The sequence below is a fragment of the Megalops cyprinoides genome, chromosome 19, assembly GCF_013368585.1.
Source record: "Megalops cyprinoides isolate fMegCyp1 chromosome 19, fMegCyp1.pri, whole genome shotgun sequence".
NCBI classification, from domain to species: Eukaryota; Metazoa; Chordata; class Actinopteri; order Elopiformes; family Megalopidae; genus Megalops; species Megalops cyprinoides.
The window spans coordinates 3,057,126-3,127,685 of NC_050601.1; the positions used below are offsets into that span (position 1 = coordinate 3,057,126).

Sequence of the window (70,560 nt, forward strand, 5' to 3'; positions counted from 1 at the left end):
AGAACAGGGAACGAAAACCTCAACCTTGTGCAAAGTTGGACAACATTAGTGAAAGTCTCATGAAACTGTATTTCACTTTGAGCTGTCAGAAACAGTGGTGTGAAACGAAACATTCAACCCCCCCGTAGCTGTCATTTCTGTCCATAGCTCAGCACAGCCACAGGAGCTGTGGCACTAGTGTTTTCAGTTCTTGTCCATGACATACCTCAGCTTGCTGTTTTAGAAGTAACTGTCCATTTCAACATGTTGAGTAATGGCATACCACCATATAGTAATTCCACTGTCCATTGGATTTCTTGCCTGTACTTTGGGCTGTGTATTTTTGTTTTTGTAAAGTGACCCAACTGTTCTTTCTGTTGCCTGTCCTTGCTATGAAGATGTAAAAGCTGTTGTTTGTAAAATGCTATGACATTTTGAAGGCGATTCATGTTAACATGCTTTCAAGATTCAGATTTTACGAAAATGACAGCGTGCTACTGAAATGCAGAGTTATTCTATCCTCCCAGGTGTCTCGTATTCCTCATATCCCCTTGTAAGGACCCCATGTGGGGTGGCTTGGTAATGCCTGAAGGAAATAGCAGATCTGTTATTTTACCAGACACAATATCAAAGACCAGTTGTATGGGAATTCTTTTCCATCATCCTGTTGGAGTCAATTTCAAAGTTGATGGAGGGATGTCAATCACATTGAATTCTGACAAGCCCATTCATAGAGTACAAACAAATAAAGATGCTGGACTCTTAAACTATGTTAGATAGAAAATCACTTTTTAACATAATGAAAACGTTGGTTGATATTAAGTTTTATAAATAGTAATCAACTTCTGCTTCATAACAAGTTGGATTAAAAAGGTTATTACTAAATGTATTTTGTTCTGTAACATATTTTTTAACAAAAAACAACTCAAGCTACTTTGGTAATTTTAAGTATTTATTTTATTATGTAAATCATATTTATAATTGCTATTTTGACTGAGAAGTGATTCTTTGTAAAATGTAAATATTTGTTTTTTTTTTTTTTTGCTGATCGCATGTATTTCAACTGACCCTACGAAAGGAAACATTATAATTATGCAATTAAACAAATTACCTTGTGTTCTTTATTCCTTTCCGTGTCCCACAGCTCTCTTGATCCTTGTCTGCTGAGGAAAGAGAGCAAACAGCTCACATATTTGCAGGAACAGGGATAGCAATCAGTCATTCCCTGTACGACTAAAATCCCGAATAGAGAATCTCCTCTGAGGATGATCACCTTCTGTGCTCAGAGCTCATTACATACTGATATCATTGATCATAGACTATTGAATCAAATAGTACAGTGTACAGGAATATTTTAATACATCTGTTTACAGTATGAAGCAATCTTCTACAAGTATGTCAAGTGCTTTGACATATTCTATACTGTGCTATGCTATGCTATGCTCAGCTGTGCTATGTTATGCTATGCTGTGCTATACTTGAATCTTTTGGTCTTTCAGTCATTCTGTCTTGCCTAATAGATGGAGCACATCTTAGGCATGAGAGCTGGAGGGCTTGAACAGATATCTACATCCTGCCTCTCTGCTTGCTCGTTGTTGATGTCAGAGTTCTGTTCCGAACAGACAAAAAGCAAACACTGAAAAGAAACTACACTTGTATCTGATGACAAGTAACATTCATTACTTCTGTTGATAAAATGACATTCATTACTTAGGTGGAAAGGTGCACTTTCCTTAAACTGCCACCATTACTGCAATGACAACTATTGGTCAGTTACTTATGTGTTAGGCTTAAAATCTAACCACTCATAAGCTACTTTGAGTATGTGAGATGACGGACGTGCTCAGAGAACGTGTCATGCTCATACATGTACCAGGCTTTTCTGGTGCCTTTTCTTTTTCTCTTTTTTTTTTAGACAAGATCTGACTTTTAACCACTTCTGCAGGGGAAACTCAGGAAAACATCCTAAAACTCACCAGACTCATGCCACCACAAGAGGCCCTGTCTCCAAATCCTGCTAAATCTGCACAATGTCCCACAGAAACACAAAAAAACAAACGTCATCTAGAATGTGAAATTTACCTTTTTAAAGTTTTTTTCATTTTCAATATCCTACGGAACAGTACAAAGAGTGACCAAACATTTCTAGCATCATTCAATCCCATAATCCACCGCATGCCTAACACTCATGCTTAACATTTAGCTAAGAGTATAATGACTTTCCAGCAGAAAATGAACATAGCATGGTCAAAGTAGAAAAATGCACAATCATGAAGGGACCTTGTGGAAGTTTATGTGTGTTTCCTCTTTCTTTTGCCCATTTATAGCTCCATCAGCAAAAAAATAAATAAATGAAATAATAACAATCAGCAAAAAATGAAAAGTAATCAGCAAAACATAAAACATAAATGACATAATGGTGAGTGCTGGCCATTTGGCCCAAATGGTCCTGTCATTTCCTTATGTCAATCTGTCATTACGTGGAGCTTGGTCTTCAAGGATCCCACAGTCCTTGACTTCATCACAAATCTTGACAAACTGTTCTGTGTGTTTATTACTATCAGTGCTCCTTGTGAAGGGTAATAAGGGATATGAAAATAATTTGTGGCATCAGTATTAAATGTACATTTTTGGTTCTGATGATAGAACTTGAAAAAAATATCCACAGAGCACCTTTCTAATTAAAGTATTAAAACTCAGATACATAAATCAACTGTCCTTGCTGTCTTTGCTCTTTTACTTGTACACTACTAAGCGTTTAATAGACCTTTTTGACCTTGTTATTCCCCTAAATTAGCTATGATGGGTGGCAGTGTAGCATAGTGGTTAAGGTTAAGTGGTTAACGAAACGCAAACCACATCATTTTTTAGCAAGCTATAGTATGTAAGCTCCTCAAATTGTTGTTAGAACTTATTGTTATATAGGCCTGGTTGAGTGGTGAAAGGAGGCAGCAAGAATGGTAATTGAATACTGATCAATGACAAGTAGCAGGGATCAATCACACAGAGGTTTGATTCATTTGTCTGTGGTACGTCCGTCTTCCTCACGAACAGTGGGGTTGGCAGTATAAAAGAGAGAGTCTAAAAGACAGTGGTAAAGAGCAGGTCTCATAACCTAAAGGGTGCCGGCTCGATTTCCACACCGGGGCACTGCTGCTGTACCCTTGGGCAAGGTGCTTAATCCACAACTGCCTCAGTAAATATTCCAGCTGTAAATATCCAGAATGAGAAAAAATGCTTACATCTGTTACTCTGTGTGCTTCACAACTAGATTTATTGGAATTGAATTTGTTTTAGAAAAGAAATTTTAAAAAACTTTTTTAGTTTAGTCATTACACAGGAAACTTGGCATGCTTTATATAACTACCCTTGTAGATTAAACAAGTAATTTAACAATATATCATTACTGTAGAATGACGTTATTCTAAAATTATACAGTGCTGGTATTTACAATCATCGTAATTGGGTTTTATAGAGAACCTTTTATTTCCGGTTCATGTATTCATTTCTTTGGATTCTGTGATCTAGTGACTGATGTGTGGTAGTATACTTGGCTTCCCTTGTGTAGTCACGTTCCTTAAGTTAACTTGTGGTAGTGCTTCTGTTCTTTTGTGCTGGAAGTCTCCCTGGATGCGAAAGTCTGTGAAAATTAATGTAATGCAATGCACTGTATATTGATGTGCCACTTCCGTTTTAAACAATATGCTTTTTTTCTCTGTTAAAACCACTTCATGGACCACAAACCTGTCAGCTGTTTTTCTGCTTATTCTCAACCACTGCCCTCTCCTTTGGCACATTTCCTGTTGGTACAGAAATGAGACCACCTGAATATGGGTCTTTGGAACGCAGAAAAAAAAGGCTTCTGTTCTCAGCTTGTTAACAAGCAACATTCATTTATTAATGTTTTAATCTACTGTGCATATGCATATTGCAGTTTTAAATATTATTATTTTCTGGCACTCTCATGAATGCTTCAGGGTGGCTTGCTATATGTTTCTTACAGTTTTTACACGCTATCGGTTTATACAGTTTGATATTCATTGAGACAGAAAGTACGTTTCCCAAGGGTAAAACAGCAGCGGCCCATATGGGAGCCAAACCAACAACATCTGGGTAATGAGCCCAGAATCATTTACATGTTTATGCTCATTAACAGAAGAAACTGGTGGACAAAAGAAATGAAACTGTGAAGAGAGAACCGCAAGGGTGTCTTGTGTAAGCTAAAATGAAAGGACATTTCTTTATTGTGTAAGGCTGTCTTTTACTGACCCGTTCAGGCCCTGGTCCTCTCACGCCTGGAATAATGCAACTCCCTCTTTGCTTGCCTTCCTGCGTGTGCAATCAAACCTCTACAGCTAATCCAAAATACAGCTACACAGCTTGTCTACAGTCTCCCTAAATGTAGTCAAGTTACTCCCCTCCTCACCTCACTTCACTGGCTTCCTGTTATCGCTTGCATCAAGTTCAAAACCTTGGTGTTGGCATACAGGACAGTGAATGGGACAGCCCCCTCATACCTCTGACCCCTCTTCAAACCCTATATTCACTCAAAATTGCTGCGCTCTGCATCCACAGGGCAACTGATGGGGTCACTCTCAGACACAATCCCTGTCTGTACTGGTCCCTCAGTGGTGGAATGAACTCCCCACAGGGGTTAGGACAGTGGAATCACCGACCATCTTCCAATGCAGACTGAAGACCCACCTCTTCAGACTGCATCTCGGTTCCACTTCTATCCCCACCCCCTAACACCTGCTACTTGTTGCATTTGATGCTAATTTTATGTATAGCATTAATGATGTATTAAAATTTATGTTCTCGAGACTGTTGTATTGCAGTATACTTGGCTTTTGTCAGAGCGCCAAAAAATCAAGTTAATCAAGTTAACTTGTGGTTGGGCTTGAATGTTGTTATGCTCACATTCACTGGTCTGGGAGTGTTGTTTGCCTGGTCTGACACTGTTGCTCGTTTAAATTGAATGGATGCACATGTTCTGTTGTGATGGAAGTTGCTCTGGATAAGAGTGTTTGCTGAATGCATGTAATGCAGTGTATGATCAGCATCTGTTGTTGTTACAGCATCTCATTTGCTGTAAGTGTGGGTTATAATGGCCTGCTGTATGTGTTTTTCTTTCTCTTTCACACACACACACACACACACACACACACACACACAGATACACACACACAGACACACACACACACACACACACACAGACACACACATACACACTCACTCACACACACAGACACACACAGACATACAGACACACACACACACACACACAGACACACAGATACACACAGACACACACAGACACACACACACACACACACACACAGATACACACAGACACACACACACACACACACACACACACAGATACACACACACACACACACAGACACACACACAGATGCACATACCCACACACACACACACACACGGGTAACTGCCACATCGCCTGAAGAGCTAGGGATGGGTGTTAAAGAGGGCGTTGCAGGTTACTTTGCTCATTGTGAAAGTAGGAAGTTTCTCGCTTCTCTTGGTTGGAGGAGGGGATCTCACGTGAAAGAATGAGGGTGTTGACCTCAGAGATAGAGATAGAGAGCGTGAAGAAGGTGAAGACATCACCAGACAGAGAAAGAGGCAGAGTCAGAGATTAAAGTCCAAAGAGGGAGCCCTTGAGTGAGGTGTCGTGCTTTGAGGGAGGCAGGATCTGTGCTTTGAAGAAGTGGACGGCACCTTCTCAGCTCCAGCATGGGAGCCCGGAATTCTACTGAGCGCTCCAGACTCTGTGAGTACAACACCTCGGTCATTCTCCTCTGCAAAGGGAATCCACGAGGCACCACACAGTATACCTGCAATAAAGTATGATTATACCTACTATGCCTGCAATACCAAGTTCTATTTTACATTACCTCTGTGGATTATACCTGCTGTGCCTGCAATACCAAGATCAATCTGACATTATCACTGTGGATTATACCTACTGTACCGCTGGTGAGTCTCATGTGTACTTATATAAGCCATCACTCATTACTTCATCACTCCTCGTGGCCCATTAGTTTACTCCGAGGAACATATTTCTGGTGGGATGCCTGTTGATGTAATGTTTCAGCTGCAGCCAGAAAGGCTAAAACAAGCAAAAAACTCACAGACTGTTGACCCACTATTGAGGTGAGGTGAACGGATGTCAAAAAAATCATATACCCTCTATACATTTTCAAATTATTTGCATTAAAAACAACAAGAAAAGGATGCTTGCGCATCTTGTGTGCGATGTGGAGATGTATAAAAACTAGGGTTGTCAAGCGATTAAAAAAATTAATCTAATTAATTGCATGCTTTTGATTAACTTGTCAGAAAATGTTCTCCCATGCAGACCTGTGCTTTCATATTCTGTTGTGTCACATCTTCCAATGCATCATAGCTGACAGGATGATGAGGAAGACTGAGGAAGTTCAACTGCAATAACTGCATTTAAGTTTATAGTCTAATTTTTACTGCTTTGGCATGACTCGCACTCCATCTCCCCATCTGTGATAAAATCCATGTTGTAAGACACTTACTGCTCAGCTGTTAGTCATTGTTTCTCCGTCCAAGATGTGGTCACTTCAATGACATCAGTTAAATTCCAAAATTGCCTGTTTTACCTCCTCAGCTGAGGTTTCAGAGACGTCTTTGGTGGTGTAATCCTATCAGATTATCTGATTGCCACAGCCATAGACCAGGATCTTGTAACTTTATCACATTCATTGTACTCTTACTTCAAAAGGCGCTTTGGATATGAGCATCTGAAGAATGAATAAATGCAAATCTAAATATAAATAGATGTGAGACAATGATGATAGAAAACATCAAGAAACAATAATGAACTAAACAAAGGCTGACTCTCTCTCCCCTCCCTCTATCCTCCTCTCCCTTTCTCCTCCTCTTCCTCTGTCCAACTCCACCTCTCTCTAACCTCCCTCCTCCTGTTTCCCTATTTCTCTGACTCTCTTGCCTCCTCTCTCTCTTTTCCCACTCTCCCCATTTCTCACTATCTCTCTCTCCCCCTCTCTCACCTCCTCTCCCTCTCTCCTTATTCCAAACACTCTCTCTTTCTCCTTCTCTACCCCTTTTACAGTAACCCCGGGTGAAACAGACCGGACCACACGTGGGCAGTACCGCTCCTTGTCTGTCCCAGGCTCCGCTAACTGCCAGGATGCATCACTTGTCTCAGAGTTTGAGGACAGGGTTTCTGTTCCAGAGGACACCAGTCAGGTATGTAGACTCTGTTTTTTTTGCTCGTCCTGATGCTTAAAATTGAATTCCTGCACAGAAATAAAGCATTCTTAAATTTTTTCCGCTGTAATAGATTTTCAGCTTCCGGAAGCTCTGGGCATTTACAGGACCCGGATTCCTAATGAGCATCGCGTACCTCGACCCAGGGAACATCGAATCGGACCTTCAGGCCGGAGCCATCGCAAAATTTAAGGTGTTAATCATTACACTAACTCATGACAACCCCCAGGCAAAGCAACAATGTTTGAGCAGCTTCATCAGGGCCGTACAACACTGACCAGTACTGTGCAGTGCATTGTGGGAAGGTAAAGCTTCAGCTGATTATCTATCAACCAGCCGATGAGTCGCTGATAAAATCACCCTGTTTGCAGCTTGTTGTGTTTTGCAGATGCTGAGTGATGGACAATACCAGTTTTCACTGGCTTTGCTCTGCTCCCCAGCTTCTGTGGGTGCTGCTGTGGGCCACTGTTGTTGGGCTCCTTCTGCAAATGCTGGCAGCAAGTCTCGGGGTGGTTACTGGCATGCACCTGGCTGAAGTCTGCAAAGAGCAGTACCCCAGAGTGAGTGCCCCCTAAACGGTTTCTCACCGTCCTTCCTCCGTGTGGTATGAACAAGTTTAACCCACTTAATCCCACTTTGCTCTAAACTTTGTAGAGTGTAGACAGGTATATTAGTAGGCAGCCCAAGATTGAGAGCATCTATTTTGGTCTGGGCCTCAGAGAAAACAGTTTGGAAACCCCCTGCTGTAGAGCAATAAAGCTGTGCTGCTCTCCCCCTCTACTTCCCCCCTCCCAGGTTTTGTTTTCTCATGTGTCCCAGTAGGGGATGTAGGTTTAGTCTTGTGTTATAATTTGGTTAATATTCACTCTTACTCTCCCCTACACTCTCTCTATCTCTTTTTCCCTTGCTCTCTGTGGCCCCCATCTCTCTCTCTTTCCCTCTCTGTCTCTCTCTTTCTGCCCCCCCCATCTCTGGCCGTACCCCCATTTCCCTCTCTCTATCTATTGCTCTCCTTCTGTTTCTCTTTCTCTCTGTGCCCCATCTCTCTCTCTCTCTCTCTCTCCATCTCTCTTTCTCTATCTCCCTCCCTCCCTCTCTCTCTCTCTCTCTCTCTCTCTCTCTCTCTCTCTCACACTCTCTCTCTCTCTCTCTCTCTCTCTCTCTCTCTCTCTCTCTCTCTCTCTCTCTCCCTCTCTCTCTCTCAGGTGCCTCGTATTATCCTGTGGCTGATGGTGGAGGTGGCCATCATCGGCTCAGACATGCAGGAGGTTATCGGGAGCTCCATCGCCCTCAACCTCCTCTCCGCCGGCTGGTACTTGTGCACCGTCCTCTCGGCAGGGGTCAGAGGTCTCTGTGGCCACAAGGGGGCGCTCTCTGTAACATGCGTCTTTGTGTGTCCCGTCTTTGCAGGATCCCTGTGTGGGGGGGTGTTCTCATCACCATGGCTGACACGTTCTCCTTCCTCTTTCTTGACAATTTCGGTACGTGACTCTGCATGATTATAACTCTCTATAACCACGGGTAACAAACCCAAATCAAAACAGAGAAAGTACACGGCAGAGCTCGCTAACATCATTATGATGATTGTGTGGTTGTCAGTTCCTTATCTCCTTCCTCATCTTTCTTCCAATTACAATAAAATAATAAATAAATACATACATAAATAATCATAACAGTTACTAATGAACAGAAAAATTACCGTGTAAAATGACGCTGTTTAGTATAGGTTTCAGCATCACACTGGAAGTCTGTCTCTCTCTTCCTGACCAATAGGGTTGCGGAAGCTGGAGGCCTTCTTTGCGCTCCTCATTACAATCATGGCTGTCACCTTTGGGTATGAGGTAAGATCCCCTGTCACATGCCGCTGGTTTGATCCGGTTTGGTCGTGATGAAGTGGGGCATCCGGAGCCTGAGAAAGACCTTATTCCTCAAATGTTTATTCTGCATCTGTTGTGTGACCACACTGGACTGATTCTGTTGTGTCACATCTTCCGATCTACGCAATGGTGCACTTCCCATTTCTGTTTCAAGAAAAATCTACAAAGGAGAGAGAGAGCGTCAGGGTTTCCGGGACGGTTTCCCACAATGACCAGCAGGCATCCTCATGACAGCCTCTCTCTCCCAGTCACCTGCTGCTTCCTTGAACATCAACCAAAGGGACTTCACTTCCTGTTTGTGCTTGCACTGTATATGTCCAATCATTGTCTGATTGTTCACATATTTTTGTAGTTAGTCTTGATTGTTTGCTGCATCTAAACCCTGCCTGTTGTGATGTTCCTTGCTCGGTCTTGAGCTTGCCTGTGTTCTGTGCCTTAGTTTGTTGTAATCCTCCTGTATTCTTTGAACGATCTCTGTGTTTGGGTCCCTCCTGCTCAACTGTGGCTAGGGGGGTGGATGGGGAACTACTCCTCCTGGCAACCGGTCTCCTGTGCCTTCTCTTTCCTCTCTTCCATCACTCTGTCTCCTTTCTAACCTCTCCTCCTTCACTCCCGCCCCCCCCCAGTACGTGGTGGTGAGGCCCGACCAGGTGGAGGTGCTGAGGGGCATATTCGTGCCGTCCTGCCAGAACTGTGGCACACCCGAGATGCTGCAGGCCGTGGGCATCGTGGGGGCCATCATAATGCCGCACAACATCTACCTGCACTCCGCCCTCGTCAAGGTACCTAAGCATGGAAGGCCATCCAGGCTAGCAAGGCTTACCATCAAAAAAGCAATCAGATAATCAGCCAAGTCTCACAGTGACGCTCCCTCATTCTCTGCAGGCTCCATCATTCATAGACATGTGTTACTGTCTCTGTTGTTCCCAATCAAACAGCAGCAGTGTGGTGCATTTTCTTTCCCTTATAACCAGAGAGTTGTTGGTTCATATCCCAGCTGTTGTGCTCTTGAGCAAGGCACTGCACTAGAACGGTTTCCATTATTACATTCCATTACATTATCATCATTTAGCAGATGCTCTTATCCAGAGTGACTCAAATAGGGTACAATTTTTACATGTTATTCATTTATACAGCTGGATATTTGCTAAGGCAATTCTCAGGCCTTAGTACAGCCTCAAGGGTACAGCAGCAGTGCCCCAGCAGGGAATCACACCTGCAACCTTTTGGGTACAAGCCCTGCTCCTTACCTCTATGCTACAGTGCTGCCCCTAGTTTTATGGAAGCGTGTGGAAGCAAGGAGTACATTCGTGCTTATTATTTGGCCCGCTTCCCCTCTCAGTCTCGGCAGATCGATCGCTCTAACAAGAAGGAGGTGAAAGAGGCCAAAAAGTACAACTTCATCGAGTCGGCCATCGCCCTCTTCATCTCCTTCATCATCAACGTCTTCGTCATGTCCGTCTTCGCTGAGGCCTTCTACAAACGCACTAACATGGAAGTGGTGGGTAACAGGTGCTTTTATGTACACGAGTCTTACAACCAAAACCTGCTGCCTGAGAGAAACTGTCTAGCCAGCTATTGAAACCTGGTTATGCAACAGTTTGAATATTGTTGACTCCTTATTTGCTTTTTTCTTTTTGCTTGTGTTGAACTCTGCCTCACTTGTAAGTTGCTTTGGATAAAAGCCTCAAAAAAAGAAACTCTGGCATGAATATGCAGTCACCCTCAGTTTCACTCAGAGGTGCCAGTCCAATAAGAAAACTAAATTATATAGCGCACCATGAACTCCCTTAGGTTAATTTTTATTTATTTTGTCAAGGAATTCATTCATATTGTGGCAGATATATTACCTTAACAGCGGTCAAAGGAAATAAAAAAAAAATTAAAGGAAATTTATTGTAATTAAAAAAACAACATAACCCTCCCGTAAATAGGCTCACAGACAGTTTTATTCCTGACTCTCCTTCAGGAACACATAAATAAATATGATAAACAAAATGATTTAATAAATAAAATGTGACTTGAGACAAAAGATGACAATGACACAATACGTTTTTCACTGTTCACTACTCATAAGGTCTCTTTGACAGGAGTCTTTGTGACTATCCCTGTGAGACTATCCCACCAGTTCTGTGTGAAAATCCTGCCCTCTCTCTCTCTTCATTCCTCTACCTGCTGCAGAATGCCGTGTGCAATAAATCAGGCAGTCCCTACACTGACCTCTTCCCCAAGAACAACGGTACGCTGGAGGTGGACATGTACACAGGGGTAAGCCTGCTCACCTTACACGACTGGCGGCTAAATTCCCAGCATTCCCTGTGATCTCTGTGCACCCTTGACTGTGGGCGTGTCCGTTTTTCTGTGGGTGACAGGGCATCGTGCTGGGCTGCTTCTTTGGGACAGCGACCCTCTACATCTGGGCCATGGGGTTGCTGGCAGCGGGTCAGAGCTCTACGATGACCGGCACTTACGCGGGTCAGTTTGTCATGGAGGTAAGGCCCAACACTACACCATACATTACATTACATTACATTGCATTACATTACATTGCATTACATTGTCGTCATTTAGCAGACGGTCTTATCCAGAGCAACTTACATAGTGTAAAATATTTACTCTGGGAATATTTACTGAGGCAATTCTGGGTCAAACACCCTGCCCAAGGGTACAGCATCCACGCCCTAGTGGGGAATTGAACCAGCAACCTTTCAGGTACGAGCCCACACATTAATAATATTACTTGAGAACATTTTTGCTAAGTGATTAGGCCGCTGCACTCTACCCACTGAAGCAAGGAGATAAGAATGATGGAATCTAACAAGGGGTACTCAGATGAAAAAGAGATACGTGTGTTCAAATAAGGTCCACAACGAGGACTATGAATATAAATCCAAATACACGTGTAAGCTGTTTTTCAGTATACACTGTGCAAGTTGCCCTGGGTAAAGGCGGTCACCTGATGTCTCCCCATAGGGTTTCCTGAACATGCCTGTGTCCCGGTTTAAACGGGTGCTTCTGACCCGCTCCATCGCCATCATACCCACCTTCGCTGTGGCCTTCATCTTCATCAAAGACCTGAAGTACCTCACCGGGATGAACGATCTTCTGAACGTAGTGCAGAGCTTGCAGGCAAGAGAGGGAGAGGAGGAGGAGGAGGAAGAGGGGGGAGGGGATGTTCCTAAAGGGAGAGGAACCAGAGTTCCCGTGTGTGTGTGTGTGTATGTGTGTGTGTGTGTGCGCGCGTGTAGGGTGACCATACGTCCTCTTTTTCCCGGACATGTTCTCGTTTAGAGGCGCATGTTTTAGGTCCCAAAGCGAGGACATGTCCGAGTGTGTGTGTGTGTGCGCGTGTGTGTAAGCGTGGGCTCACGGTCAGTCCTGTAGGTTTGTTTTCTCTCACTCTGCTGTCTCCCACAGCTCCCGTTTGCTTTGTTTCCCATCATCACCTTCACCAGTCTCCCCTCCATCATGGGTGACTTCGCCAACGGACTGTAAGCACCCTGCCGTGTAACCACCTACCCATAATGCATCACTGCCACCTCATACTCCACCATTTCCATTTAAAAGGCTGCTTTTTACATTAAATTGCCCATTTGCTTAGTAGACACCCTTATCCACAGGGATCCACGTTCGTTCGACATTACTACTGCTGTACCCTTGGGTAAGGTACTTAACCCACAAATGCCTCAGTAAATGCTCCTGTTGTATGTATAAAATTGTAAGGTATGTAAGTCGCTCTGGGTAAGAGAGTAATGTAATATATAATGTAATAACGCAATGTAATAATGATAATATTAACATTAGCAGCAGTGGTAATAATAATAAGTCATCCTCATCATCCTAATCAATCTCACTCGCAGTTTAAAACACAAAAGTAAATAGACCGAGGCTTGCTACTGAAAGTGTGCTGAGAGGTTTCTCCCACTCCCTGGTGCAGAGTATGGAAAATCGGAGGAATGGTGGTGACCCTGGGGATTTGCGGCATTAACATGTACTTTCTGGTGACCTACGTCACCACACAAGACGCTGTGTGGCTTTACGTGCTGGTGGCAATCCTGTCCGTCTTCTACCTGTTCTTCGTATTCTACCTGGTAGGTGTGAGCTGGTCTTCTCTTAGTTATTGTCTGTCTGATATCACATGGTGGCCTGTTGCAATGCCCTTCTAAAGACCACACAACACCCTGTAGTCTGTAACTTGTTACTAATGCTCATCTGTCCTGACACTGCTTAAACCAGATCTTAACAACATTTTAATCCCACAATCCACTGATTAAATGAATACACTCACCCCTTTCCTTAAATGTAGCCCTACGTGTACTCAAACAGGGAACAGACTTGGTTTTTTAATGCAACAGCACACACGCTTCTTAGCACTATACTTAGTCTGATCAGTGTGGATGTCTAGGGAGGGAGTATAGCATGATTTTTTTTAGCAGTCTCCAGACCCACCCTAGCCCAGCTCCTACAAACCACCACTGGGCAGGCCCCACAGTTTGTGAACCACTGGCCTAAAAGCCCAACAGAATCTCATGTGGTGTGCTTTGAGAAGCCCCTTGGCTGCCATTTTGAATTTAAACAGCTGATAAACTGGCAGTTACATATGTGGCCCAAGGGTAGGCCGCACACTTCGCATTCTTCCTACAAAAATAGCATCATTCTACACAAACAGCACTCTCTCCTCTCAAAGGGCAGGCTTACCCATATGGTGAATGGTATATAATATATTATTATCTAGTTTTTATGAGACTTGGTTTACAGGCCTGCTTGGTTTGCGCTGTAATGGATCACAGCCCTGTAGCGTTTGACGGAGGAGCTTGTGCTGGTTTGCGTATCCAGGCTTCCCTCTGTGTTTGTGCTCGCAGGCTTTGATCTGCTTGATCGCCCTGGGGGTGTCCTGCCTGGAGTTCCACAGACAAGGGGGAAGAGGGCCCTCCCTGCTCATACAGGAGGGACCCGTAAAGTGACCCACCAGCAGCTCCCAAACCCAAACGCTAACCCAGTGGAGTTAGCGTGGACAGAATAAACACTTTTATGTATGCTGACTGTGCTTAAATGACTCCTATGTATATGCTCAAACATAAAATAAGTAAATAAAATAATTATTATCAACTTTGGTTATAATTAATGATTAACTTTTGTGCTGTAGCATGAATAATAGGATTAAACTCTGATTCTTTTGTCATTTTTTGTAAAGAACATTATTCTGGAAATAAAAAAGGAACCCGAATTAAAAAAAAAAAAAAAAAAACAGAACTCATGTAGGACCTCACTCCAAGCATCTGATTATTATTACACCTTTTACATATGTAAACATGTATTTTAACACAGATTTTACATATGTGTTGCATACATTTTATACATTTTCACTCATAAAATTGAAACGGTAATCTCAAGCGCTGCCTCCTGAGACACAGGACTAGGCCTTAAATTCCCAGGCCTTCAACCCTACCCCACCTCACCTCTCCCGGAGTTACAATCACTGCAGTATAATTACCCTCCAGTGCAGCATATGATTTTTTGTCAAATTTGGCACAGTTTTTTTCCCTTTTTTTCTGTCCTCCCCTGTCATTACCCCTTGGGTAAGTATCGGCTTGGGAGACCTGCTGGTGTTCAGGCAGACAGAGTCTCCCGATTCCCCGTGGAAATGTGACTCCCAACACTGGTGCCATGGCGCTGGCATGTGGCTTCCCACCCCATTCCTCTGTGGAATATAGTCCCCTATTTATAGCTTGGCGTGGTCTTTGGCCTGTGCCTCTGTGGGCTTGGCAGTGCACTGCTGCTTAAATAACTTTCCCTGACAGACTCCCCACCTCACAGTGACAGAGAGGCAGACAGGGAGAGAGAGAGAGAGGGAGAGAGAGCTGTGGAGGGAAAGAGAGAACGAGGAGAGGAGGACAGACAGAGGAGTTCTTTCGGAATGCTGTGTTTGGGACAGGACAGCAAGAGACTGTGAGGACGGGGGGGGTTGTGACAAAGTTTCTGTCTAGTCTCGCCGGCAAGGTCAGAGGAGGGAGCGACCGGGATCGGACAGAGGGAAGGCTTTTTTTTTTGGCTCACCCTGAAATCTGCAGCGTGGATCTGAATCTGTGCCCTGCAGTGACGCAGCGTGGAGCTGTGATCATCCGTCCGGCGAGCTCTGGATACCCCGCTGGGAGGTAACAAAAACAAATCTGGGACTTTCTTCACAGAAAGCTCGAGCAACGCGTCTGACTGCCTTGAGAGCAGCTCCGGCATTGATAGGATAGGAGATTACTGGATAAGATTTGTATACGCTCGCTGAAATGAAAACAAACAGAGAATGCCCTTGTCATTCCACACGGTAAGCAGCAGACTGATCAGGGCGACAGACCGTCACATTTGCCGTGGAGTTCTGGGACAGATTCCTGTTTTTTGTTCATTCAGAAGGCATAAGCTTTCTTGAGCTCTGACATTTTGTCCTGTTTGCTGTGCGCCGTGAGTCAGAGAAACAGAAATATTCCCCCGGCTGTCCTGTAATTTGAGCTGCAGCCCTGCACGCTAATTACAAAGCATTGCAGGAAAGCAGGGACCCTGATTTGTAATTAAAGTCGGCTATAAGGAGAGGGAGGAGGCCGAGGGTGAGGTCTGAGGAGAGGGAGGCAGTGGTTTAGGAGCCGGGACACAGGGCGGGGGTTGGGGAAGGACACCCAGGCCCAGAAGAGAGTCTGGACATGGATCCCCACGGGGGTCACTACCTGAACAAGGCGGCGGTACTGTCCGCCCTGGGAGCGGCCCGGATGTGCCAGCTTCTCCTGAGCTGCACCACGGTGAGCCTGGTGGCGCACCAGGCTGGCTACAGCGCCACCTACGGGACCTTCTGCATGTTCGTGTGGTGCTTCTGCTTTGCCGTGACGCTGGTGGTGTTCGTGCTGGACGTCACCCGCCTGCACGGCTGCATGCCCATCTCCTGGGACAACTTCACGGTGGCCTATGCCATGCTGGCCACCCTCATGTACGTCACGGCCTCCGTGGTCTACCCCGTCTACTTCCTGCGGCCCGAGTGTCCGTCCGAGGGCTGCGAGGTGCGGAATTACCGCATCGCCGTCACCGTCTGCTCCTCCGTCTGCTGCTTCGCCTACGGCGCCGAAGTCTTCCTCACCCGGGCCAAGCCGGGCCGGGTGGTGGGCTACATGGCCACGATGTCGGGCCTGCTCAAGGTGGTCCAGGCCTTCGTGGCCTGCATCATCTTCGGCGCCCTGGCCAACGACAGCGAGTACAACCGGCACATCCCCACGCAGTACTGCGTGGTGGTGTACAGCCTCTGCTTCGCGGTGACCGTGGTGGTGGTGGCGCTGACCGTCTCCGGCCGCACCTCGGCCCTCCGCTTCCCCTTTGACCGCTTCGTGGTGGTCTACACCTTCCTGGCCGTGCTGCTGTACCTGAGCACGGCTGTGGTCTGGCCCGTGTTCAGCTTCGACAAGAAGTACGGCACGCCCACGCGGCCGGAAGGGTGCCCGCGGGGGAAGTGCCCGTGGGACAGCAAGCTGGTGGTGGCCGTCTTCACCCACGTCAACCTGGTGCTCTACTTCACCGACCTGGTCTACTCTCAGAGGATCCGCTTCGTATCCCAGCAGCCCTGAGCCCCACGATCCCACCCTACGCCCACCCCGCTGGACCCCCACCCTCCTCCCACCGCACGGGAACTCGTGCAGCCTGCCTCGGCCCTTCCCTGGCGGTCGCAGTGGGAGACGCCCCTTGTCAGCCTTGCTACACACCATCTGAGAGGACCTAAACTTCAGGAAACCGCCTTGCACACTGGCACATTCACATGGGTTCAGTTTACACTCTTTAACTGAGACTCCATTCAGGCCTCAGTCACTGTGGATCAGGGGAAAAACAGGGCACCGCCCGCTGAGGCTTGGAATGATGCCGTTCTCTCAGTGACATGGGAGTTGGATGTGTGAACCCGTCCCCTCGCCCTCCGGAGCCAACACCCACCCCGCCCTGTCCCATCGCCTGCAGGGAGGCGGAGCCAGGCCAGGAAGTTGAACCCAGCAGACCGTAATTCCATGATCCTCGAGGAAAAATCTGAGGAACCTGTATGGCAAAAACACAGACCGTCCTTTCCTTACTGTACAGGTGAAGCAGGTTTGCCACCTCCTCCTCTCTCCAGGGCTTCCGATTCTCTGCCCCTCCTCTGTCCTCTAGAGACAGAGGCTTACCTCCAACAACAGAGGAAGTCACAGAACATGGATGATTACCTAACAAAGTATTAATCTGCATAAACTAATTCATCCGTTTATGCTTTATTTATTGTATTTATTGTAAGTGCCTGCATAACTGAGTTACTGTATTTTTTTTTTTTTAAACTGGATTACTTAAATAGTCATGGACATGCAGCTACCACACTGATACGTGCCTCATGACAGCTTTCTTAGTTGATACCGTAATTGCTTAGTGATTTTCTTTTTTCCGTTGTTTTAATTGTGGATTCGGGATTATGGATTCCGGACTCCAGCCTCTGTGCGGTGTTGTTTCCACAGCACTGCTGAGCAGAATCAAACTGGAACGGAGAAAGAAAGTGTCCATATATCGCCAACTCCTCAATGAACCTGTCTGCTTTGTGTGTTTTGTTGTTTGGTACCTGAGACCTGAACATCTGAGAGTCTTCGTTGCTGTTTCTATTAAAGTTGACGTGTTTGATACCTCAGCCTGTGTTTGTGTGTGTGTGTCTGTGCGTTCGGTGCCCTCACCCCCTTGTTGCAAGCAGCAGAACACCTGATAGCAAAAAGTCTACTGACTACTACTTTTAGGGTACTGAATTCAAGATAAGTACATTCGACTGGCTGGAAGTATTTGGTTATCAGCTGCTGTGTAAATGCTGTGCTATGTCCCACAGTTATGAGCCTATAAAGATCGTCACAGGATGAGTACTTTTGCCTTGACAACAGGTAACAGAGAAGATAACCCATCATAACAGCACTGACATTTCAACCGAAAAACTTGATCTAACCCCATTGCAAAAAACGCTTGAGCACTTTTATTTACACTTTTTTCCGCACAGAATGCACATTACAAAATGACCTAAATCTAATTTCAGAAACTGTAATCTAATTTTTAACTCCAGACAGTATGGAGAGTAAAGAAAGGGTACGGTCTACCTTATGCGACGCATGTCGCTTTGAACTTGACCTGCATGCAGTATTGCTTCACGCGCCGCACACCTTTACTGATGACGCAACGGGTTAAGAATCTCACTAACCCCGCCCTTAGTCGAGCAACCGATGTCAGAGGGGACAGGGATTGGTCGGTCGCGACCTGCGTCACTAATCATTGGTTCATCTACCTGTCTCTCGCAGCAGTTCGTCCAAAAGCCTGTGGATACAATAAAGCGGAAGCCACGTTAACATTACTTTTGTATCGCTTTGCACTGTAAGGGAAATAACACGCTGCGGTCATATCGATGTGTTGATTTGTTTCGAAAAGGTAAGTCGCCTTTACATATATCTCTAGCCTACGCAGAACGAGTCGTCAGCCAATATGATGTGATTCTTCTTGTTAATGCGCATAGATGTGATTACTTTCGCTAGCAGAGCATCGTAAAACAACATAAACAAGCTAGCCAACTACGAGATAACCAGTACGATCATGACTCATAACCAGCAACCAGTGGTTTGCCAACGAGGAGTTTTCTCGGCATTGCTGAAAGTGGCATTTGTGATAAACGTGCAGCTTAGTATAATTGTCATCGTGCGTTTTTATCAAATCGCAGTGGCCAACACTTTGGATGTGGCTCATGTTAGCGTTTGCTTGGTGAACGTAACAGCGTAAGTGACGCACGCTCTTCGCTTTCTGCTGTCATTAGTTTTATTCGTTTATTCGCTTCTGCTCTGCAGATACACCGTTGATTTGTGTTGCAGGACAGCCAAACTTGCGGAATGAGCGTCGGCTTCATCGGAGCGGGCCAGCTGGCCCACGCGCTGGCGAAGGGCTTCACAGCAGCTGGTACGTCTGTCAACACGGTTTATTTCAAAGGGTCTCCGCGCTGTGCTTTATGAGTATGACCGTATAATGGTTCACATACCGATGAACCAAAACGTTCACGATATCCTTTCCAACGAAGGACATTTTACGGAAATAAAAGCAACTACGTAAACACTAATTCACAACTTTCAAACAAGAGGCAGGTGTCCCAGGTGTCATTTTGTTAAGCTCACTTCCTCTCTCCCTCCCTAACCGTGTCTCTTTGTCTCTGACACTGTCTCTCTCCCTCTTTCCTGCAGGGGTAATCGCTGCCCATAGGATCACGGCCAGCTCTCCGGATACTGACCTCCCTACCGTGTCAGGGCTGAGGGTGAGTATTGAGCCACAGTGTGTTACAGCTGGGAGGTTGCTGGTTTAAATGCTCCTGTACCCTTGAGTTGGACTACAATGAACATCCAGTTATATAATTGTATACTGTATGGCATTTTTGTGTTGTTTTGTAATTCACATTCACATTTAGCAGACACTCTTTTCCAGAGCAACTAGCATACGCTACTTTTTACATGTTATCCATATATACATATATTTTCTAAGGCTGTTGTGGGTTAAGTACCTTGCCCAGGGGTATAATTGCAGTGCCCCAGTAGGGAATCGAACCAGTGACTTTTCAGTTACGAGCCCTGTTCCTTACAACCCTGGATGAGGGTGTCTACATTTACATTTTACATTTATTCATTTAGCAGACCTTACATAGGTTACAGTTGTTTTACAGTGTTATCCATTTATACAGCTGGATGTTTACTGAGGCAATTGTGGGTTAAGTACCTTGCCCAAGGGTACAGCAGCAGCGGCCCACTATGCTACACTGCCGCCCCTAGTGAGCATATAGATAATGTAATGTGAGGGCGGCAGGGGGGTGGGGAGGCTGACAGACAGCTGGCTTCAGTAAGGATGTGTGTGTGGGAGGGGGATGTGTTCTCCGTTCTGCATGTGTGTCCATGTGTGACACGTGTGTGTATGTCCCCTGCCTGGCCCAGAAAATGGGGGTGAATCTGACCACCAGCAACAAGGAGACGGTGAGCAAGAGCGACGTGCTGTTCCTGGCCGTCAAGCCCCACATCATCCCCTTCGTGCTGGACGAGATCGGGCCCGACATCGAGGACCGTCACCTCATCGTGTCCTGCGCCGCCGGCGTCACCATCAGCTCCATCGAGAAGGTCCGTCGGGGTGGGGGGGTTTGCTGTTCCTCACCCCGTGTGAAACGCTCTCGCCCCCCCCCCACCTCTTTTTCAGAAGCAACACCCCCACCCCACCTTCCCCCACTGCTACAGTCTCAGTCTGTAGCGTTCGCTCTGAATCCTCCTGAAACCTGTCCCAGGTTGTAGTTCCCTTGTGACCGTTTGTTTATGATCACCCCAAATGTTGCACTGTGCTTCCACTCCGGAATCAGACAGTGAAAGTGACTTTGGGGCAGGTGCGTGGGTTGGTCAGTCCGGCTAATGAATGCATTTCTGCCCTGGAGGGGCAAAAAGTGCCCTGCAGTGATGCAGAATTCACACCGAGCTGTCTGACTGCGCAGAGAGAGACCAGTGACAGCAGCAGGGGCGGTGGAGACCTTCAGGTTTATATACCTGGGTCTGTTGAGGTTTACTGGCGTTGCTGTGGGTTGTGTTAGCATTGCGTTTGGAACTGTATATCCTTGAGTTGTTCGTGTTGCTTCATACTTTTAAATCTAGGCATGCAGTTGTGATCCCAGCTCTGTGTTTGGCAATGAGGCTGGTGCATGTGTGGTTGGTGTTGTCAGCTTTTTCACGCCGCCTCGTTAGATGCACTGTGCAAGTTGCTCTCGATAAGACTGTCACGTAATGTACTGTGCTGTAATGTAATGGGGTTTCATGTTATTTCTTTAGCCCAGTTAAAATCACCTATTGGTGCGGAAAGCATGTGAAACATTTCTTGTTGTAACATGCCACATTCTTCTCGCTCTCCCTCACGAATACGGCCGAGCTGCAGCTCACAGACACCCCAGCCCCCCCGCCCCTCACTCCTCTCCCCCACCCCTCACCTCTCCCCACCCCCCTCACCTCCCCCCACCCCCCTCACCTCCCCTACCCCTCACTACACCCGAGTTGCGCCTGGAGGGGGTGCAGCCCAGTGTTCTATGAGACCAGGAGATCTGTCCACCTTCCAGCAGCCACATCTGTGTTGTATTGTCCTGGGGTTGAGATTCCTCCAGCACTGACAACATACTGAATGTATACCAAGCAAAACATGCACAAACCACATAATGTTTTAGCAAGCTGTAATGTGTAAGCTCCTCAAATTGTTGTTAGAACTTATTGTTATAGAGGCCTGATTAAGTGGTGAAAGGAGGCAGCAAGAATGGTAATTGAATACTGATCAATAACAAGTAGCAGCGATCAATCACACAGAGGTGTGATTCATTTGTCTGTGGTACGTCCATCTTCCTCATGAACAGTGGGGTTGGCAGTGTAAAAGAGAGAGTGTAAAAGACGGTGGTAAAGAGCAGGTCTCGTAACCTAAAGGTTGCTGGTTTGTTTCTCTGTCGGGGCACTGCTTCTCTATACTTAACCCAAGGTACTTAACCCACAACTGCCTCAGTAAATATCCAGCTGTGAAAATGGATAAAAGTGTAACCTGTGGAAGTTGGATAAGAGCATCTGCTAACTGACAATAATGTAAAATTATATTCTGAACGCTGTGTCTCCCTTGCACCCCCCCCCCCCCCAACCCCCCCCCCCCCCCCCCCCCCCCGGCCCTGCAGAAGCTGCTCCAGCACCGCCCCTCCCCCAAGGTGATGCGCTGTATGACGAACACGCCGGTGGTGGTGCGGGAGGGGGCGACGGTGTATGCCACGGGCACCCACGCGGAGGTGGAGGACGGCCGGCTGCTGGAGCAGCTGATGGCCAGCGTGGGCTTCTGCACCGAGGTGGAGGAGGACCTGATTGACGCCGTCACCGGCCTCAGCGGCAGCGGCCCCGCCTATGTGAGTACCCGCACCCTGTAACGAGGGCCCCTGAGCCGCGGGGTCGCCGTAGTGGCTAACCAGAGGGTTGCCGGTTGAGCTCCTAGGCAGAGGCTTTGCCACTGTGCCCTGGAGGAACAGTCTCCATCTGAACCACTGGAAGTAAATTCCCAGCAGAATATTTAGGCAAGCTGAAGAATGTGTTTAATAAGCTGTACAGTATAAGAGCGTCTGCCGTGCATGTTATTAATAGCGATTCTGAGTGCTCGGCGTTGATGTGGGGGTTTTAGCCGAGCACAACAAAGGAAGCCCTAATCTGCGAGTTTGCTAGACTGCTTTTCACGTGGCTCTGAAGAGGCTTTCTTCTCTCTCACCTGTCTCTGTGCCAGTGATCCCACTCTTAGGTTTTTACTGTGACAGATCACGTTACATGCCGCTGGAATGAGGCAGTGATCTGATGAGCTGTGTGTTAGTCACAGCTCTGATGCCTCTCTTCTGATGCAGTTATTCTGGAGCATAAAGCTCTTCCCCTGACTTTGAAGCTGCGCCCTGCTGGTAGCGTTCAGTGCGAGCGTCAGTCTCCCTGAGTGGCAGCTTTGTGCAGTGATACAGAGTCCCTCTTCCCTTTGTGTGTGTGTGTGTGTGTGTGTGTAAATATGGCTGTGTGTGTGTGTGTGTGTGTGTGTGTGTGTGTGTGTGTGTGTAAATATGGCTGTGTGTGTGTGTGTGTGTGTGTGTGTGTGTGTGTGTAAATATGGCTGTGTGTGTGTGTGTGTGTGTGTGTGTGTGTGTAAATGTGTGCAGGCCTTCACTGCTCTTGATGCTCTGGCTGACGGAGGGGTGAAGATGGGCCTGCCGAGGAGACTGGCTGTCAGGCTGGGAGCTCAGGCACTGCTGGTGAGTGCATCACTGTCATCATCATCATCATCATGATAATGATGAGTACGGGCACCCTCGACCGGTCACTTGCCCATCGTCATCAACGACACGCAGTCTTTCCCACAATCTTCTGTGTCACTATTGGACTCGGTGGTGTGTGGATCAGGAGAACAGCCAGGGCTGCAGGGTTGGGGCGAACCACAAGGGGGCAGACTAACATTGAGTTTCCCAGGCCTGATGCCTGTAAGGTTGGTCTGAGGTTTAGCCTGCCTTATGTCCACCCCATTGATATGTATTTTTTCATATTTTGTTTGTCAGTTTCCTCACCAATCAGGAGAAAAGAACAGGCACGGTATGTGGTCTGTAGCAGAAGAGCTTGTGGTCTGTGAATGTTGCTGAAATCTGACGGCATGCTGTTGAGCGTTCTTCTGCAGGCTTGCATCATCTTTGCACCATCTTTTCTGTATTTTTGTGTAACTAAGCAACCCTCTCCCCCAGGGTGCTGCTAAAATGCTGCTGGACTCGGAGCAGCACCCGGGCCAGCTGAAAGACAACGTGTGCTCACCAGGGGGTGCCACCATCCACGCCCTGCACGTCATGGAGAGCGGGGGCTTTCGCAGCCTGCTCATCAATGCCGTGGAAGCCTCCTGCATCCGGACCCGGTACGGCTATGCCCCCGAGGGGCGGCAGGGGGGCGGGGTTCACATAGTCACATGTTGTCACCTGCACCTATCTACTGCAGCACTTCGTTTTGTTTTTTTTCGGGGTTAAAAGAGCTGGACTCGGTTCACTTCACAGGTGGGGCACTGCTCTTGTGCGCTTGAGCACTTAGCCTGAATTGCTTCAGTAAATATCTGGATGCATGAACTGACAGCATTTAAAAAATAAAAGCTAAGGCAGGTAAGATAAGTTGGGTAGAGGCATGTGCTGAGCAAATCAAAAAACATGCTGTTTTATACTACTGGTTGTCCAACAGAGGGCAGTGTTGGTTAATATTTATAACAGCTCGGTATTAGGGATGGTAAGAAACTATCTACCGTATTGAATTGCATAGCATCATATTCTTTTGCATCGCATCGTATCGCGTTGAATCGCATTGTGTTGAATCAAATCGTGTCGAATTGCACTGCATCGCAATAGGGGTGAATCATATCGTACTGCATTAGTAGTTGCTTCATATGTACCTTTAATTTATCGGATCATTGGCAATGCATCAAGATGTCTATCGCATTGGCCTCAGTGATGGAGATGCACATCCCCACTTGGTATTATGGGATGAAAATTTGCATACATGAAAATGTTTGCCATTGTGGCTCATAATACAGGAATCAGTGCAGAATTTAAAATTAAGTGGAAGGATAATGGAAAATATTGATAGCCCCTGCAGTACTGCACAACAGTGCATTGTATTGTTGATATCGCTACATTACATTATATTATTATCATTTAGTAGATGCTTTTATCCAAAGCGACTTATACAGGTTATATTTTGTTACATTTTATCCATTTATACATGGATATTTACTGAGGCAATTGTGGGTTAAGTAGCTTGCCCAAGGGTACAGCAGCAGTGCCCCAGCAGGGAGTCAAACCAGCAACCTTTTGGTTACAAGCCCTACTCCTTATCACTGTGCTATACTGCCAGCCTGACATCTCAACAAGTGGTGAAGGTGAAGAAGGTGTGCTCTCCAGAGGGCTGTGGAGGTTTGTGTCGTTGCACTGTTTGGATGTTCGGCTGGAATGGGGTGAGATCACCTACAGGTGGGACCTACTGGGAGGTCATCTTACAGCTGGCACCTCAGGTGTAACAGGTGCATATGAACGCCCCTCAGACGCCGTTGCTGCATTAGCAGCAGTGCGTAGGTCTCCGAAAACTGTGCTTGCTGCCATAAGGTTTCAGGTTTGAAACCCTGGCGGGGCACTGCGTTTTCTGAAAACTGTTTGGCCTGAATTGCGTCAGCAGGTACCCAGCTGAGCAGATGGGTCGTATCATACACTACGCAAGTCGCCCTGGATAACGGCGTCTGCTAAGCAAATAAATTACATAATGCTGTGTAATGATTGGGGAATAGCGCCTGCCAGCCGGTTTAATTAGATCTTTTCAAGGCTAGCAGGGAAGCTCAGGGTGTTCTGCGGGGGCTTTTTTGGCAGGTGTGCTTGCGTTTGCGGGTCTGCTCCTACATTTACATTTAAACTTCCGGCACGCTTCGGTTGCTGCACAGATGCTCGTATCCAGACTGACTTGCAGAGCAAAAGGTGCAAAACAGCATATTATAAGGTGACGTGAACAACATTATATGTGGAATAAGACAGACCACATCAGAACCTGTGTCCATCAACAGTGTTATAATAGCTCTTGCCATCCTGAAAAAACAAAAATGCTGCAGTTAAAACATCAACAAGTACAAAAAAAGCCTACAGCAGCACGCATAAAAGCAAGGATTTAAGCTTTGTGATTAGATATGGGATATAGGCAGAAGATGGCCAGAGACTCTGTTGTTGTGACCATTGTGGGAATCTCGTTCCACCGCATGGTGCCACCAGCATGTGTAATTCCGTTATTGGAGGGACAGCCAGGGTTTCCCTCCCTAATTCTCTCTCCTCCGCCTCTCGAAGGGAGCTGCAGTTCCTGGCTGACCAGGAGAAGATCTCTCCGGCTGCCATTAAGAAGACGACGCTGGACAAGGTGCTGCAGCAGCCTGGCGTGAGTGGGAAGGGGGTGGTGACCAGGACTGGAATCAGCCTCTTCACCAAGGACCCCAGGCTGAAGAAGAACTGAGCCTTCGTTGACCCCAGGAAGGGCATGGCCGTCAGGTGTTAGCACTGACTCTCCGGTTTGAACCAGCTGAGTGTTTTACCAGGGAGGGATTTTGATTGGTTCATACAACTGAGTGATTGACAGCACGTGATGGCATGGTGCCACTCGCTATGGGGTTCATGAAGCCTCACCAGTCACTAGGTAATTCATTAATGTGTCATACACACAGGGTATGTACACCACTGTACTGAGATCAGTGGATGCAGTGCTAGATCAAAAAGGTAACGGGTGATCGATCTGTAAGGGTTACATTTGATATACAAGGATTGTCTGTCCTTCTCTATATCTTATCTCTCTAGGTGAAGCTGATTCACAGACCTGTGGAAATCTGTTTCTAATTTTTTTTCTCATACAGTTTGACACTGTGAAACACTGTCCTTCATGCTTAATGGTTTAATTTGTACATTTGACTTTCCCCCTTTTATCTGATATATATGTTTATTATGATTGACTGTTTAGAATCACTTTTTAACCTGACTCAGGTAGTGGTTCTGCTGGGGTCAGAAAGTGAGACTGGTGCTTGTTTCCTTGACGACCCAAGGATGTTTCAAACTCTGGGGTTTTGTCTGAGTCCCTGAGGAGGTTCAGGACTACTTATGATGGAGGATTAATGACTCTCCTCCAGAACTTCCTGGATCCACAAGTACTGCTCACCATTTTAGCTTTAATAGACCACTTGTTAGACTAGTGCAAGAAGCCCACAATATGGGCAGTAGTTAAACTACACCAGTGTGTTTGACTTAACAATCAGCAGCTCAGTCAAGCTGGTTATTGTCTGTTCTGGGTATCTGCACAAAGAACTGAAGCTGGTTCTTATTTCAATAAGCTAGATGTTGCTGTATTTTAGGATTTGAGGGGCAAGAGCAGCAGGGCTTTGGCTGTGTCTGATTGGATATTCAGAGGTAATAATCTTTTCTTGCAGCTTGCCTTTGTGCCTCTACTGTAGAATGGCTGCATACAGGTAGCATGCATCGTTCTTTATTTTGTTACGTTTGTATAGATATGCACCTGTATGTTTGACTAGAAAATACGAATTTAAGGTAAAAACACAGGTTCTCCAAAGCTACTGGATATCCTGTTACCTAACAGAGTGTGCATTTGATCCTTAGTGTTTGACTGTGAAAATCTTTAATGCAGTATAATATCTTTAGTCTCTGTCTGTTTACATTCTGATAAGAGCCACAAGTTTAGTCCATGTCTGGACGCATATGCTGGTGGTCAACCATTAACTCTTTCACTACTGAATGTGCGGTGATGGGCTGTATCTGTGCACCTTACATGATAAATCCTAAATTTCACTATTACTGAATGGGCTCCCTGACTCCTCCGCTTTCTATTAGACTCCCATATATTCCCATATATTCTGTACGTACTTTACATCTCAGGGTAAAAGGGTAACGATGTGGTGAAATTGTAGTACCATTTGGCAATTACCTACGCTTTCCCCAGGGTTTTTTGGATCTTTATAGTAAAGCAAAGAGCAAAGAGTCACACACATTAGCAGGGATCAGGACTGTGAATTCCTGCTGAAATGTCTTTATTGGCACATTGAGGAGGTGTTACAATGTTGCTCACTCCAGTGGCAAATTTTATGAACTGAACTTTTTTTTTTTACTGATTTGTAAATAAATTTGAATTTTACAAATCTGTAAATGAGAAATGTACATACACAGCTAGAAGCTCAGTTTACATGTATGTATTCCCATTGTGATGGCTTGGCAAGAAATGTTTGTTTTTTTCCTTTCTCCTAAGTGGACTCTTTATCCAGTTGGACCAGTCCTAAATGGGAACTTTATCCTGCTGAAATACTGACGTGTGAGTGTTGGGCCTGCACTGTGTTTATAATACGAAAGGCTTTATATAATAACAATACCGGCTGGGAGAATACCAGGTGTGGTTGTCGTATTTATACCTTTCTGATGTCTCTTCTTGCCTCCATTTACAGTCAGTTCTCACCGCAATGCTGATATGTGCTCAACTCTCAGGTTAAGGCACTGTGAGTGGCAGCAAATAGCTGGATTCCAGGTACACCACATAGATCTCTGCCTGTACCTGTATGCAGCTGGATGTAGGCTTGACATGACATGCGTCGGTTAAACTTAGTGCCCACATTAGATGATGTTGTTCTGTTTTGTTTACATATTTACTGATGTGCATATGTTTTAAACACGTTTAAAGCCTGAGTGCAGTTGTGCTGAAGCCATCGCAAAAGTTAAAATAACTTGTGCTTTTATTTTCTCAGCAATCTTAACAATCCCCTTGGGAAGGTGTGAAACTAAACAAGAGTATATTGATTGATGAAAATAACTAATAAGAATGATTTATTAATTAATTTATGAAATGTCAGATTGGTTGAGTGCAAAGTGTGCAAATTACAACTTAGAATTGACCCAGGCATTGCTATGCTAAGGTGGAATTAGTAATGCTAGAGTCAGTGGTTGCCAGAGTGTAAGTAACTTCAGTTTGCTACACTCCACCGTTGACATACAGACTGAAGGTAACAAAGGAGAGCTCTTTTCTGTGCCAGATCACTGGCTTTATCACATCACTGTTTACTTATTTTACTGTCTCCAATGTTTCGGTCTGGACGGAGCTTTTGATCCCCTGCCAAAACGGCCTACTTGTTGATTTTTGTAGCTTTGCATACAGTGCGGATCTACAAAGAGGGCCTTTGAGATACACACGGACATCACTGTTCTTGTTGCTAGTATGTGTGCTGGATCTGAAAGAGAGCCCTCACTGTCACCATGTTTCATCGTAAATCTGAGCTGCACCGCCGGCCTCGCTCACTCCGGTGAACTTCACCCAATGGCAGCTGAAAAATGTGGAGCCAGCACTGAGAATTCGCGCAGTTCTGATGTTGTCTCAGATGTCAAGAATTAGACGAATGCTGAGAATCGCACTCCATGCGCTGTACTTTGGTAATGCGTGATTGCTGAGGATTTAGCGTTCTGTCTCTCCTTGACAGGGTGGTAATGTTGTTGCACTTTAATTCCGAGCTGAAAGTTCAGCACTTCTTCCGGAATGATATACTGTGATAGCTGGGGGGGATGGAGATGAGAGAGCGAGAGAGGTCTGGCTTTGTTCTTTTCGGCCCAAGGACAACATTTACATCACTTTCTCAATGAGCGTGTGCTTATACCAGCAGGCGCGACACTGACCCCTTGTGGGAGGGAGAGGAACTTAACAGCGCAGCAGATCCAGAGCCCAAAACGCAGAACACGTCAGCATAGTCTATAAACGGCTCTCTCTCCAGGCGTCGGGTTAACCGAGCTCCTCGATTTGTTTGTATTTTCATGAGTCACAGAGCAGGCTCAGTCTGTCAACCCTGTCTGAGTGAGGCCTCCCCCGCCCCCTCTACTTGCTCTGTCCTATCTCCGCCATATTTGCCATTCCCTCAGGGAGAGGATTGTAACATTTTGCAGGCAGTGGTCCACACTGCTTTGCTAGTGGCTCAGACCACTAGCTAGCTAAGTGATCTGAGACTGGTCCGGGGTAACACCGTCACCTCTTTAGCAGTACTGTGTGGGAATGTTGTTGTCAAATGGATGGCTGAATCATCATTTTGATCTCCTGTTTTAAACAGCAGTATTTGAAAAAATATTTGTTACAATAAGATTTGTTTCCTTCAGTGTTTGCTTTTCAGCTAGTTATAGTTTTCAGAGCAACCTGAGTGGTTGGTACCACAGACCATGAAGTGTTGCCTTTGTTTCACTTCCCTTATAAACATAAGAGCATATACTACAGGGCACATGGTGATGTGTTCTCAGAGGGGACCATATGACAGGATATATCATTTTAGGTTACTTCTGTAAATGTGCAAGAGCATATAATTATTGATCATATTATGGTAGTCAAATTACCTGAGAACAGCGAGTAAATTATTGAGCTTTCATTAATAACCAGTAGGGTGTTTCTCGCTGATCCATGTCATCTGTACCTCCAGGTTTCAGACCTCAGAGACAATGTTATACTTTAAGAACATAAACATTCAGCATTTTATTGACAGGTATGCAGGGCTATCAAATGAAATTATATTAAATCTAAAATTCATTATTTGTCACATAGAACCTCAGTTTCCATTTTTATCTTCAGGTAATTTGTTTCCGAATAATGGTGATGTTGCTCATGAGCACCACTGTGGCACACTTTTTTCGCACCTTTTTGTGAGCACAAGGGTCAAGGAGAGAAAATTGGCTGACGTGTTTAGTCGAAAACGGGCATACCTTTGAAATAAATGAGACACACCCTCACGGCGAGCAAACTCCACCCCAAAAGCACGTGTACACTCTGGCTGCTGGGTAAATTCATATCAGGATTCGAATAGCAGCGACAGAGAGGGAAAGACTTCTTCCTCAGGAAAGACTCAAGTCGGGGGTTAGGTTTGCGTAGGCCTATCGCATGTCTGAATCAGCCTGTTAGAGACGACCTTCCGCTGCCAGCGTTTAACTCGGAACAAGAACAGAAACGAGGGGAAGGAGAAGAGGAGTCCAAACTGATGTTTTATCACGGCGGTGCAGCTGTGTGCGTGAAGGGGAAGATCGGACATGCCTTTAACCACCAGTGAAAACCTGCTTCCCCCGAGTGACAGTGAATCATCAGTTCTGCTTCCCCCTGCTCCTGTAACGGCTGAGATTGTGAAGGACAGATAGACTCTGCTGAGCCCCGCAGGCGTGAGACAGAATCCGCCCCCCCAAACACACACACACACACACACACACACACACATACATATATCCAATCTGCTACCTTCTCACAATGTTGCTGTAACATTGTAGTGATTTGATACACATTTGGACAGCTGGGCACCAGGACCAGATCTGTTGCACACCCTGTGGGATAGCGGGCGATTCGTTTTCACCTGTGAAATTTAAAAAAAAAAAGTTTGAAATATGGTCTTGAACTCCTCCTTCAGAGTGTGTGTGGAGATCATGGTATAATGTGTGTCTGCAATATTTCTTTGGATGGCCAGCCAAGATAAAATTGACAGTATCACCATCTAAATATACTGCAACAGAGTTGCCCACGTTGGAAAGAGAACTGAAATTTCTTTGGAATTAATGAAAGTCACCTTAAGAAGTTCCTTTCCAGTAATAGGCTGTACTGTGTGGGGAAAAAAGTAAAGCACACAATACATCAACGATAAAGGTAGTTCACATTTGATATGCAACAGGAACAGCTCGACATAAGCTGAATGGTATGAAAGAGAGAGCGAGACATACGAGTCTAAATTTAAAGCCGTGCTTGCTCATTACCTCGGAGCCTGCTAAATGTAGGCTATGATTCTCTGTAGGATTAAGTAGGCCAGCTTCACAGCCACGAGTAAAAAAACCACATTTCATAAGCAGCGTTATTCCTGCAAATCAAGAAAAAAGAAAAATCGTGATCGAGTAACTTTAAATGTTAATGTCAGAATAATTTCCATTGACACACTTAACATGTTGTTTGGCAGTCTCCCTCTCCTCTGCCACTAATGTCTGAGCTCAAAGGCACAACCCGAATCTCTGGAATGGTACCTTTAGCCAGCTAAGCCAATGAGCCCTTGTCTCTGAAATGAGGAAATTTGTACTAGCCTATATACAGTATTTGCTCTGTACTTCCTTGACTACAAAACTGTTTGTGCTTAGCTGGCATCCTTATACAGGAAAATTGTACGGCATGCAATCCGTCCATAGACACGGATATTTCCTGAAGTAACTTGTGACAAGTATGTTGTTATGTGGAACGACAGCTCTGTGCTTTACATAATAATTGACCCCTCAACCTTTCAGATCCAGTCCTCCATCGGGCTACACCGCTACCACTTTGGGTTTGAATTCACGCAGCAGAGCCTTCCCAACCTTTTCCTGGCTTACCGGAACTGCAGAATGACAAGACTGTCTTGTCATACAGTCATAAACCGTGTGTGCACCTGCTTTTCCCCATAAAAATGTGTAACAGCCAGTGCTACAGTTAAACTGTGCTGGAAAAGTAACGCTCCCACTTAAAACGCTCCCGCCCTGCCGACTGTATAACAGGCGAAATGACATCTTTGCTGGATGATGGAAGAGTTTCGGCAGTTGGCTGGTTTGCAGTGTCTCCTGAGGAAACTCTTACATGACTGCTTCCCTCTAAACAGCGTGTAGGCTACCTCGCATACAAGGGAGTTGTCCTTGCTCCTGCTCCATTTCGCACAAATTATATCATGTCAAGCTCACTTTAAATATCTTACAGTAAAACCAAAGTTCACTATCGACATTGCAACCTCCCATATATTTTCAGTGCGTCCATACACATATATATCATAATTTGATATGAAGTGGCTATATATAGAATGCGGAGACCTAGTTTTGCTCTTGTTGAAACTGCCAAATTTTTACTGGAAGAACAAATACATTACGCAGCCCAGATCAACAGTCTACTTTCATCTATCCATCTGACAATACATTGCTTACGGGATATGCTGATTTAAAAAAATTGCAACATCTGGCACTAAATATGATATACAGCCTCTTGCTCTCTTTATTGTTTATTTATTTTTTTTATTTAAATATGAAAAATGTGCAGCTTTGAAAATGTGCTCCGCTTGTCCCTTTAAGCCTTTTTGTCGGGTTGCGTAGATCCTTCATGAATGAAACCACGTGACCAAACATCATATGACGCCTGGCTCCAGTACAAGAGAAAGGGATCAACAAGGAGAAAGCGAGGGAGGGAGTAAAATATTTTACTATTAAGCTGGAAACATACAGCGGTGTGTATACATCTTATTATTAAACACTGGACATCCGCGTGTGCGGAAGAGCGTCTCCCCTTGAGTTTGGTGAGTCCAATCCGAGCTTTATGTCGAAAAGTTAAGGGATATTTTAAGGGAGCTGTGTTATTTTGCTGAGTGTGCACGCCTTTGCCTTCTCCGCCTGCTGGCCGTGGTGTGCTGCTAGCCAGCTAGCTAGCATACTGGCTAATATGGGTTTTGTGTTGTGAGTGCATTAAAGAGCTAGCTTAGCAGGTCGGCTAATGTCGTTTTGTGTTGAGAGTGCATTAAAGAGCTAGCTAGCAAGCCGGCTAAAGTCATTTTGTGTTGTGAGTGCATTAAAGAGCTAGCCAGCTAGTAGGGACGTGCTGATTCATCACGAGTAGGTTCGTTACCGACGAGCACAAAGACGAAGAGGGGATCCGCTACTGTATAAGCTGGATCTTTAAATAAAGGATCGAAGAGCTTAAGATAACGGGGGATTCCCTTCGCGGACCGGGCGGGAGCCGCCGTGGTGGAGCTAGATAGCTAACTCAGCTAGACCAGACACTGACAGCCAGCAAAGGGGTTTGCCGAGAATCGTGTAGCGTGTTAGCTAACGAGCTAGCAAGCTGGCTGGCTTTGAAACTAGTCAGTTTAGCAAACTAATCCTTATCAGATAACGTTATCTTTACAGAAACCGACTGCTGTTGTTTAATCAAAACTGTACCGTTGCTAAAACAGCAAGCGAAAGACAAACACACCGCTGTATCGCTGGGTTACTGAGTTCATTTTCTGAAGAGGTAAGGTTAGCTCGCTAATGTTAGCTTAGGCGTAGCAGGAACCCCTTGTATAGCCGACACTCTAAATAGCAATCTTAGTTAGCTTAGCATTTTTACTTTTACTTTAACATGGTAATATAGCGAGCAAGCTAGATTTGTGATCCCTGAAGTGGGATTTTGAAGTCATCATACTGGTTGGCGGACGTTAGCTAGCCATGATGTATTCAGCTAGATGATGATCAACGTTACATTATATTGCTAGCGTAGCTGCTGAATTTGACAGCTGAATGTACAGCAGTTACCTAATGCATTGTGGCTTCGCTCGCTAACAGCATGGGGCGGGAGTAAGCTAGCTAAGTTAGCTGTCTTACTGTAGGTGCTGATTCATCACAACGTTGAATTTTGACATTTTACTAGTCGCAACAGCAAGCTAGCTTCCAGGCTTGGGAAGGCAAGGCTTGGGGCAGCGTGCACCGGCGGATAAAGGTCTGTGTTTGTCGGCGGATAATGATCGATGTTATGAGGCAATCTTACTGCAACTAGCTGGCATTGATAGATAAGCGGAATAATGGAAGGGTGTTAAAAGAGTGGTGATTTGCAACCGGTGGGATCGTCAGACGATCGAGATGACGGAACCCGATCCGGTTGTCATGCAACGTTAACGTTAAACGTTTCTCTTATCAAACAGAGCAGTCCCGGGGAAATTTGTGCTTTAGTGGGGCTACCTGTTTGCTGCCGCGATGTGCGCTTTTGCAATCGAGGGTATTTCCATTTTTAACGTGAAGAAAAATATTTAGAGGTCAAACGAAAATTAGAACTTAAAGGAACAGTTCAGTGTATTTCAGTTCTGTGTAGAGCTGCTGGCGTGTTGGGCTTTGTTGCTTTCCTTCTGTTGTAGGTATTTAAATTGTTTTGCAAAGAGAGACAGCTGTTGCATGCTGTAACCGTAATGGCCTTGATCAGCGGTCAAACGCGCTTGCGATGACTATGTAAAATAATTCACGCTACATATTACGGTGAGAAGTGGGGGAAAAAATGAAAAAAATGGTTCAGCCACAGGTGATTCGGTGTAGTCTTAGATTTTCAGATGATCATAAGTAAAGGGTAAATTACAGCTGTTACCTCAGTATATCTTAAACGTGAAAGGACTCGTGTACATTGTTTTTGGAAAGAAAAAGTATGATCTTGTCATTGTGGGAGGTTCATTAAAGCGCAGGGTTTGGATACAGTTGTGTGGAGGAGTGGTTAGAGATCTCGGCTCGCCATCGTGATGTTGCTGGTGCAGATCCAGCTCCAGACAATGCCGTAGTATGCTTCAGCGAGGCGCTACCTGATTCGCTTCAGTAAACGTGCAGGTATGTACATGGACAGCGTGTATCAATGTCGGCGACATCGTAGTCAGTTTTGCAAGCAGACGATGTGAGTGATAGCACCACAGTCCGCTCCCTGGAATCACTTATTTAATAACTGCATGCTCTGAAACATCTCAAGGTATGCAACTGGTCCTGTTTTCACTCCACTTACTGCACGTACTCCTTTTATACGCATAAGGACACGCGAGGTCTAGAGCGCACGCAGTTATCGGTAATGAACTGTAATCCTGTCTTTAATACACAATCTTGAGATACAGAACAGAGTGTTTCACTGCAATATAGCTTTGCCGAGGGCCCTTTAGACAGAAAAGCTCACAAACCAGGGGGATTCCTGCAAGTTGCATAATTCGTAATTACCTGAGTTACTGAAGACAAGACGGAGATTGAGTGGCGATTGAAGAACGGAGCAGTAAATGCCGATTGTGAAGTGCTGTAAATTTTCCCTATGTTGTAAGTGGATCTTTACAGTGCCCCAGCCAGCAACGCATTGCACACACATCCACACCCATGTATTATAAATTCTTCTTGTTAAGTTTGAGGAGAATGCTGAAATTATTTTTTTGCAAAGATGTTGCTGGTCCAAGAAGCAGCACCTGAGATGGGGGTGGGGCCAGGACGCAAACAGGTGTGTGAATGATCTAAGTGGTGTTAGGATTATGCATTTCTGTTAGAGTGCGTTTCAGTTTCTCCAGTGCAAACGGTGCACTGCGGCGCGGCGCTCCGAGTTTGTTCCTGTGTATTGTTTTGTTTTGAAATGGGTTAATTGAAGGGGCCTGTGGTGGGCGGTTAGGTCCTTGCACTCTGAACCTGTGGGCTGTGGGTTTGAATCCAGGGCACACAATGGCAGCAGGCGGGGTCATTTACCTAAATCGCTCTGGTGAAACACGGGGCTGCGTGTAACTGATTCGGTGTCAGAAAGACTTGAATATGATGTAAAACTGTAGCAGTCTTGAGGCTCGCAGAAACGGGCGTCTGTAACTAGCTTAATCAATAATGCATGGTAATAGAGTCCCGAGTTCGCCGGGTTCGGTGTGTGTGCGTTGCTGTGTGGCTGCATATCTTCGTCGCTCTCTTTGGCCTCAGCTGTTCCCACGTTGAATTCGCCTGTTACGGCTTTGCTGTGGAGTGTTCCCAGGTTCAGCCTGGCTGAGCTCGTCATTCACCTCAATCGCTGACCAGTTCCCCTTTTCACATTGATTGCTCAATCAATGTGTTTTTATGCTCCAGACGGTCCTCTGTGTGTGTGTGTGTGTGTGTGTGTGTGTGTGTGTGTGTATGTGTGTGTGTGTGTGTGTGTGTGTGTGTGTGTGTGTGTGCGTGTGCGTGCACGCGCTGGGCTTTATATGTGTTTGAGAGACATGATGATATCAGTATTTGTTAATGTATAACCAACAATGTCCATATTCACAGTAATGCTCAAAATATAAATTCTACTGAATCAATTTCGCTAAACAGGTGTCATGTGGCAAATTAATGGACAATCCAAATTATGGCAATTTTACAACTAAAGAGAAGGCTATGAGAGAGAGAGAGCAGGAACAGCAGGACCATCAGTCAGCTCCAGATATAGGCGGGGGGGGGTCAGAGACAGACAGTGGGGGGTGGTTTTAACTCCTCTCTATTGCTGGCAGTTTACTAGAACAGTGGTGGTTATGCAGGCAAGAGTTTGGGGGGGGGGGGGGGGGGGGGGGTTGCAGGGGTTGAACAAAGCTGTATGGCGTGCAGTGAACCTGAGGAGTGTGTGTGTGCGCACGCGTGCGTGTGCATGTGTGTTGGGGGGGGGGGGGGGGTGCGCTGTTGATGAAACACCAGGAAAGACAGTGGTGAACAGGGGAGCTCCGCAGCACCGCATAACTAATGCAGAGATGTCACGGACTAAATACCATCTCAGGGGTAATTATTACCTCTGCGCCTGGGTTGTTTTAGAACGCTGCCGTGGAGCGTGCTCGTGGAGTGCTGTTTAAGCTCCGTGGGGAAACCGCAGAGCCGCGGGGAGGAGGAAGTGTGAGGGGCGTAGGGGGGATGGGGGGAGGTTGGTGTAATAGAAAGATCAATAGACTTTTTCTCTTTTTTTTGTTGTTGGTAATGATGAAACACAGTGCAAGCAGGATCTCTGCGAGCAGACTCGGGCTGGCTGGCTGCCACTGAGCCGGCCCGATCGTCCGCCGTAAAATCAACCATTCGGCTGTTTTTTGGTTACGAAATACATTTTTGGGGGAGGATAGGCGGTGCCACAGAGGCAAGAGGCTGCTCAAATGGAATGCATTTTGGCGCAGCGAATATTGACGTCTACCTCAAAGGTTAGCGACATGGCCAGGAAGTGACTGCACAGCCCAGCAGAAACACAGGCTTCCAGTGGGTAGATGTTGCCTTGCTCTCATCTTTACTGATCTAACTGGTGTGCAGATACCCTCTGATTATAGGTCATAAAATTCCTTTTCCCTTTTCAGCCAGCTAAACCAGTTTGTTGCCTGTATACTGAATATGACTCTTAACCATCTTGTGGTTATATCGTTTAGGAGATGCAACCGAGGCAGGCTTCTCCCATAATGGAGACAAAACCCGGCCTATACAAACATTGTGTAGATGTTTTGTTATCAGTGCAGAGCGAAGCTCAGAAGTCTAAGATCTTTGACCACAGTCTGGTGGTATGCTGCACAGCTGGTCGTATAAAAATTTGTCATTTGACCTTTCCTGGTTTTCCCCGGTGATGTTGACCATTTGGACCATTTGCTGTCGAACTGAGATGTGACACATTTCTTAAATGAGATGGTAGACATTTGGCTGGTACCAAAACCTGACGAGTGAGTAGTGAGTATCTACTTTGTGACTGATTATAGTATGCATTTAATATTTACCAGTATTTGTTATTGTTGTTATTATTGTTGTCAGTTTATTTGGTACTTTTATTATTTGCTTTTTACTCTATTCAAATAAACTTACAAGGCTAATATGACGTTATGTGACACATTAAGTGCATGTGCAGAAAAAGAGGTAAACAGTAGTATTTGTAAGACAAGTGTTGAAAGAACTGCACAACAATAGAAAGATGTGTAGCAGAGAGCAACATAATTGCATCATGCTGGAATGAATGTGCAATCAAACAATGGTCTATAAAAACAGCATTACCTTAAACTCGCAGTGTTTAAACTGTGCCAGGCAGTGATTCATAAGAGCAACATAAACTGCACTCGTACTACCATATTCGTTCGTGATTAACTGTGAACTGAAAGAACCGTTATATACCAGAATCCCTTTAATGACTGAGCGATCTCTTTTTTTTTTTTTTTTGACTCGTCTTCAAGCTTGGCAGTAAAAACAGGGCATTGCTGGAAAGCTGTTGACTTTCAGGAGCATGCTGGGCAGAGCGGTAAAAGACAAGCTGCTGTCCCCCCCCGCCCCCCCACTCCCCCCGGATGATTGACAGCACTGCCTGCTCCTCCCCGTACCCACGAGCCTCAGAGCTGTTTGTGCTCCTGCCTGTTCCCCGGACATCGTGGCTTACATGTTCATAGTTAAATAGTAATGTTAAATAGGCTTCCCCTCATCTAGGTCGCGTCTTAGTTGGGAGGTGTGGAGCTGACGGAGTTGTGTGCCGTCCCAGAGCAGTAACCCACGCCTGCATGGTCTACCGCCACTCTGGCCGCTTTGTGAGAGGTGAGGCTGGCCAGCCACCACACAGACGGCCCATTTCTCATCATATTAAATGGCTGAGCTCATGTCTGCTTTGTAGGGAGAACCCACCCTGAAACGACTGCAGAATTTTTTTCCAGTTACATTGTGCGTGTGTAATACTTGTGTAGCACATTCTTTTACTCAGAGCACAGTTTACTCACTGCTGGCCACGCCTGCAGCTGGAATCGTATGTTGGAGTAGCTCGGGCCGAGTGCCTCCTGTCCATGAAGGGCAGTAGTCCGGCGCAACCTGAGATTTGAACCCTTCTTTTGGGGAGCGTTCTTTTGCGTCCTTCTCAAAAGCGGCCTTGTTCTGGTGAAGTCGCAGTCTGGTGGATTGGGTGGTTGGAGGGACGATGCAGGTCTGAGGTAGTGAGGTGTTTGTTCAGGCTGAGGGCCCCTCAGAGGAGGGCTTTGGGCTCTCCACATCTCCACATGTTCCCCCTATCTCTGGTGGTCTGCCTGCTGCTCCTGACTGTGTGTGAACTGCAGCAGCCTGGATGAGATCCTCTGTGTGTTTAGCGTGGATACTGTCCTCCTCATAGACTAACATGATTATTATCCTTGTGCGGGAAATCACCTTTACATCTTTTTTTTTTTTTAATATTGTGCTGACATTCGAGGTTGGAGAGGAGGAACCATCCCGAAATTACCTCCTTACCTCTCATCTCCACCTAAGACCTATCTCTCTGCAAGGGAGACCAAATTAACCTACAAGGTCCTTCAGTGGACAAACCTTGCAATAAAAGCCCCAGTTGCAATCTCCTTACAGTGCATTTTTTTTGCTTAGGTGAGGAAATTTTTCATCACACAAGCTTGGTACCCCAAATGGGAAAACGTGTAGACAGCCCCCCCCCACCTCCCCCCAGTCCCCCGCACTTCTAATACCACAATACGACATTTTTTCCCCCTTCAGAAAACTGCTGAACATGTTTTTTTTTTTTTTTTTTTTTCCTCTTTTCGTCACTGTTATTTCATGCTCTGGATACCTGTCTGGTAGTTAATGGCTTTCCTGCTCAGCATCTGCTGTGCTCTCTCTGCAGGCTTAATAGATGGATGTCAGCCCTGTTCGTCGGAGGCGTTGGGCTTAATTCACGGCGGACACACCTTGTTTGATTATTTCCTTCGCCGGGCATGAGGGAGGGGAGATTAGATCAAAGAAGTCGTCTGCGTTTTTTTCTCAGAGAGGGCAAGTGTAGTGTGTGAGCTGCAAGCTGTTGAGCGTTGCATGGTTCATGATTCTGGAAAAGGAAGGTTAAATATTGGCAAAAGGCATGGAGGAAATTTACAAAAAAAATGACCTTTTAGGAGGATGTTTCACCTGGTATTTGAAGGAGTGCCCTCTTAGGACCAGTGGTTGCTCCTGAGGGAGGCTGTGGATGAACGCATTAGATACCGAACAGGAAATTGACGCTTGAGATTTAATTCCGTGAATTCAGCTGTAACTCATGAAGAGTACGGCCCTTTCCCAGCAACCCAAAGCTGTGGGTGTAGAAGTTTGAGGAACGTCTCTTTGTGGTTTTGTCAGGGTTTAGCTTAACTTGGTGTAGCCTGAGAAGTCTGGGACTTTCTTTGTGTGGTGTGGCTGTGGTGCGCAGAACTCAACAACAGTTTAACATGGTTCTACCTGAGGTTTCCACAGTGAGGAAGTGGGACTTCCTTCTCGTTTCTGGTCACTTCTGGTAGAGCGGCTGCAGGTGTGACGGGGGTGGGGGGTGGTGGGGCATGGCAGTGTACAGAGGGAGCACACCCAGAGTTAAGAACGTGCTCAGAGCTCAGTGTAATTGCAGTTCGGTGTTGACTTTCTGCCTTACACAACCTCTCCCTCAGTTCTGAGCTGGCTTCAGGAAGACACGGAAGACGCTGATGAAGACACTGAGAATGCCGCTGTATGGCTGCATGGGCCTCTACATTAACGTGTCAGCAACACTTCCGAAGTGACCCCCCCCGCTCCCAAAGCTCCTGCCCTGTGGTTTTGTTTTAGTATTCATAGTGCTGTGCCATGGTGCTGATTTAGCATTCATAGCGTCCTGTGGCACTGTGACCTGGGTCCTAAAATGGTGCTGGCTGGGTGTCTGTGTGTGGTCACGTCACGCAGTTCAGGGGAGGAGTCCTTTCCCAAGCACTGCGGTCTGCACCCCCAGCAAAAAAAGGGGGAAAATGGCAGGAACCTTGGATGGACCCTTGAAGGATCCGTTGCCTTGTGTATGATTTCAGCGTCCACACACACACACACACACACAAGGCACGAATGATCGCAATTCGTGTTTGACGGGCGAGAACCACGGAGCACTTCGGCACTGTTAAACGGCCTCGTCTCTCTGCTGTACGGCCTGACCCAGTGGTGAACATCTACGCGGGGCTTTCCGTGGCGGCAATGACAGGATGAGATCATCGATCTTGAGGCCGGAGGAGTCCTGTCTGATCAGCGTTTTATTGTACATTTATTTATTAACCCCCACCCCCCACGCCACCTTCTCTGTTTGTGCCGATGGAGGCGGGGGCAGGGCAGACGGGTTGCTGTGCTAGTTCAACTTCACAACTTCCTAATTGGAGGCCTGGTCGTGGTCCTTGCTGAGATCAGGGTTTTTTTTTTCCTCTTCTCCTCAAGCTCTTCTTAAGCTCCTGTAAATGTGTTGAGGATGCAGTTTCATCAAGCCGTTTTCTCTCTCTCTCTCTCCCTCTCTCCCCCTCTCTCTCTCTTTCTCTCGCTCAGCATTTTTTCCCCTCTTGTGGGTGCGATATCTGTGCTGAAGTTAATCAGCTCAGAGGTGTCAGCGTTCTTGCTGGCGATTCATAAAAATTCAGCCTGCGCTTGCAAAAGATGCCTCTGCGCCTGTATTCCCCCCCCCCCCACAACCCTCCCCCCCCCCGCCAAATCCGCTGCTCCCTCCACCGTTCAGTAGGCCCACACAAAAGAGGTGAAATCGTTTGCTGCAGGTACTGAAACACGATTGTGTGGCGTGTAAAAAAGAGTGTTTTCTCACCCCCCGCGCGCCAGCTTCCGCCTCTCTGTTCTGTGGCTGAATATTAAGCACGTAGTCTCGCCCGCGGGGGACGGGGGGACGGGGGACGGGGGACGGAGGACGGATGGGGGGGGGTGCGTCAGACTCGGAGACGGAATCTCGGCCTGTTCGCCGATTGATACACGTGTCTGGCCCCCTCCGTATTTACACGGCCGAGTACTCCTCTCAGAGGTGCCATTTGGGATTGGGCAGGGGATGGAGCAGGGGCTGGGGGGGCTGGAGGGGGGCTGGGGGTGCTGGGGGTGGGGGGGGGGGGGGGGCCAAGAGCCGCTGAAACGCATCCGAGGCTGACAGGATCGCCCCTCTCCCCCCTCATTTTAATCAGATTTAGGCGTGATTGGCCCGTGGCGCTGCCACCGACCCCAGACGCCAGGCTGAATTGATGGCTGGGAAGTGCAGCGGGCACTTCCTGCTGGCCTGCAATAACACGGGAGCCGCTGACTGAATTCATGCTGCTTCCCCGCTACGACGGAGCACGTGAATCCTCAACGCCCAAAAGTCCCCAGTCCTCTGTTTATTTTTGCGATCGTTATCTAGTGATAATCAGCTGTTTAGTGATGGAATGTGATACTAATGGCATGGTGGTTGTAACTCTTCCTTCCCAGTTAGCCTACTTTTATCGTATGCATTGTTTGCATGCTTGTGTGTATGTGTGTGTGTGTGCGTACGTGCATGCGTGGGCTGGCAGGGAAGAAGGACTTTGACTTGAGTTACTCTGCCATGTTCCTGGTTCTGGATTCTGAATTGGGGTGTTTCGTTTCCCTTTGGGCCCGCTGGCCGTGCTGAGGGACAGGCAGGGGGGCAGTACAGGACAGTACCGGTTCAGTCCGATACCGCCTTCAGCTGAGGCTGTGAGCTGCTGTTTGTGCTCTCTGACCAGGTGACGTCTGATCCATGGCTGACAGCACAGGAATGCTGCGCTCAGAGGGGTTAATTTTAAAATGCGTTTCAAATACAGTAGCTAATACATATTAGTTCACCAGTATAAATGAATGGGATTCCAGTTGTTGCCTGGTTACCCACTCATGAACGGGGTATGTTTTTAGAGCAGTTTGTACAAGTAAATAGGAGTTTACTATTTATAGGAATGCACGCGCACACACACACACACACACACACACACACACACACACACACACACTGCTATAATATCTGATATAGCCTATAATACATATTTTGCTCCACAAGTATTAGAATGGCAGGTTTAACTGAACTCCTTCAGGTCCTGCACTGAAGGTCCTGCTGTGCCGTGTGTGGGGCTCCTCTTGCTGCAGTGGTGCATTGTGGGAAGGTGCCCTGCCTGCTGTTGGGTGTGGTGTTTGGTTGTGGTGATTAGGAATCTGCTGAGTCACGGTGACTTGTGCTGTCCTCCCGGTCCCAGCGCACAATATCTTTATTTTAGGACCCTTACAGGCATATCGCTTGCAGGCCTGCGTGGGATTGAGTGTGTGAGTATTTGTGGACTTGAATCTGACTGGTTCAGGCCGTCTACACAAAAAAATCTGAGCCAATCAGTCAGATTCTCTGAGCCGATAGTGTCATGTCCTCAGCAGGCTGTCAGAATACAGCCTCACAAATGCATGTCCTCAGTGTGTGTGTGTGTGTGTGTGTGTGTGTGTGTGTGTGTGTGTGTGTGTGTGTGTGTGTGTGTGTGTGTGTGTGTGTGTGTGTCGTACCAGAGTCCTGACAGTAACTTTATACAAGTATTTACTACGAAATATGTAGGGTCATATACATCCATTTGCTTATAAAATGCCATAAATTTATCTAACTTGAATTCAGTACAGTATTTGGATGACTTTATACAACAAAGCAAAGAAGTTTTACTCACTGTACTTAATTCAAGTAGCGAAGCCTGTGTCAGTATTTTTGTTCCATGGAAGTTAAGCCTGCGCTCTGTATCGGCAGCGCGATACCTTGTACCTTGTGCTTCCCTCCCTCTGAAGTCAGTAACTGTTTCACCCATCTCTGATCTCCTATCTGCGCGGTGTCTCTCACTGTTCGTTAAAAGACCGAGCCAGGCTTTGACACTCGAAACCCGGCTCAGCTCGGAGAGTCAAACAGGACGGGAGGAGGATCCCAGCCTGTGGCGGGCCCGCGCTTTATCATCATTTTATTGGATGTTTATTATAGAACGTCTCAAGTGGGAACTGCCAGAAAGCTATTGATCTGTAACGTTTCACGCCCACCTTTTACCAACCTGCCTGTCGGGGGATAGGACGGCGTTCTGCTGCAAATGGAGGGAAAGGGGGGGGGGGGCAGCCGACCAGTCGCTGGCAGACGAACCGGGCATTTTGAAATGTTTGCAGATCTGATTTAAAATTGTCGAAGTTGCATCTTCAACACTACGTTTGGCCCTGTAAGCAAACCGGAGGGAGAATAATAGGCTTGGCTCAACACTTCCTTCACTAGATTATATACTGAATATAATATGCTGAGGAGATCTTGTTACTGTTTTGCAGTGAGTACAAGTCACTGCACTGTAGGTGTTTGACTTTATGGGGGTGTTAGTGTGGGACTCTCAGAATGAGAGTCGTGTTCATTCACTGTCTGTATACTGCATTATTACCAGGTCAAAGTAGTCTGTTCTGTGTTATCAAAGCCCTCTGTGATATTGCATTACATTACATTATTGTTGTTAATATAGAGTGACTTACATAGGTTGCAGTTTTTTTTTTTTTTTTTAACATGTTTTCCATTTATACAGCTGGAAATTTACTAAGGCAATTCAGGGTTATTCAAGGGTACTGTAGCGGTGTCCCAGCAGGTAATCGAACCAGTACCCTTTTGGTTAGTAGCCCTGCTCCTTACCACTATGCTACACTGCCACTCCAGCTCCAGTCTAGCTCTAGTCCAGCTCAAATATATGTATACAAATGTATACACACACACACACACACACACAGCACACTTTCAGTGAAACGCACACTCTCATACTCGCGCACAAACAGGATTAGGTCTGTGGTGAAAGCAAGACACTGGTTGCCTCTTCACAGCTATCTATAGCCAGCTATATTGATACCTAGCTGTCTCACGGGTATTTTCAGATGCTTGCTATCTGTGTGCACATGTCAGGGCTGGCTCATCACATGATTCATTCAGCGATGGGATGCTTAACTCCGTAAGCATTGTGGACGCAGACATTTCTCTCAAGTATAGCGGTTTCATTGTATGATTCTTGTTGGCCTTTGTCTTGGTGTGTCATATCCAGAGGATCCAGTGATGAAGGCGATGTCTGTGACACAGGGAAGCAGCATGGTGTGGTGTTCTGGTAGCTGCACCGGGTGGGTGAAGGTTTGAATGCTGATGTGTCCCTGCTGTTGTATGCTCTAGTGGACTGAAAGTGGACTGAAAAGCCGTGCGTGTTGTGGTATGTTGGACGTACGCTGTGTCGTTTACCTTGGATTAGGGAACCTTGTGGGCGTAAAGTACGCAGTTTTTAGGGTGATTGATGCGGGAGACAGAAAGGATCCCCCTTTCTCTGGGTGACGTGGTTGCCAGGTTGCACTTCCTTTTGATTTTTATGTTTTTTAGAAGGAGTTAATGTCTTCACCGCTCGATAGGGCACAAGAGGTGACCGAAACCAATAAAGGAACTTGTGTTATTTATTTATGACCACAGTAAACCAGCATGAAGGATTTTTTTTTTTATTCTCCTGTCGTTGGCAGGGCTGGTGAGGAACACGAGGTCTGTGTGAATGAATGGCCCTGCTGTGTTTTTCTCACCCGCTGCTGTCTGCTGTGCTCCAACCTGACCTTTCCCTCTTCCTCTTCATCTTCCTCCTTCCTCTCCACAGATCTGCGCGGTTGGAAGTGGCACTCGTGGCATGACGACCACTAACAAGGGAAGCAAAGCCTTGAAGGTAGGTTGGCCTCGTCCCCCTCTCCTTTTCAGAAGCATAGTTCTAACACGCTCCTTTCCTAGTTGTTACTCACAGATCAGGCATATTGGATTCAGGTTGTTTCTGTGTTACGTTGTGATTATGCCGTTGGTGCTTGTTATATTAATGTACGTGTGGTTATGCAGTGATTACATTTCCATTTTGATGACGGAAATGACAGGAGCGTAGCTGACGGCCTTTAGCGATTGGAAGAAAACTGTGCACTGAGTGGTGGATCACGCACTTAGCCCTTTCGAATGGCGTAGTAATGGAGCGTTCGGAGAGGAAGTGGCATGTATCCTGGGGTCTTTGCTGGCTCATTGAAGCAGTGTTAGCAGCAGCCCCGGTGCCTGTGTGAGCGGCTGGTGCTACCCCATCTTCATACGTTTTCCCCTCTCACCTCAGAGCGACGCCGTCTCCCTCCTGTCTGTTTTTACCGCCTCTCTGTAGTATAAACAAGTAACAGTGCGGGAGCCTCCAGCCAGCGCCCTCTCCCACAGGGGTGGCGTTTAATTATTTGTTTTAATTTTATTCTCTCTCTGTTTGCCAGGGGTTCTTTATTACCACATTCAAGGCCCTGTGTGTGCTGTGCGTGTCTGTTGGTGTGTGTGTGTGTGTGTGTGTGTGTGTGTGTGTGTGTGTGTGTGTGTGTGTGCGCACGCGCGTACATGTGTGTGAATGTGTGTGCACATGTGCACCTGTGTGTGCAAGGGTATGGCTCTTCCTTTAGGCACACAGTGAGCATGCATGCATGTGTGTGCTGGTCTATGCGCACACGTTTCCAACCTGGGCCATCAGGCTCAGCCGTGCTTGCTGAGCTGCTGAGGACAATCCATTTCTCTTTTTTTCTCAAATTTTCTATTTCTTGTACTCTTTTTCTTCCACTTTTTCGCTCTCTTCCTTTTCCTTTTGTTCTCTCTTTTCTCCCCTCCTGAGCTCCTCCTCTTCCTCTCCCTCCCGTGTCCGGTGTTGCTCTCTTCATCCCGCGCCTCTGCTCTCTCTGTCGCCGCCCTGCAGGTGAAAAGGGAGCCGGGGGAGAATGGGACGAGCCTGACGGACGACGAGCTGGTGACCATGTCGGTGCGGGAGCTGAACCAGCACCTGCGGGGCCTCTCCAAGGAGGAGATCCTGCAGCTGAAGCAGCGGCGGCGCACGCTGAAGAACCGCGGCTACGCCGCCAGCTGCCGCGTCAAGCGCGTCACGCAGAAGGAGGAGCTGGAGAAGCAGAAGGCCGAGCTGCAGCAGGAGGTGGAGAAGCTGGCCTCCGAGAACGCCAGCATGAAGGTGGAGCTGGACGCCCTGCGCTCCAAGTACGAGGCCCTGCAGAGCTTCGCCAGGACAGTGGCGCGCGGCCCCGTGGCCCCCGCCCGGGGCCCCATCGCCTCCGTCATCGGGCCCCTTATCCCCGGCAAGGTGGCCGCCACCAGCGTCATCACCATAGTCAAGTCGAAGACGGACGCGCGGTCTTAGTATCTGTCAGAGAAGGAGAGCGAGGGCGGGAGGAAGGGAGAGGGAGAGAGGGAGAGAGAGAGGACGTGTTCAGGAAGAAGTAGTCAGTGCATCATTACTGAGCACAGGGTTGTATTGATATCAACAACCTTAACCCCCCATCCCTGCCAGCCCCCAGAAAATACCACTCTCTCATTATCCATACCAGGGTTTGCAGTGACCGTATTCAGAGAGGCGAAGGGTTATTGTGTGGGTTAAAACCCTTTCTTTATCTATGGCCCATCCTGATTCATGTGGATGTATGTATTTATTGAATTTTTATAGTATTTACATGGGTCCAAGTGTATGTTTCTCTCTGTGGTGTCTCTGCGTGTGGTGTGTTTAATATTAGTCTATGGTATTAGTCAGTCTAGACTGTCATGCTGTTTTCCGTCCCGTCTTGACAGGGAGATTCTTGCACTGAAACGCGTAGCTTGGCTGGCACAGCGGCTTTCAAACAGACCCTGCTTTTGCGCACAGATTTTTGCAGACAAGCAGATACAGTTAATTAGGTCTTTTTTCATTAGCGTGAGAACATTCTGAGAACGTTCTTTAAACAGGGGTGGGGAATGATTCAGAGTTTTGCATTTTCACTGCATTTTGTGAGAAGGGGGAGGGGCGTGGTCATCCAATTAATCATTGGTTGGTTCTTACATACCTGTGCCTAGTGTTTTTGCACTGACCAATCAGATGTGTTTTTCTGGTAATAAGACAGGTGTTGTCGCTGTTATGAGTCTGAAGCTCAGATTCAGAACTGAAAAGACCAGGCTATGTGATTGGGTAGTCCTTCTTTCTAGAAACAAACAAAACAAAGTCTTTTTTGATTGTTGAGCTTGTGTGGAACTTTTTTTTTTTTTTTTTCTGTCCGTTTTCGTTTGTTTCCCATGTTGAACGGTTAGCTGGTGTTCTTTGCAGATGTTTACAAGTTGTGTTCTGCAGAATACTGTATTAACGTAGAAAGGCAATAATATTTATTCATGTGAAGGAACAGTGCTAGGCCAGCATTGGGCGTCCCTACGAAGTCAAACGTACATCATCGACGAGTGAATTAATCTTTTTGCCATTGCTGTTGTTCCCTTCACTTTAACAGATGTAGAGTGTTCTTAAAAGGCTGTGGACACCCGTGAATATTGTGTGAACAAACTGGTCATTTTAAGCGATGAAACTGTTTCAGTTTGTGTGTTTGAGTGAGCCATTCGACAACGATCGCACTTAAAGAAGTTTTTGTTCGTTTGTTAAAAAAAAAGGCAAACACTTGTGAGGACTAGCTGATCACATACATAGATGAAAGTGTACTCACACAAGCTTTATTATAAAGTTGTCTGTCTTCGTATTTTAAGGATCTTTGTCCAAGTTCAAATTTTGATTTTTATAAATACATAGAGTATCTTACATTGTTTATAAAAACCTTGAAAAATGTAGAAAAAAATTCCAAAACAAAGAAACAAAACAAAAAAAAGAAACATGTTTGATATCCTTTTTGCAATTGTACCAAAAGTGGCTTACTATTGAAGTGGATAGCTTTTTCTAGTGACTAGGCGCGTACTGTGGACTAGCGCGTGGTGTGGCGTGACGTGTATGTGACAAGGTGACAGTATTGTTCACTAAATGGATGTGATGCTGTACATTTATGTAGAGCGGCTACAGGTGATGTAAATCGGGGTCTGTTGGGGCCGCCCTCCGCTACGTCTCCTGTTCCAAAAAGGGGGAGTCTCCGATAGGCCAAACTAGTCCGATGTTACCGAAAACCATGCCACCTCAGCCACCCTGTGGAGGTGACCTCCTGCGGTGTCCCGTTGCGGTGGTCACACACTTGAGGAACCCCCAAGGTTGCCCTGTCATGTTTGGGCAGTAGTCATGGAAACCAGCCACGCCCGTTTCCGGGCTGTGCACTGGCTCTAACTCCCCCGGTTCGTGTGAGGCTACCGGAGGTATGGCTGGCACCAGCTTTGCATCACCTCTCTTCTGATGTTATTATTTTTGTGAAGCGTGACTTCTGTATATTTCTCTGATGTATTTAATGCAAAAAAAGGAAAGTTAATTTTTTGTCATTTAATTTAATTTAATTAATAATTATAAATGCCAGGGATGTGACATCATCTGCACTGTTTTAAAAAACAAACCTAACGCTATTGGGATTATTTGCTCCTGTTGTCTGGCGATGGCCTGGTTTCTGGAGTGATCCGTTTTTAAAGGGAGTCGTGGACATTACTGCTCTGCAGTCCTTTCGCTTGTTGCCGATAAAGAGTAACTAAACGCACATGAAAAAATTAATGCTAATTAGAAATTGATGATTAAAATAATATTTGGAATAATACATAACGTCCGCATTAGTTCAGTTTTGGAGGAAAAAAGAGTTTTTTTAAACATCCACGTTAAAGTGGGGCAATATAACAAAACTCTTTTTAGTATTAGGTTCTCAAATAAATACCTTTCTGCGTAATTTACAGATATATTAACTGTAGAATGTTTGGTGTCCAAATGTCAGCTGGTACGTCAAAAAAACCATGTTGATGGGGACAAAGAGTGGAAGAGAAGGAAAACAAAAAAAGACATGAAACTTTTTCATGGTGCAATTTCTACTGCAGAATTGTGGCCTAAAATGAAGGTTTTATCGCACCATGCAAACTAGTTGTCAACACGATGGGTGGAAAAAGTTGTCCTGCACTTGTAGAGTGGCAGAATCAGCCTGCATTCTCCAATGGCAACCCCCCCCAAACCCCCCCTCTCAGTTGGATTTAATTCAGTAGATAAATGGTTAAATATTGACACGTAATCTTGAGTGCACGGTACTGTTCTGTTTCATTCTGGAAACGGCTATAACGTCAGTAATTTAAGAAGCAAATACTGCATTGCCTTGAAAAGCTGGAAAAAAAAGAAAGAAAAAAGATAAAAACTAACATTCATATCAGCTACCATCCTAACCCGAAGCACCCTGGAACCACTCCATCCAAGATTTGTCCACTCTGAGTTCTTGTGCACAAAATGGCCGCCGACACGCAAACACTTCACGCGTCACTCTCACCAGATTAGAGATTTGCTCAGGAACGTGACCAAAACAGATGAGCTGGGGTGACAAAACCTTGTGGGACCATATTGTACAAAGAGGAAGGGTAGCCCTCTTAGTGGGGAGGGGGGTGGGTGTGCCTGGGGGGAGGGGGGACTGGCCGTCGGTCGGTGCGTATGTCCACTTCCAGGTTTCTGCACAGTGTCAAGGGCTCCGGTTCACCCGGAAAAAAAAAAACGGTAAGAAACCAAAATCCCAGACCGGCCGCTCGCGGTCACCTTGAGACTCCCGCTGCCAAAAGACTCCCCTCCCCTTAGTCGTCACACCTTGTGTTTTTACCTCTGTTGTTGGCCTTATGCAGTCAAGCAGTCAAGTGTTTCATGAAGATAAGGTGACCGTATGTTTGAAGCTAGCTGCAGCCTTCAGTGAGCTGTTGCAGTTCACAACATAGAGGGAAGAGCGTCTGATCACTGTCTCTTCAACGCTTCAGACTCTTACAATGCATTTACGTCCCCAGACTTTACACTGGAAAGCAGACCTGAGGCATTTTTGCTTATTTATATCTACTTAAGTACATATCCTTTTGGTTTGGTTTTGTTCCCTTTTTTGAGGAAGTAAAAGGGGAACTCCGTCTTTGACTGGTTACCTGTGAAAGTATCCTGTTGTAGATTTTTCTGCGCTCTGGCCGTCGCTCTGTTTCCATGTGGACGTGCTCTTTTTGCCGTGTCAGTACTGTGATGTGAACAGTGTGTAAGGGTTTTAAACGTGCTCGTGTACAGGCTAGCGTCGCCGCCATCGCCGCCGCTGCTGGGCTTTGCCATTTTTCCACCCCCACCGCCCCACCCCGCCCCCCTTGGGGTACATGCGGCGCTAACCCCCCCCGGGCGCGCATTGTGGGGGGAGGGGGGGGGTGGGGGGGAGGAAAAAAAAGTGAACCTTTTAAATATGCAACTCGGTGGACCGCTGTGAGAGGTCAGGTCTCAGAGTGAGGTGTAGTGTTAGTCGTTATACAGTCCTTATAAAGTAAATGGGTAGTTTCACACAGAGTGCTAATTTATTGTTGAGTCGAGTCCCTTTTCCCAGTTTGCCCAGTGAATGCCGGTTTATCCTTCCTTCCGTCATCTGCAACGTCGATTCGATGGCTCTGGTTCTCACAGATGTACCCCTAGAGTCGCACCAAAGGTGGCACACTGTGGTCACATCGCTCTGGACCACTGCAGGTTGTGGTCGGGGTCCATTAGTGGGCACTGCCTCATACAGAATCAAAGGAGTAGGAAGCACTGGGCTGCCTTGCCGGTAAATACATTAATATTTACTTCCTTCATTTGTCGTTCTCTTTTAATCAATAAAAAGTCTTTAGAAACCTAGTTAGGAAACATGGTATAAATCTACCTACAGATTAAATTATCCATGAAAAACTACCTGCAATATCTGTGACTAGAACGCTTTGTGAAAGATGGACACCCTTGTGCTTTTATGTTGTTAAAAGGTCTAAAAACTACCAAGCTAGCTAAACTAGCAAGCATGTTAAACTGTCGAGTTGCTATGAATAATGTACTGAATTATTGCGTCATAGTGGCACAGAAAAATATTCTGGCACTTTGCGGTATGATCTATGTTATGCAAACTTTAAATGGTAAATTCAGTTGAGTGCAGCACAGGACATTTGGAGACTGCACCAGCAGGAGTCCTATGTGTGTTACTGAATATTGTTGTGTTTGGCAGGGATCCGTCCACAGCCTGTAGCTAGATCCGAGCGTGGTGGCAGTAAAGGCTAAAATTATGAGCCTTTGTGTGTGGCCCCCGGCCTGTCCTTTCTCCCTGGACAGAGCCCTGCCACCCGGTCTGGGTCTCGCGGCCGTCCTCCATCGAAAATGAATGACTTCCGTCACTTTGCGCTTCCCTGTTGCTTTTGATGTGACCCTAGGGCGAGTTCTCGATCGACACAGAGCTGAATAGACCCTCTGGTGCGGTGTCTTTATTCTGCAGCAGTTTCGTCCAGATCAGTTTTCCCCACCAGGAAGCAGCATTTGCAGGTTAGGCCCTGAAATTACAAACGCTGGAGAAGATTTTGCCCAAGGATTATCGGAGCGGAATCGTGTGGAACGGAGAGGGCGCTCCATCAGCTGGTAGAGTTCCGTTTGCAGAGCGGTGCACTGCGTTGGCATGGCTTTGGTACCGATTCAGTGTATTTGCGCATCAGGTCAGAGAATGCTCAAGTGTCATAACAGCCCAGAGATACAAAGTTACTCGATCAGATCCTGAATTTTCTGTCTGGTGTGCACACAGAAGCCCTGGTGGGGTCTTAATTTGCACACATAGAGACCCTTACGCTCTGGAAGTGTTGTGTGGATCATAGGATCTTCTGTCAGAGATGTGTGGTATGTCCAGCCGGCTCTCTACTGAACCTGTGATCTTGTAATTCAGTATCAGTGTTGTCACACAGAGTTTGATTGAATGGGACTCTCTGGAATGTTCTGAGCTGTTTTTTCTCCTCTTCCCCGTTCTGCTCGAGGAGCTCCCTTGGGTATCCATGTCCACCCATGCAATGCCTTACCCAGACCCTTCCCAACACTGGGTTGGTAGACTCAACAAAGACTAAAGCTGTCACACAAATCCAAGAGGCTGAAATTAATATTTAAAGAAGATCTATAAATCTTTGACCAGGGAAGAAAAACGGGCTCAAAAATGAGGGATTTGTGGAGCAGTTTCAAATCAGGGGACACCAGAGGAACGGACTCGCCAGCCTGAGTCGGGAATTCCTATTGGCTGTTATCATTATTGTCAGAGGTATAAACCATTTACTTCCTATCTTGCTGCTAGACCGATCGTTACTCTGTGCTGCGGAATTTTTAATGCTCCGGCTATATCACCTGATAGCAATCCCGAAGCAGAAAAAAAAGCCCTTTTTATCGTCATTCGATGTTTATCTTTCAGCACTGGTTGTCCGTTTGCAGCTTTCAGTGTACTTGTTACACCGTTTTGGTTACGTTAATTGTAATCGGAAAAGGAGAACTTTTTTCTTTACTTTTTTTTTTTTTTAAACAGCACTTGAGTGACAAAAAGCTTTAGACAATTAAGCTTTTTTTAAATCAGAACACATGGGTGTAAACTGGTTGGCGTTTGACTGTGCAAGTTTTTCTATCTTGCTCCTCAGAGTAGAGTTTTTGTGTTTCAAGAAGTGTAAAGTGAGAAATTAAAGCTATGAAAAGTAGTGAGTTTATGAATATGGTAAATAACGACTATGACAAAATCTGTTTTTGTTATTTTTCTCTATGGGGTGTAATAAATTATATCGCAGTACTTTGTATGAAAAACAAATAAAATAAAAGTCAATTTAATTGTAAGTATTTATTAACTAAATTATTGTACTTTTTTGCAATCTGTAGATAGATAAGTAATATGATGTATTCATATATAACGACCGTGGAAATTTTACTGTTTCATTCTCAGAGGTGTTTAAGTTATTGATGTATATACTGTATGTTTGTTGATATACAGCTTACTTTATTTTCTATATGACCAATAAAAACGTTTTGAAAAAGACGATTGATTCAATTTTACTGTCCAGAGTACTTGTTGAAGATGGACTTCTGCCTAGCTTTTTTGACCCAGTTTGATCCAAAAAAAAAAACTGAAAGTGAAAATAAATTATTGCCATTTTTTTGGGGGTGGGGGTAGTATGGGGGGAGGGGGCGTTCTCTGTCCAGGGCTGTTCCTGGAGACCAAAACCATTTAGGCGGGTTGGCTTTTTTTTTTCTTCTTACTCTCTTTCTGCGGAATCCAAAAACGGCTATCGCATGACCCAATTGGAAGAGCCTCGGCCCAGCTATTTCGGGCCCCGACATTAGGAAGGCATGATGGAATGGTGAGAGATGGCTAGGTGCGCGAGTCTCTAATGAGGACATCGTGTGGCTCCGTGTATCTTTCTGTACGAACGCGGGCCCCTGAGGGTGGGACGGAGCCCCGCTCGGTCCCCGGACATTATGGGGGGGTCGCCGCCGTCGGAGGTCCTCCTCCCGTGCACGTGCCCCCCGTATGATCGCCGGACGCGCTCCGAGAGAAAGCCAGACTGGCGGAGGAGCACGTTTGTCTCCCACCTCCACGTCTGTCGGGGGACGGAGGGACAGTGACCCAGATACAGGCCCAGAAACGGTCCTCAGAAATATCAGCCCTTCCCTGCAATGCCATGTGATCTATTTCTGATATCTGTGCCGTGATTGTGCTTCTACAGCTGTGCAATTTAACATGCGAGAGAGACATGGAACATCAATCCATGTCAGGAAAACTAAATATATACCATTTACTCACTGTACCTGCCCCCCTCCCCCTCCCCACCCTCAGCACACACACACACACACACACACACACACACACACACAAGGTATCCCGCTGTTCAGTCTTTTGAGTGCTGCTCCATTTTGCTCCCTGTCTCTTTGCCAGCCTGTTCACGAGCCCTAACCTGGAAAAGCTCCCCGATGGACCACCCTCCTACCCCCCCCCCCCCCCTCCTTCCCAGGTGAACGGGAGGCCCCCCCACCCCCCAGCCCCTGCCCCCACCCTGCTCCAAACCCGAGGCTTTGGCCCGGAAAGGCTTGATGAATTCGACCGGTCCCCTTCTGAGGTGATTTAATGGGTAGTCTGGGACGACATTTGTCATTTTTGCCCACTTCTGCAGCAGGTGTCTGCCCTATTTCTTTCAGCTCCGAGCCAACGTTACAATTTATGTGGCCCCTGCCATCACCCTGGGTAGAGTCCTCTGACTGTAACGGTGCTTTTTCTCCAGGTGTGTAATTTTTTTGGTTAATGTTCAAAAGCTACAGCATTAGTTACGAGCGCGTACATTATATATATGGTGGTGTTATGTATTTTTCTCTCCTTCCCTCTTCCCTCAGCTCTCCTCCATGCCTGTCACACCTGTTATTCGGTTAGGATGTGCGTATTGTTTGCATGTAGTTGCAGTGCATGATCAGAGGAGGGCAGTGTTGATACATTTGCGTTGCCCCTTTTGATAGAATGGGGTTCTATCCAGAAGCTTTTCCTTCATGTTCTGTCGATTAATGCCACGGGAATACGGATAAGTCTAGACTCTGCTACATGACATATCCCGACCCAAATGAGACCTCCAAACCACAGTGTTTGAACAATTCACTGAGTGGCCAGAAGAGGGCGCCTAGGTGTTGCACTCATGGCTCATGACACAATTTCAAACTGGAAACGAAGGGTGATCAGAACTGATGTTTGAGTGTGCTCATCTGTTTCAAGCATTTTCACGGTCTGGGTTTTGACGCTAATATGAATTGTATGATTTCAACAAGATGGTGTCAGCCAAATCAATATTAGGCGTTGAAAGGCTAATGGAGGTAAGGGTACACCTTCACTGTTTCCCCTGATTCTTCTCCAGGTATGTCTTCCTCAATTGGTGTTAACAGGTAAGTCATGATATCACTTGTCTTCAAAAGGGCACTCAGGAAAAATCACAAGGACAATGCCAAATGACCCAACCATTGGAATAGGTATTATATTTTGATTGATTTGAGTTTCATGTTGATTTTTGATTTTGGTGCTTCAAAAACATTTTAAGAAATATTGATTGATGAGAATTTGACATGCATATTTTAACACAAACATTTCCTGTTGGTAAATGTATGGAAATTAGCCATGATTCACCACTTTCAAGATGCAAGTTCAGGAACTGCCATTTAACGGAGGCTTATACAGAAGCTGCTCGTGGCTCCCATTCACGAAAAAAACAGTCATTGTTAAAACTTTGGTTCCTCCTTATGGATTACTTCCTCTTGTCCTACTTAACCCTACCCCATCCCTTTCCAATACTTTGAAAAGTGGCGAGTGAAGCATTTGCAAATACACACATACTGAGTGAAAATGTATAATTCGTTAATTTTTACTTCCCTTTTCACTTGTAGGCTAAGCAATTCTGCTGCAGTGTCTCTTGCCTGCACTGTCCTTGTGCCATTAATTGGATATGTACAGACAGTGTGCACCGATTAATATAACCTGATTTCTGGTGTTTTTTTCTGAATTCTGCTCATGTTTCTGGACGGAGCAGAGCGATGTTGCCAAATGTAATGCCGAGTGTGTAATTCATTCAACTCACAGCCGTCTGAATGAGCAGCCACATCCGCTCCCGGGAGCCTTAAGATTATCAGTGGTTCCTGTGTTCAGGCTTCTCCATTTTAACTTCCCCAAACCGCATTTGGACTTTGGAGTAATGAAAGAGGTCCCGTTCAGATTTTCTTTTCTGGCCATTGTGGCTGTGTTTCGGAAATCCCCTAATAACGCTCTGGGTCAGCCAGCGCAGCTTGCACCCCAAGCAACCCATGGTGACCTCTGACCTGAAGCTTGACTCTCACTCCTGGTTTCCAGAGCGACGAGTCAGAGACAGGAGCCATGATATAATCGTTTCATGTGTTGTATCAAACTGCTATTTATTGCCATAAAAGAATTTGCATATGGGGCCAAAGGAAACGCCTTTTGTGAAGGCGATGGATTAAGTGATCCGTTGATTGGCTTACAGAGGGACTGCATTTTCTTGAGTGCATGACTGGATACGGGGGTTAAACCCTGTGTGGGTCCATTTTAGAGAGCACTGTGGTTTGACTGTTGTGGGTCTAATCACTGAACCTGCTCCACACATTGAATTGTATACACTATATTGAGCAACCTTCTTCGATCAGCCTCATAAAACATAAAGAAAAAAAAACAGTAGGCCGTTAATGCACGTATCCAGGCCATTATTCCAGGTTTAGTCAATAAACAGACTAGTTTTGTACTAATTGACCCTCCCCCCTTGTTTTTCCACAGCTTGAATGACATGTTCATTTGTTAATCCACAGCAAAGACCGTTAGATTTCCAGTGTCAACAGGTTGCCACGGAGAAGGCCTGGGGATTGCCGCGCATTGGTAATCAGTTATGAGACCTCAATCGCATGTAGCATCGATTCTGTATTACTCTGTTTATTCATAGGGTGGTGCCATACAACGTCCCCCGCCAAGGAAATGAACTGGGTTTCAGACGGCCTGGCATCTAATGCTGGAGTCACCAGTGGCAGAATCAATCAGTTCCTTTTTTTACAATTTCCAAATATTCCACCTTCAAAACACACTTTACCTCCTTTTTTTATCATTACTTTTTATCATGCATTATTTACTTGCCTACCATTCTTTTTCAGGGTGACTTACAAAGCTCGTATTTAAAACCGCACAGCCAAATATGGACAGAAGCACTGCAGGTTAAGTGTCCTGCTCAGGGGTGTGCAACAATACTGCAACAGGGAACTGAAGCTGCAGGTTCAAGGTTCAGCGTAGCATAGTGGATAAGGAGCAGGACTTGTACCCAAAAAGGTTGCTGGTTCAATTCCCCACTGGGGCACTGCTGATGTACCCTTGGGCAAGGTACTTAACCCATAATTGCCTCAGTAAATATCCAGCTATATAAATGTACCCACTGTAAAAATGTGTAACTGAACTGGTTAAGAGTCTCTGTTAAATGACAATAACCTAATTGCTTGATCACTCCACCATGACTTATGTGTGGCATGGGGGAGCTACCTTACTGTCATTTAGCGGATGCTCTTATCCAGAGCGACTTACAATGTTATCAACTTATAACAGCTGGACATTTACTGAGACAATCCTTCCCAAGGATACAGCAGCAGTGCCCCAGTGGGGAATCAAACCAGCAGCCTTTTGGGTACGAGCCCTGCCCCTTACCATGAGTGAGTTGAGTGAGTGGGTGTGCGTAAGTGTGTTGGATGAGTTACAGTAGAGTGAATTAGATGAGTGAGTGAATGAGTGTGTGAGTTGAATGAGGGGTTTAGCAAACTGGGCTCCTATGGCTTCTGTCTGCCTATTTTATAGCACCTCTGACAGGCCAGGACTGACACCAGGTGAGGGCGACGATGATCCACCGGCAGGCTTTCATCTGAGGTCTCCTCCCTCCACACGTGTGGGTGGTATCCCGCTGCCAGGTTTGTGTTGCCCTTGTTCATGGTGCTGCAGTGCCATCTGGTGGAGCACTAGGGTAATGCTGATGTCAGCCACAGGACCACCGTAGCAGATGCAATCGAGGCCCAACACCGCACAGCTTAGAATATGCCACATACATGGGACACAGATGTTGTATGATTCTGAAGGTAACCTGAAAGTGTGTGTGTGTGTGTGTGTGTGTGTGTGTGTGTTTAACCTTGCACTGTTCATGAGAACACAAACATTTGATAGGAGCGCAGTCAGTGTGATGTGCAGCAGTTGTTGGAATGAGTGTCACCAATACTGAATTGGGGAAGGGAGGCCCAGCATTCAAACGGTTAAACTACCTTTCTAGTCTCTAACTCTCTCCTCATCTCCCTCCACTGTTAAGTGCATTGTCATATTGACATACACCACAAACTTTGAGGACAGCACTCACCACTCCCCTTAGATCCTGAAGGCCTATGTCAACATATCCTAAGAATCACACATAGGCCTTACTGTCGTGGATTTGCTTGGCCAGGGAGCTTTCATTGAATTGCGCATCAGTGTGGCATGTTGGTTTAAGGTAATTGGTTTCTAGCCACAAAGTTCAGCCATTGGTGTGGCATGTGATTGTGCCTTGTGCTGCTGTAATCTGATTCTAATGTAACTGTGTTTAGCTATATTGAAAGATAATATGAAAAGATAGAAAAGGGTATAGATCAAGTATAATTATGTCAGAGCCAATGCAGCAGAATTAAGAATTGTGGGCGAATGCATGATTGTCCTCTGTATAAGGTGGTCCCATCCTCCCATGATTTAAGATTACTTTCACTGGCTGGAGACCTTGGTTTTTAGCTTAGCGAGCTAATCCTATTTCTTATTGTGCCGTGTGGACAGTGAGGGTTTTGGTTTAGATGTGTCCGTGTAACACCTAGTCTGAGACAAATGATGTTCAGACTTACCTGTTACCTGTTGAGATTTACCTGTTTTAATACCTGTTTTAAGTGTGAAAGCGATCCAAGGGGAGTGTCCCATCAAGGATTTGAACTGACAACTTTCTGACAAAAAAATGAATCAAACACTGGGTTATCCAGGACCTGTGTGTGTGTGGCTGCTGGTACATCTTACCACAGCTTCCAACAAGCGCACTGTAACTAGACGCCATCGGCAGTGCAAACGCAAAGCACACCTGTTATCTGTACGCTTGCTGTCACCGATCGCAGTTTTTCAATTAACCACACGGTGTCACTCTTACACCATAAGTATGAATTTATCTTACCTTATTCGCATTTGCACTTTATGTTAAAAGATTAACAATGGATTTTTAATGTGTCTTTGTCTAATGTCTTTCTCAACGGTTTGGAAATTTCAACCAGGAAATAGTGACGTAATTAAGGTCCGAAAACAGCTAGACACAAAACATTTGTGTTGTACTTAGCAGCAATTAAGGAGCAGCAACAGGAGTCGCAGCCCAACATAAACTGTTTGACTAAAACATCCAAGATCGTGAGCTACATGAGACTTTCTACGAATAAACTGCGATGGAAAGTTTCGATTCTCGTTGAAGTCTTACATAAGTCTGTAAATAAGCAGAATTCGAGGCATGCAGTCACACTGCTTCTGCCCGAGTGAGAATACCACACTGAATTGATCCCGTCTGGCTGGTTTTGTCCCAGTCAGTGGAATTCACGTACTGAAGGGGCCCTTGTTTGATCACTAGGCGGGGAGCTACGCCCGGATTCCACGCTGCAGATAAATGATTAATCCGAAACTGCAAACAACTAAAAACGAAATGTACTTACACGTTTTAATTTAGTTCAGGTGCACTGAAACACTCTCTCCCTGAAATGGCTGAAGTAATAGGTTATCCACATACACTACTACTACTAATAATAAAGTTTTATTACGGGAATTAAGGAATTGAGTTAAAAATAGATTCTAACATCTTAACGGACCTGATCAATTCGTTGAAGCCATTCGAATGTATTGTGGTTACTTATTTTGATTGTACAAAGGCCTTTGGAATTCGATCAACCGCATTCCACGACTCCTCCCCACTGGAAAAACTGTGCTCCTCATAAATAAACCACATCAAGGGCTATAATTAGTCATCAGCGTTTAAAAATAATTTTCACCGTCACAGTGTTACTTCAAAAAACCCCGACGCGATTTCTTACGAATATTCTGTTGGAAGAAGAGCCTTTGATCCGCTAAGACGCTGTGTGTCGGCGCGCACCGGCAAATCACGGCCCGGCGAACCCCTGCTCACACTGAGAATCGGTAAAGGTCAGTTCATTAGCGCCGTGGCGCTGCATCCATCCCCGACTCTTCGCTAGGGCTTCGTGTGGAACCTGTAAACTTTGTTTAGCGCAGGGAAAAAGGTGTCGAGCACCTTGAATGTCCAGTTACCCGTTTTCTGACTGGTTTCTCGGCCAGTATCAGTACAAATGGTGTCTTAATATGTGTACTACAAACTTAATAAATAGTCTGTGTAGTTTATGACTAACTACTCGCAAAACATACTCTGTTTCGTGCGCACGCCTTCATTTCTCTTCATATAGCAAGATATTATGCACTTAGACCGTCAAACAGCACACATTCAGGTTTGTGACCATATCCAGATGGTCTAGACAGGTAGAAATGCTTTTTACATTCCCTGTTACTTTAAGATTAACTCAATTGAAACACTTGGTGGCAGAGTCGCGCCGATGCGCTTCACGTCCTTAAAGATGTAGACATCCATAACAAAAAATACAACTTTTATAACAACACTGACCGTTGTCCATAGTTTTTCTGGGGGGATATTAAATTATGTGATATTTTTTATTCCATTCTATTTTTCTTGTTTTAAAGCCTTTTAAGTTGTAGTTTTATTTTGTTTGTATCGATATTGTCCTTTTTATTCTTCAAGAGAGAGGGGGCAAAGGGATTCAAAGGATATACCTCATGTGTTAATGCTTTTGCGTCACTGGATAACTGGCTTAACTGGCCAATAGTAAAAAAGCCTGGAATCCACAATGCGTACAGTCTAGCCGATAAGAGCCATACATTTTTTCTTTGAAGGTTATTAGGCGAGATCACAGCTGACAAAAGTAGACTGGATTCCTGCGTGCGAACGCGCGTGTGTGTTCCAGAGATCGGGCCTCTACACCTTTGTGTCATGTCCACCTATTCTTCCTCTCTCTCCTTCTGTATCTCCCTCCTCTTTTTCATTACTTTCTAGTTCCCTGTTAGTCTCACGTGTATTTATAAGTTACTGTGTGTGTGTGCGTGTGTGTAGAATGGCAGGAGTCAGCATGCTCATGTTGTGCTGTCATTAAGAATCCCACTGTCAGGGTGCGGTGTCTCCACGGATCTCAGCAAGAATTATGCTGAAAGATGGAGGGTTCTCAGAATTCATCGCCAGCCTGTTTCAGTGCTTGTGTGAACCTCAATGCGTGTGAGAGGGAGAAATAAAGACAAAAATAGTACATTAGCAAGAATATCATATCTGGAACATACAGATAATGAAACACTAAAAACAGAGCATCCATTAGCAGAGTAACACTTCACTGTCAGTGACAGAAAGCAACAACAAATCTTCACCAAGTATAGGTTCAATGACCAAATTGTAGCTATTGAGAAAGACACAAAAATTTTGGCCGCCTAAAGACAATCAAATGTGTGGTCACTTTGTAACAGGTAAGACGTAGACAGAGACCTGTTTCCTGTAATATTGTAGAAAATGCTTAACAATAAGAGAAAGCTGCTGAAAATTAAATTCCTCATTGCTACTTTCTTCAGAATGACAGATGAGCAAAACCGATCAATCTTGCTTACTAAAAGATGGAAAAATGGCAAGCACCAGCTACGCCATCCGTTTCGGCACATCACTGCCTGTGGGACGCTGAGCAGTCAATACAACAGCAACCCAAGCAGGAATGTCTCAATGTCTGCATTAACGTTTATGTATCTGCTGTGTTGCTTTGTGCAACTGTACGTTTATGTTCGTGCATACTGAGTCAGTACTGTGCCCGTCATGCCAATGAAGCAAATTGGGGGGTGCAACAGAAGTGTCCCCTGGGACAGCAAAATCCCCCGGCACCCTGGGGTCATATCCGCAGCCCTGATGGTGTGACGGAGACAAAGCAGAGCAGGTTTAACTTTCTTTCTCACGCAAAGGAGATACGTCGCCATTTCTGTTATTTCCGTCCCTTTTCCATTGCGCATTTTTTCAGTGGCTGAAGTGAAATTATAGCCCGCGGGCTCATTAAGCGGTCATTAAGGCAACAGGTGATCTAACTGTCGGAGGCGCTGAGGCAGCGTAATTACGTGGCCACCTCCTGGATTATTAGAGGTAGGTGTGAGTAGGATTTCAGGTGGAGATAATTAACACTCCCGTGGTGGAGCGGATACCCTTTTCATTGTATAATTGTCGCTGCACTGTCTTCTGTGAGTCCGAAGGAGAGACAAACAGGAAGAGAGTTTTCTATGTCATTTTTAAATCTCCAATCAAATGTTTTCTTTTTTCTTCTCAGACAACAAAACCGTGCTCCAGTTTATTATAATTGATTTGCTAACTAGACACATGTATTGACTACAATACACACAACCTACATTTCACATATTTATACAGATGCAAGATGTCAACCACCTTGAGCAAAGGGTCAATAGCAGAGCCAAACCAGGGGCACAGTTTTACGAAACCAGAGCCCTCTAACCTCTTCTCTCTGCACTGGTGTTAAAGGCAGAGGATGGCTTACCTTCTGCATGTGCAGGTGTAGTGTAGTGTAGAGGTTAGGCTTGAATCCGCTCTATCTGCCAAACTCACAGGCTAATGGAATAGAATCTAATTCCCAGACCTTTGCAGCTCTCGCTGGAGTATGCAAGGTGTAACCATCTCGGTGAATGCAGCAACCCCAACTGTGCCCCCAAAAACCAAAACCAGATTGAGTCCAGCTGTAGTAGATGAACAGGTGTACTTGTGCGAGTTTTTTGTGTGTATGCATGTGCATGTACGTGTGAGTGTGTATTGGTGTATGTGTGTTCATGAGCGTGCATAGGTGTATGTTTGTGTATGTCTATGTGAGTGTTCATTGGTGTATGTGTATGTATATGTGAGAATGTATATGTGAGTATGCATTGAAGTATGTGTACTTGTGAGGATGTATATTTGAGTATGTGTTGGTATATGAGTGTATGTGTGTGTGTGCATGTATATATGAGCGTGCATTGGTGCATGTGTGCATGTATGTGTGTATGTCTGTGTGTTAATGCATTTGTGTATCTCTGTACACCCTTTTCTTGTTGTCAGCACTGTAACACGCCCTCTGCTGGCCATTCCTAGATCTGCGCTCTCTGCCTCTCAAGCCTTTGTAGCCTTTGTGACTGAAGGCCGGGCTCGTGACAGGCCGCTGGTGTGAGTGGTACCATGTCCCGGCCCTGAGCTCCAAAAAGACCTGTTGCTGCGGTCACTCACCCTCCCACCTAACCCCACCCCACCTGCCTGTGCACCTGTGGCAAGTCACAGCGCACCTGTCGATATGGCATGAGCTCCTAGCGCGTCACTTCCAGGAACACACTCTGTCTGACATTTACTGGAGCGCCTCTTAATTGCTGCCTTATTAAAATGTGCCGGTAGCGGATGTCCTGGCGCAGAGCAGAGCATTGGGAGGGAGGGGACTGGCAGGGTAATTACTCCACTACCAGCCTTCCTTTCCAGAGTCGGGAACTGAAGGGGCCTCTCAGTCAGCTGTGTGTGTGTGTGTGTGTGTGTGTGTGTGTGTGTGTGTGTACGCATGTGTGTGGAGGTGTATATGTCAACATGTACGTGTGTGTTTTTGCATACCTATGTACGTGTGTGTGCATATGTGTTCTTGTGTGTGTCTTTGGACATGTGGATATGTAAGTGTGTGTGTCTGTGTATATGTGTTTTCTTGTGTGTCTTGTGGATATGTGAACATGTGTATGGATGTGTGTGTGTGTGTGTATGTGTGTGGGTGGATATGTGTATGTGTAAGGTTGGAAGAGAAGGAGACAGACACACAGGAATGTTCAGATGGAAGATGTAAGTGTAATAAGGGCTTCCTCACAATTAAACGGTGAGAATACAACTGCCACCAACAGTGAGAATCAGCTAATGGCGCTGACATCATCTCTCCAGTGGAATGTCAACCCACTACCACTACCCTCTGTTTAAGATTGGAGAGGAACTGTCAACAATCCAATTCTTTTTTTAAAAAACGGTCCCCAATTGTGTCATTTTTAAAATCTAATTGACAGAAATTCACCAGGAAAAAAAATTACTACAATGAAGCCAATTTAAGTAGTGTCAGACTGCCATGGCTCATCTAGCTCAGCTGCACCGCTAATGTGCTAATGAGAAGAGAAATGGAGCTGTGTGGCTTTAACTCAGGCCTAACTTATTTTTACTCCTATCTTATCTTATAAGTGTGCTGTGCTTTTGAAACTAAAGGCAAGAGCATGCACCACTCCCTGGCTTTAGTGTGTGGTATGAAACCCTCCCTCTGGGCTAATGGAACTGACTTCCCGGGCGCCGAGATCTGAGTCAGATAAATAAGCACAGAGAGAGAGAGAGAATGCATGGTTAATAAACTTCCCTGTATGTGTGAGTGTGTGTGTGTGTGTGTGTATCGTGTGTGTAGTGGTGATTCTGTTGCTGCTTACAGCTATTTTGAGAATGAAACTCTAATACAGTGAAAGCTGTAGACCAACCAACTGAAGACCAACAGTATACACATTATACATGTTATAGGCTACATATTAACAGAATATGAGGCCTTCATCTGTGCTTGGTGTGTACCTATTTTTTTTGGAGGGCATCTATTATGCCAGATAGACCCCTTGATCCCTCTATTTCAAGCTGAAATGACTCTATAACTGTATGCTTTTTGTTAAGCAGAAAAATATGATATAAACTTTTAAAAAAAATTTAGAACACACTTCTGGGTTTGAGACTGAAGAGAATTTGTGTGTATGTGTAAATGCGTGTGTGTGTGTGTGTGCGTGTGTGTGCATGTGTGTGTCTGTGTGTGTTTACTTGTGAGGGGGATAATTAATTGGATAATCAGTGAGGCACTGGTTGGCTTGTGCTTGTTGCAGAAGGTGGATTGGTCAGTGGTCCCTGCACTCAGTGGGGGATGGGTGGGGTTAAAGGGCAGTTAGCAGCCCTGTATCAGAGAGGTGTGATTCACAAGGCCTCCCACCTTTCAGAACTAAATAAACCTGCCCTCTGACTATCTGCATAGTGCTATCAAGCCGATCCCTCTTTTATTCTGTCTATAAATAGGCAGAGCCTTGTCTATTTTTAGAAGCTAATTCAATGGTTCTTCTAGCAGGAGCAGGTTCTGCTGGGGTTGGTTTGGGTGTGTGTGTGTGGGTGTGTGTTGTTGACACTGATGTAGATTCTACCCAGGTTGGTCCTATCCCAGAGTTCCTTTCTTTATGGTCCAAACCACAGAGACATTTTCTCTGTGTTTTTCCTGTTTTTCAGTTTTCCTGGGAATCAGTTCACAACTGTTTTATGTACAAGCTGTATGCAGAAGAGAGGGAGACAGGTAGGCAGAGACAGAGAGATGGGGAGTGGAGAGGGAGAGCAAGGGAGTAAAAGAGACTCAGGAGTCCACAGAGTGAGAGAGAGAAAGAGATGGGGAGTTGGGACAGAGAGAGAGATAGACAGAGACAGGGAGTTGACAGAGAGTACGAAAGGAAGGCAGAAGGAGAGAGAGAGAGAGAGAGAGAAAGAGAGGGAGGGGGAGAGAGAGAGATCTAACAATGCCTTATCTTCTAAACAGCAGCAGACACTGAGGCTGCGGACTGAGGGACTGCTGTTTAGCAGCTTGTCAGGTTGTTTTGAAAAGCCACCGGGCTGCTTCATCATTGGAAGTCAATAACTCGTCTGTAGCAGGAGACAGGCTGTCACTGTGGCATTTCAGATTACCGTCAGAGGCGTCTGGCTCCTCCTTCTCGCCGACGGCCATCCTGGCAGCTGAAAATCAAACCTGCAACCTCTCGGCTCTCCCTCCCCTCCGCCATGCCATCGCACGGACCCCGCCCCTAAAACCTGCAGCTGGTGACAGTAACCGTCCCCACCTGTTGCCCCTGTCACATCGCCATATCAGGCCTCACGTCCGATCCCTTAAAAGGCCAAAGTGACATATTTCCAACACATCTCTTTATTTAACTTATTTTCCAGTTATGCAGCTTGTCAACAGCTTGCCATTTAAAGACAATAACATAAAAACAAGAATATAATTTTTCATATCTTGAGGGCAGCATCGAGCAGTAGTGGTAGAGACACTCACTCTGAGGCCAGAAGACTGCAGGTTTGAATCTCATGCATGTACTAGAGTTGCGCTTGCATTTCTACAATAAATAACCAGAAGTATAAATGGATTAATGTGGATGTGGATATGGATATGGATATGGATATGCAATGTTTGCTCTCTTGGTCTCCATGGATAAGTACATATACTCAGCACATAAATAGTACTTCCCTTTCTGTATGTGCAGTGACAGCCAGATGGAAAAGACCCTGGGAGATTTCCCTTTCTGTATTTACTGTGACTTTAGGACTGATAAAAAATGGGGAGATTCCCATTTAGACAGATCTAAATCTGTCTTTAAGTCTCTTGAAACAGTGTCCTACACTTCATCTGAAGTGTGTCACTGTGAAGTGTGGCCCATGAAACTTTCGTGTGGAAATGTGCTTTCAGAAGAGCCCCGGTGCTGAAGGCATCTGGTGTGAGAATGTCTGAAACTCGATGAAACTAGAGATGGAAAAGTGTGTGTGTGTGTGTGTGTGTGTGTTTTGTCTCATCATGTATCCCAGCCTGCTTTACTGACCATCACCTGAGGCCCAGCCTGGATGACACTGGGCTGCTCGGTATCCTCTCCACTCTGGGCCGCATTACTCTTGTTACTCACACTCGAGGTGACGCTGCACAGTCCACTGGCCTTAGCGTGTGGAGTACGCAGCGCTAGAGAGCCGGGCCTGTGGGTTCTTTCTGCATGAGATCCAAGTCATCTGCCCTTTCCTCACCACTTACAGTACAGCTCCTGGCCACGGTGCTCTCCCTCCTCGAAAACCTCAGCCCCATGGTCATTCTTTTGATTTAACCTGTTCAGCTTGGCTCCATGGCTTTGATAGGTTTTGAGGTTTAAATAAGATGTAAACCTATCCCCAACCCCACCCCCCCGGGCCCCCATTGAGCTGACTTGCATTAGACTAACCAGATAATCTGATCCTCTCTTCAAATGCACCCCACCTCCCAATCTCCTGTATTAGTCCTGCCACTAAATTTCCCCCACAGGCAAATGGGGGCAGTGTGGCCCCTGTCTGTCCCCACTTTATGATGGAGGTTGGTGCAGGACTGCATCAGCGACAGCCCCTGGTCTGTGGTTCACCCCTCAGCGAGCTCACAGCTCAGACAGGCGAAACGTTCCCACTGCGCTCGCCGGTGAAGGAGTGATGCAGGCAGTGCGATGGATACAGTAGTCTTCAGAAAGGAGCCTGACGCAGGTATCCGTGGTGATGCAAACGCTGCCATGTTCCCCGAGGCTCAGAGGGAAGGGCTGACGACACGGTTTGTTTCTCTGTAAAACAATGAAGTGCCATATTGTGTATTCCACTGTGGCCTGCTCTTTGAGTGAAATCCCTCTCTCTGGGCCTCTGTGGAGGATTATGGGTATGAATATTCACCATTCAAATAAAGCACTGCCCCTCGAGTGCAGTAACACCCCCCCCCCAAACCACCGCCGTCTAAATGCGGCTCCTGTCACTCACCTCCGTGCATTTCTCCAGCCCCTCTGAGCATGCACACACATACACACATGCACACATATGTGTTCAACACACACTCACACACACACACACACACACTCAGCGTGCACATGCACACACTCAGATGCATGCTCACAAAAGCAAGCACACACCTGTGTGGACACAGTCACACACGTGCACACACACACACACACACACACACACATACACACACACACACACACACACACACACACACACAGAATCCATTCCACTGGACCTGCAGTGGGATGTGCACTGTCATATGCAGCACAGGCAGTGAACCTGTGTTTGGGCCATACAGCACTAACCGCTAGACTTTGCGTCGGCCTCACTTCCTTCTCTCTGTCTCTGCAGGGTCATCACCTGGATGGTCACCCCAGGTGGCATGCTCACCTGAATGACCGTGCTGAGGATTCTTGAGAGCACCATCAGTGTCTTTCTGACCCTGTTTAGATTACCTGGCGGTCAGGTAAAACTTGGACACCAAGTATGGCCTCATGACTATGGCCTGATGACCACTTAACCTGTATATCAAGTAAGCCGTGGATCTAGTTCACTGAGCGTTCAGGTACTGTAAGGCATGGACACCAAGTTATAAGGTAAGACCTGGACATGAATGCCGTCTGGTGCTACATTACATTACATGCATTTAGCAGATGCTCTTATCCAAAGCGACTTGCATAATAGGACGTAAGTGTATCCACTCAATTTAACGAGCAGCAGGGTCAGACCAGGCTAACAACACTCCCAGGCCAGTGAGAGTGAGCATGACACTATTCGAGCCCTACCGCAACTTGTGCAATCTGGCGAAAACCAAGTGTACTACAACAGTCCTTAGAACACAGAATCCAAAATACATCACAATACTACACATAAAGTAAGTATCACATACTGTTCTGTTCAGGTATAACATCCAGTCCCCTAACTCCAGTCCCATTCTAATGGTCATGACTCTGGCCAACTGGGTCTGTGCTTAGAGCAACTGTCTAATAGTCACAGATCAGAGGGAGATCTATTGATGAGGCGACAACAGCTATCTGTGGCATCTCCTGCACAGCACGGCTGTCAATAGTCTAGTGCTTAAGAGCTGTGATGGGCCCTGCGAAAATCCTCTCTGCAGAGGCGGTGTTGACGCAGGCTTCGATTTTAACGCTTGTCAGATTTCACACGACTTTGGATGAGTGAAGTGTTCTGTTGAGTTTTCTGATAACACAAGCTGAGCTGAGTTTTAACACAAGCTGAGGTTTTTTTTTTTTTTTTTTTGTGAGTGTGCATCTCCCTTTGCGTTGTCTGCTCTAACCCCCCGATCAGGGCTATCCTACTTACAGAGGAGTGCCCTCCTCTAACGGTTAACTCTCCTCGCTCGGTCACTCCACAAAGAGACATTTTGGCCATAAATGCTTTCCTGAATGTATGTCCAAATGTGCAGTAACACACCTGGATCACTTCACTGAGAGGAGTGAAAATAGCAGTGATGTGGGGAGGGGTACAATTAGCCATGTAGTCTGCAGGCAACAGCACAGGAAGGATGTTTTGTGTGCTTTGGTTACTGCCTCCTGTTCCTTGTCTAGGGAACCTGCCTGCAGTCACCTGTAACTTGGCCTGCAACATAAATGTGATGAAACTGAAAAGGCACCTCAAAACACATCTTTTCTCCAGGTAAACGGACCAGGGGCCGAGACCTGTAGCGAGGCCAGGATGATTCAGTCTGTCAGAGGCGTGAATAAGCCAAGGTGAGGTTCAGTTTGACAGTAAGATTTGGTGGGGCGGGCTAACCTGAGTGGTTCAGTGAGGAGCCAGCTGCAAACTCAGCCAGCAGAGGGGAAAGATGCTGTGTCTGACAGACTCGCTGCATCTGTGATGAGGAATCTCTTTGATGCTGTGTGGGGGGGTGGGGGGTGGGGGGGGGGGGTGTTGAGAGCGAGGGTTGGAGGTTTACATGCTATGCTGATAGTTTAACATAATTACAGACGACAGCGGCATTACGAGCAATTTTCCACTTGCCGGCCTGCCTGTGATTTGAATCGTAATGGCTACTTAGAGACAGAGAGGTGGGGGACAACAAACGGCTCAGCTTGTTTCAGATGCAAGCTGGGAGGACCCAGAATTGCGTCTCTGGCGCAGTTCCTCGAAACGCTAAAAGTGGGCGAAAAGTACATGTGAAAAACAATTTCTTTGCTCATTTACTGCAGAAACCATCATTCCCTGTCCCTGTTCATGGCTGTTCCTATTACTCATTAAAGCTGGCACCCACGGCATAGCTTTGCGGTGGCGTTTAAATGAAAGATGGTGAAATTAATGCCTAACAGCATTTTACTGCATTATTCCCTGTACTCTTGTCCTTTTGTGTTATATCTCAGTTGGAGCAAACTCAGTTGGAGCAAAGGTAGTTCATAATTTAAGCTCAGGGGCAGAAATTTAATTCATGTGCACCTCAGTTAGCTGTGAATAACTGGGACTGAATGTTTCCTCAAATTAAAGTCCAATCTGCAAAATCAACCAGAGAGCATTTTGACTTGGCTGAATTGTTAAATTGTTGTGTCTTGCATTATTGTTAATTATGTTGTAACAACATAGGTAACAACAATAATAACAGTAAAAATCATAATTATGAAATCAATTGTCATCATCAGCAAGAAGGCATATGGGAACAAAAACAGACAAAACTATTAAATATGATCTGTGAGTAGGGTAAACAAAAAGAATGGGAGGAGAAGAAGGATGAAAAACTAGACAAGCCGCCTGTTCATGCAGGTATGTGAAGCATCTGAACTCTCTGTTGTGTGTGGTTAGTACAGAATCTGGTGATGATTGTAAACTAATCACATGACCTGGAACATGTAGAGTCTGGTGTCTGCAGAGTCTGGAAGTTATCTTTAGTTCCAGTCAACACAAAGCCACAAGCCTCTACTAAAACCTCACACCAGCCGTGGTAATACCGCAGATTTGGAGACTCATACTAGCCCCATAGCCACCCCCACCCCCCAACCTTCACCTCAGAAAACCCAGAAAGCATCCAGTAATCAGCTCATTTAAATGAAATGAATCATTTGTTTAATGAGGATTTGGCTTAGCAT

The 70,560-nt window shown here is 46.0% G+C and overlaps 4 protein-coding genes across 9 annotated transcripts; all 4 read left to right on the forward strand.

The window, feature by feature from the left end:
• The first annotated feature begins 5,627 nt into the window (after positions 1–5,627).
• On the forward strand, positions 5,628–14,118 carry LOC118794195 (natural resistance-associated macrophage protein 2-like). Its single transcript, XM_036552395.1, has 15 exons — positions 5,628–5,776; positions 7,109–7,245; positions 7,340–7,459; positions 7,707–7,826; positions 8,472–8,578; positions 8,677–8,747; positions 9,040–9,107; positions 9,770–9,925; positions 10,486–10,644; positions 11,325–11,411; positions 11,516–11,635; positions 12,117–12,272; positions 12,561–12,634; positions 13,081–13,234; positions 14,006–14,118. Exons 1-15 carry the CDS (start codon positions 5,740–5,742, stop codon positions 14,105–14,107), a joined length of 1,668 nt encoding a protein of 555 aa, XP_036408288.1. The 5' UTR covers positions 5,628–5,739; the 3' UTR covers positions 14,108–14,118.
• Positions 14,119–15,791: 1,673 nt separating this feature from the next.
• Positions 15,792–17,433, forward strand: LOC118794908 (myeloid-associated differentiation marker-like protein 2). The gene has a single exon (XM_036553200.1). The coding sequence runs from the start codon at positions 15,833–15,835 to the stop codon at positions 16,739–16,741; it is 909 nt and encodes a 302-aa protein (XP_036409093.1). The 5' UTR covers positions 15,792–15,832; the 3' UTR covers positions 16,742–17,433.
• Positions 17,434–18,486: 1,053 nt separating this feature from the next.
• On the forward strand, positions 18,487–26,458 carry pycr1a (pyrroline-5-carboxylate reductase 1a). 2 transcript variants are annotated; one of them, XM_036552680.1, is made up of 8 exons: positions 18,487–18,587; positions 18,998–19,106; positions 19,385–19,455; positions 20,123–20,302; positions 21,871–22,092; positions 22,876–22,968; positions 23,449–23,612; positions 25,567–26,458. In XM_036552680.1, the coding sequence occupies exons 2-8, from the start codon at positions 19,040–19,042 to the stop codon at positions 25,727–25,729; spliced, it is 960 nt and encodes a 319-aa protein (XP_036408573.1). In that variant the 5' UTR covers positions 18,487–18,587; positions 18,998–19,039; the 3' UTR covers positions 25,730–26,458. The 2 variants fall into 2 exon arrangements, with proteins under 2 accessions (XP_036408573.1, XP_036408574.1); XM_036552681.1 differs by having other exon boundaries at positions 19,022–19,106.
• Positions 26,459–32,438: 5,980 nt separating this feature from the next.
• Positions 32,439–47,944, forward strand: LOC118793930 (transcription factor MafG). 5 transcript variants are annotated; one of them, XM_036552015.1, is made up of 3 exons: positions 32,439–32,567; positions 45,129–45,194; positions 46,230–47,944. In XM_036552015.1, the coding sequence occupies exons 2-3, from the start codon at positions 45,159–45,161 to the stop codon at positions 46,680–46,682; spliced, it is 489 nt and encodes a 162-aa protein (XP_036407908.1). In that variant the 5' UTR covers positions 32,439–32,567; positions 45,129–45,158; the 3' UTR covers positions 46,683–47,944. The 5 variants fall into 5 exon arrangements, with proteins under 5 accessions (XP_036407908.1, XP_036407912.1, XP_036407909.1 ...); XM_036552019.1 differs by lacking the exon at positions 32,439–32,567 and adding an exon at positions 33,166–33,280; XM_036552016.1 differs by lacking the exon at positions 32,439–32,567 and adding an exon at positions 33,684–33,745.
• Positions 47,945–70,560: the final 22,616 nt, after the last annotated feature.

Bases quoted from the DNA above. Each gene is read 5' to 3' on its own strand.
- LOC118794908 (XM_036553200.1), top strand. From the start codon at position 15,833: ATGGATCCCCACGGGGGTCACTACCTGAACAAGGCGGCGGTACTGTCC.
- pycr1a (XM_036552680.1), top strand. From the start codon at position 19,040: ATGAGCGTCGGCTTCATCGGAGCGGGCCAGCTGGCCCACGCGCTGGCG. The intron at 22,093-22,875 runs GTGAGTACCCGC...AAATGTGTGCAG, and splicing joins GCGGCAGCGGCCCCGCCTAT to GCCTTCACTGCTCTTGATGC. The intron at 23,613-25,566 runs GTACGGCTATGC...CGCCTCTCGAAG, and splicing joins GCCTCCTGCATCCGGACCCG to GGAGCTGCAGTTCCTGGCTG.
- LOC118793930 (XM_036552015.1), top strand. From the start codon at position 45,159: ATGACGACCACTAACAAGGGAAGCAAAGCCTTGAAG. The intron at 45,195-46,229 runs GTAGGTTGGCCT...GCCGCCCTGCAG, and splicing joins AGGGAAGCAAAGCCTTGAAG to GTGAAAAGGGAGCCGGGGGA.
- LOC118794195 (XM_036552395.1), top strand. From the start codon at position 5,740: ATGGGAGCCCGGAATTCTACTGAGCGCTCCAGACTCT. The intron at 10,645-11,324 runs GTGGGTAACAGG...TACCTGCTGCAG, and splicing joins AACGCACTAACATGGAAGTG to AATGCCGTGTGCAATAAATC. The intron at 11,636-12,116 runs GTAAGGCCCAAC...GTCTCCCCATAG, and splicing joins CGGGTCAGTTTGTCATGGAG to GGTTTCCTGAACATGCCTGT.